At 36.4% G+C, this 72,089-nt stretch overlaps 1 protein-coding gene across 3 annotated transcripts; it reads right to left on the bottom strand.

The window, feature by feature from the left end:
• Nucleotides 1–25,474: 25,474 nt before the first annotated feature.
• On the bottom strand, nt 25,475–48,767 carry DCDC1 (doublecortin domain containing 1). Of its 3 annotated transcripts, XM_062620347.1 has the most exons (4): nt 48,649–48,767; nt 48,244–48,345; nt 26,074–26,232; nt 25,475–25,636 (listed from the first exon to the last, which is right to left on the bottom strand). In XM_062620347.1, exons 2-4 carry the CDS (start codon nt 48,250–48,252, stop codon nt 25,475–25,477), a joined length of 330 nt encoding a protein of 109 aa, XP_062476331.1. In that variant the 5' UTR covers nt 48,253–48,345; nt 48,649–48,767. The 3 variants fall into 3 exon arrangements, 2 of the variants coding, with proteins under 2 accessions (XP_062476331.1, XP_062476332.1); XR_009965174.1 differs by lacking the exons at nt 48,244–48,345; nt 48,649–48,767 and adding an exon at nt 32,327–32,442; XM_062620348.1 differs by lacking the exon at nt 48,649–48,767 and having other exon boundaries at nt 48,244–48,434.
• Between the last annotated feature and the right edge of the window lie 23,322 nt (nt 48,768–72,089).

The raw sequence follows: 72,089 nt of genomic DNA, 5'->3' as shown, positions 1-72,089 counted from the left end.
ATTTTTCTCACTCTGTACATGTAAGTTGCAGGTGATCTGCAGACTGGAAGCCATATTCATGTTAAGTAAATGCCACAAGCTGCACAAGGTATGTGACAAAGCTGCTTTCTAGAAAAGCTATTTCATCCTGTAGCAGTGTGAGAATCCATTCAGTAGCGAATTCTTTATCTTCAGTCTAAGCCTACTTGTGGAAACTTCCCGAAGCTTGGTACTCTAGAGAGCAATAAGTTCCAGTTCTGTAGCATTACAGTGGTCTAGAAGAATTTCTGTCACTTAGTTTTACAAGTGAATTCAGTCATAAATTGAAGTGAAACAACCTTCCCACCAAACTGCAATTGCTCTTAGAATTATACAAATAATTATTTCCCATGATAAATGTACACTCTCAGACATGTCATTAACAAAATGTTTGTAGTTTATTCTTTGTAGAAATAAACTGATTTTCTGATATTCTTCCAGTGTATTTTTTCACATGGAGTAAACAGCCATTAGAACTCAAAAATTTCAGTGATTAAAATGTCATTTTATAGTTAATTTTGACATCAGTGAGAACCACAGGCACAAATCTAAGAACGAATTTGACTGCTCACATAAATAGTAGTTTTTATAGCTGGGGAGTTGCACAGGGATTAAAAAAGAAATCTGATCAATGAGAGCATTAAATTTGCATCCTTACACTGATTTTACACTTACAGTGACAGCATATTTTCATATTTATATATTTGTGAATTTTAAAGGTAAGTAATCATATACACATGTATATTCTTATGCCTTTAAATATATCTGCTGTTATCTGTACATATATATTTCTTAAATATTTCAAATATTAGTACCATGAATAGTAATTTCTTGATAACCACATTTTGGTTTTAGCTAATTTTTCATACTTACTTGGAGTGCTGGATTTTGTTGGCTTAGTTTGTTTGGGTTTTTAAATTATCATTCTCTAGATCTGCCAATGTTCTTAATCCTTTTCCCTTTGTACAGTAAGGCCTCAACAAACCAATAATGTCTGCAGATAAAGAATATCTCTGAAGTAACAAAAATAAGAGTTTTTAAAACACAACTAAAAAAAAGCCAGCAGAAATACCATATTCGATTTCTGAGGCAGATGCATTGGTACCTCCATACTCTCAGCATACTGTAATCTATGTGGACACCCCCTCAATTTTAGTTCATCCATAATACTATTTGGGCCAAATGCTAAGACCATTGCATTGAAGAACTGATTCTTGTGCTGAGATGCTTTTATACTCCTTAAAAATGATAAAAATAAGGAGTATATGCATAAAAAACCTAACTTAGGCACAGATGTTTAAAAAAAACAGTTAAAAGTCTTAATTCAGTAATTCCAGTACAAGAAGAATACATTTTAGACCATTTACTTACAACACAGGAATAATTGTAGTAAATGCAATTTCACTAAAGTAAAAACATGATTGAGATTTCAGTTTCGTCTACCTCGTTTTTCTTGGCATTACTAAGAAGGCTGACAAGCTCTCAGGACCATAAGGGTGCTGTAAACAACATCAGCCTGGTTATTCTTCCATTACATTTTTCACTTTTTTTTAATTGAGGAGAATGTTGCAACAGAGAAATATGAGTCTATTAAAAAGTTAGTCCCCAGCAACTCAAATAATTGGTAGTCTTGCACTGCCTTGAATTGACTAAGGATAGACTTCTACTGCAGCCAGGCTACAAAAATCTTTAACACCAGATTAAATATTAGAAGCCTATACAACTATTTTACCCATCATTTCTTAATAGAGGGGGATTCATATGGAATCACATACCAGTAGAAACAGTAGGAAAAAACGGTTGCATAAAAAGCCCAGCTTCAGGAGCGGAATTGCCTCGTGGTCTGTCACAGGGCTGCATGATGTTAAGGAAACAGGTTCAAACCTGCCAGATCAAAATAAGATCATAATCTCAGTGTATGCAATTCTCTATCTTTTCTTCTCTGCAAGCACTTATAGGACACAGGGTATCCTTTACCAAAGAAGAGAACATGTAATGATAACGCCTTTATGAAATGTTAAATGATTGAATTATTTTTATCCCAGTAGCTTTATGAGAGGAGAAAAAGCAAGAAACCCCACGAAATTATATAACTCCCAGGAATTATTACAATGCTTGTGCATTACTACTAATTCCACCCTATTAGATGATACTATATCTTTTCATAATGAAGATTAAATGCAGCAGAAACTATATAATGGCAGAACTGCTGTAGATCAAATTGAGTCTACCATAAGAAAAATGATCACTGATCCCACGACGTTATGGAATAGTAAACTTAAATTGTGCCGCTTTTCAAGTTCATGTGACTATGATTATTTAATTTTCCTTTGTGCGTGCTCAAGTATAGCTGTTATGTGACTACACATGAGAGAACCTGAAATTAATTTGTCTGTATAAGATCAGTGACTGTACAAATTCTTATGAAAACTAACATGCCATGACAATAGTAATTTTGATAAAATTACAGCAAGAACTGCAATTCTCTGCCATCTGGCTGTCTCATCATAACTACTTTGATGTGGTTTTTATTACTTATTTACTTACTTCAACTACTTTATCAGTTGTTTCAGGGCTTAGAAACGTTAACTGTAGAACAATATTAAAGAAACAGTGTTGCCAAAGCTTCATGTTAATGCCATACAAAAGTTTAAAATAATCTGCAATCATTTTTTAATTAAAGCCCTAAAAATCATAGATCTACTCTATAAAAAGCAGACACATTTTACAATTCAAAATTCTAATATGTATCAATTTCCAGAGTATTCTGATTAGTTTCTTCGAAAGTCTGAATGAACTGTCATTCCCCTTTCATCTTCCTATATAAAACCTTTCAATTATTTTGGAACTGAATTACATATTTACTTAATATACAAACAAAATTAACAGGCTTCCAGAGAAATACATCTAAATAAATTTTTATAAACAAGGAACCCATTAACTTGAGGTCAGGGTATCAGTTCTATGCATTTCTAATTCAATCATATTTATTCTAAGGCAAATCATCTCTTTGATGACTTTTTATGAATAATAACTAGCCACCATAATTTATTTTCTTTATAAGGGATGGAGAATGGTGGAGAGGGTCAAATACAGCCTTTATCTTACCACTGCAAATTTGTTTGCCTGATAAAGGTCTGATCTGAAAACATACAACTTTTGTAATTTTATACTGTAATATTTCATATTCAAATTCTCAAGATGAACCCCAGCATGTCCAAAGCTCACAGAATCATCCCTTTTTTCTAGGAGATACGGATATTTTCCATATCCATTACAGAATTATTAGATCATAGTATGCAATATGGTTAAGAAGATGTGCACACTAAGTATCATCTAGTACATGATAATTTAGCACATACAAATTTTCTAGAAGTGTTAAACTCTGAAGCCTAAGGCTAAAATTCAGAAAATTGCAGAAGGTGAGCACCTAGCTACCAACCGAGCAGCAGTCTTGTTCTGGTTATTTTTTTCTTTTTCATGCACTCTTTAATGCTTTAGTGGTATTTTGATACAACCTGAGAAAACTCAGTTAGGTATAAAGAATAGATCTGGTGAGATAATGAGATTCAGTGCAATTTCTAGTGAAGACTTATATCACAAGACCTGGTAGTATTGACATTCTTGCTAATGCTAACAGTTCACAGAAGGCCTTGAAGGGCGAAATCCTGGTCCCACAAAAGTCAAGGCTAACTAATCCACATCAGTCTTGGTCTGTTTGTGACTTCACCCATGACCCTGTAAAAGCCCAACTGCACTTTGAAGACCAAACCCTCACCTGATAGAAACTGCCAGTTCACTGAATTAGTAGAGTGCAGTGGAACTGTAAGAGTCTAAGTCTGTATCTCTCGGTCAGGGCTAAGACCTGTAACAGTGGAAACTCTACTAATAAAGCTGTATCGGTATTGTGAAGCTGGAACTCTACAAGGCTGTCAACTTCCAAAAGAGGAAAAAAAACCACACACACCCCCCAACAGATAGTGCTGCCATCAGAAACTCCTTGCAGATGGCATAAAATAGCTTAACTGTAATTCACTGGGAGCTAATTTCAGTCATTGCTAATACATGCTGGGTAGAAAATTAGTGTCAAGCAACAAAATGGCATGATTTTTTAAAAGCATTTGGATTCAAGTTTCAAATACTCTCAATTAACCAGTATTGAAGTTTCCAGATTAAAACACCTCCTATAGACCCACACACCACCAGCCATTTTTTTCAGTTTTAAGAAAAAATATACAGGATGTTGAACATTATTGTTCATATTGCAATAATTAATTAAACCTATGGCTATATAATACAGCCATATTTGGCTGGTAATGACTGGACAGATGTAGCATTTTGCTAAATATTTACTTACGTAAGTAATTTTTCTCTGAACACTGGAATGTTTCTGCATGCAAATTTTCATTTTGTTCTGTAATTGATCCCTCTATAGCTTTATTATTACAGACCCACCTGAATAGGCCATGCTACCATAACTATGGAGATGAAACAATTCAGATTTGTTTCCCCATGTCCTTTTATTTATTTTCATAAAAAGCTTTTTTACTTTCTAATCTGAAGACCCAAACATTAAAAGATTATCAAGTGCACCATAAACAAGTGGATTGGACAACCTACTGATCTATTCCTGAGATAAAAATAGCGTAAAAATACTTCCAAAAAGCACCAGACCCACTACTTTGGTAGCAGCAAATATGAAGATTTAAGCAACATTCATGGATGATGTTTTTGTTTTCATCCTTCATAGATTAATATAAAATCCATCAGTAATAGACATGTACTCCTAACATCTAAGATGTTAAAGTACAGTTTGAATCCATACAGAGTTAAGACTGCAAAACTGTGAATTCTACACGTATACTGAAAGTCAAAATCAATTATTTTATTAGAAGGTGAAAAGCTGTTCTCAAGAATAATGGATTTATTTCTTAAAACCCTGTAGGTACCAGTAAGAGTGAAGCAATCAATGGGTTGCATAAAACTGGAGGCAGGTACTTGACATTAAAAAAGCATATGCAATTTTGGTTTTCTGTTACTGTAAAATTAGAGATCTTTCTGATTTGCTTTGCACTTATACATGTTCCAAAGCTTGTGTTTGTATATACCAGACAGAATATATAAGATAGATGTACAGAAAAATACTGAAAATGCAGAGGCCAATGAAAGCTAAAGGCAATAACAACATATGTAAATTTTGAATATAAGAACATTAACATTTATCTTTAACATTTGTCTTTAACACCAGTATTGTTATTCCAAATTAAAAGCATTCTCTACTCCATGGTTTAAGTGAAATCTCTATCAGGCTTTTTATTTTCCTCCAAGCAAACTGTGGAAGGGTAAATACTCATTAGTTAGGAAGCCAAAAGTGTTCTGATTCTAAACACAATAAATTATTTGCAGAGTGAGGTTTTGTTATGAAAATAATAATTACATGGCAAAAACCTCCAAACAATTATGCTGGGACAAAGCTAGGACTTAGGAGATAATGGATAGAGCCAGCAGGGATTAAAATGTGCAGGATTTCCTGGTCATTTACTCACTAGAAGATTTGAAAATCAGTTTATTCATGGGAGAAAAATAACCTCTTGCCATCTTTGTGTCCCTGATCACAAAACACACAGAACTTTACGCTCTCAGTGCAATACTGAAAGGAGATAAATGTGCATTTAATCAGCTTTGCCCCTCATAGCAGGTATCACTTTGGCAATCAGGAGCACACTGTAGATAGCAAAAATAATGGGAAGACAATATTCCAAGTGGAAAAAAAAACCCACACTTTGCAAAATACTCAGAAAGACTGTAACCACAGGTGGCTATTTTTGCTGACCTAAAACAATTCCCTAAAAGGGTGGTTGTGGTGCAGCCAGAACATGAAGGGCATGTTTTCTTTTTAACTCATGCATTCTTCTATAATCCTGGGGTCTGAGTAAAGAGCACCATCCCAAATGCAAAAAATCCTTCAAGATGCAAAGGAAAGCTCACACTGACAATCCACAAAGAGGGTGTGTGAATGACTACCTCTTACTACTGAAATCCCAAAGAACCATTTTTCTTTACACATCTATATCAGGAATTTTATTCACTTCCACTTGAGAGAAACCTGACAAAATGAAGCACCCTTACTGAATAGGCTGGTAATTTTCATAAAAGACATAGTCAAACTGGTAAAGACAAAATCATCTAAATTCTCCAATTTTTACTTCAATCTGAAATAAAATAATATGAAATACAGTCATTGAAGGTTTCTTGTAATAAGAAACGTTTTACAGGTACTAACACCAATAAGTAATGTATACGAAGAAATTTTTTTTCCTGACAATTCTGAACTGCTTGTCTTTCATAGGATTTCTTATGGCTATTTACATTTTCACTCAGTGAAAATCAATTACCTTCCTGCAATAAGCCTCATTTGCTACCTTTGAGTATAATAGAAACACCATTAGGATGATGACATTACCCAAAAGAAGGGCACTACACAGTTGGTAGACATAAATTAAGGACCCTTTCACATATGCATTAGAAATACTGCTGTGACTGAAATATGCATAAAATCTGTATCTATTAGAGCTATTAGTGTGTGCTGGTGATGATTTTGAAGGAGGAGGGAGAGATTGTGATCTACTACTTTGACAAAATTATGTATTTCCTTTTTTTCTCAGTGTGTGCCACTGATGCAATAAGCAGAGGCCCCCAGCTGAGCTGCATTTGGAAATGCCACTGAGCATGGTATACGCGCTTCACTTCCCTTTGCTGAAGCAAGACACTGTCAGGAATAGAGTGCATGTGTGCTGCCAAGCCCGCTCCTCCTTCCTCACCCTGACCTCCACTGCTCTGCGGATGTATGCCTGGGTGAAGGCACCACTCATGTGGAAAACAGCTCCTGCAGATCAATTCATAGGATTTAGGGACATTTAACTTCCATCAAGACCACATCATCGTATTGATATTTGAAGACTAACTTATTACTGAACATTAATGGGACTAACATAAAGGGCTGTGTGCTTGCTTGGAGGGAAGAAACTAATTTAGAGATTCCTCCCTTGAAGCCTGTTAAGCAGAGGAAACTACTTCTTTTTACCTGGGTTCTTACAAGCTTAAGCAAAACAAAATTATAACACAGTATGATGAGTTATTATGTATTAAAAATGTAAAGCGGAGTTCTCTCCTACTTCCATATTCATTTGACATACCAATGAGCCCATTAGGAATAAAGAAAATATTGGGACAGTCTCTCTTAGGAAAAGGATTACTGATTATATTTGTCATGTGTTAACAGAAAAGCTGTAGTTAGCTTTCTTTATGGACATACCAAGAACTGTTTCATTCTAGAAGTACTTAGAGAAAAAGAAAAAAAAGCAGATTTAAGCTTGCTCTTTCAAATCAAAAGTTAGGATACTCTCAGTCCTACAATAGGCATACAGCTGATATTGCTACGAGTAGAGTTAAATCAGTCAAACATTCAACAGAAATATACAAAAACTTGCTTAATTAGCAAAGAGAGAAATATTTAATATGCAGAAGGGTGATCCAAGAATTCTAACATTCCATAATGAAAAGACACATTAGCAATACAACAAAAGCAGTAACCTGGAGCTCCACTAGGTTACGCAGATGAAGGTGCATGGGCAAAGGCAAAAGAAGGACAGAAGAATCAGATCTAGGCACTGTTTCCTGCACTTAGAGAGACTCAAAAACCAGGGAACTTCTACACTGCAGTTCTGTACTCTGACCAATTAGAGATAGTAGTTCCACAGTGAGAGCTAGATACTGAGCAAAGAGGCACCATTAAGCAAAACAAATATGTGCATCCGAAAAGTCTCCCTAAAAATCAAACATTAATGCCATTCAGTTAACCAGATGCATAAAGGTTTTACTGTATTTGCAAAAATTGAAAAATAAAACAATGAGAATCTTGCAAGGTAAACCCAGAAATCAATAGTAGGGCCATTAAGAGTTTTTCAAATGCAAGATTACCCACTCATAGTAAAACCAGGATTTTCTTAGAATCCAACCTATCTGCAAGATTATTTTGATGAGGTCTCCATTAAGTCCTGAATTATCATTGTAACCTAAATATTCAACCACACTGCAACAAAATTAACATGGAGTATTTCCTAGGTAATTTTTATTCTAGCCTATTTCATTTTTCTGTTCTGCACAAAAATAATGTGCCCATACGTTGGCTACACATTTTTTCTAAGTAAGCTTCAAAGTACTAGGGTTTTACTGAGCTCTTGAGGAAAATGCATCAAGGAGCTGATATTTTTCTATATTTTTTTTCCTAGAAAAATAAAGACTACCTACATAAAAGTGACCTTACACTGTGGACATTATATATTTTACATTAAAAATGATGATTGGTAGAGGAATGTTCATATCTCTTCAGGTATTTATGTTGCTACGATGTACAGCAGAAAATATGCAGAATGGATGTGGCTTCAGATTAACCGTTTAGACACTATACATTTCACAAGGATGAAGGTCATAACAGTTGAGCAAACCATTTCCATCAACATTTTAGATAAGAAGATTATATGATACATAGAATGTTCATTTAAAGTAGCTGGACAGAATATGTGCAAGGTATTGTGGCATTCCAGGAAATTGTCTAAATGAAGAAAACACTACAGTGGAAAATAGAGCAGTTCTTTGAATATAAAGCAAGTTAAGAAAAGCATTAGAGTCTTTTTTTGTTTCATTGTCTCAAAATTAAAAAAAAAAGAGAACCACACACAACTGTTTCATTTCAAGTACAAGCCCTGAATCTATTCAAACCCTAACCTCAGGGTTTTTGAATGTATATGTTTTTTTTTTTAGATACAAATCTAATAGTGTTCCTTAAAAAGCACATTTAAGCTAAATGAAAGTCTTCACAGAAATAAATTAAAAAAATTAATAAGAATTTGAAATTACAATAAATTCCACTCTTAATTGCATATTTATGTACCTAGGTACAAATACTACAGAGTACTAAATATATTGGTTTTCTTGCTCAGATTATTACATTGTTCTGATCTGTACTATATGAACATATCTGAAGAGAAACATTTCTTGTTTTCATGTTATGGTGTTCTTTCACCTCTAATTAATAGAATGCTTAATAAAATCTTTGACAGATGTCTTTATTAAATGACTGATGGATCTCAGTTTTGAAGTTACACAGTCTAGCAAGGAATCAAGGGTGGGTTTGGGGTTTTTTGGGGGGTGGGGGAGGAGATTTCTCTCTTTATTGAAAACCAAGACCCTGTGAAATGGAGGAACCCCTCTTTTCCCCTGTTCCTCTTTCATCCCAACCTCCCATACCGCAAAGTGATGGCATTAGAGTGAGGATGAGTAAAAATTCTTTCAGATTATGAAATGAGCATTCTAAGAATACACTTGCTCTATCACAAATATACTACAAAGTCTAAGTACACTTAATTCCAAAATCAAGGAAGAAGGAAGAGAATGCTCCAGGAATTGAATCTTTCCAAAGGATTTGGAAGAAAATGTCTTCTTACATTAACCCTAACTTAAAGCTATATGGAGTGTTTAAGCACTGTGTCGTTAGCTGACTTACTGTTGCTTGATACTGAAAAGGAGACAAAGAGTTAGAATGGAGATTAAAAATGGCCTTCTCCATCTCACTCCACTTCTCAATTTCAGTCAGGAACTATGCCCAGTCCCTTGAATTCGCAAGTATATACACCACAGAACAAATCTAAAGTGCCAGAGCAAGCATCCAGATTTCCAGTAACACTGGGAGGCCCCAAGAACCAAATTCACCAGCTTTACAACTGTTTTGCAGCACCAGGCTAGGCTAGACCAGAAAGAAAAAGATGTCTTGAATTTAATTTTATTAAGATAACAAGCAGTTCTTGCAGGTTCATATGTTGATGTAAAATGCCATGTACAATCTATGAAAAATTATTTTTTTTTTGGAAAATAGAACACAATTAGTAATTTGCCAAGGCTGAGTCTGAATTCCAACCTTCAGCTCCTTTGTTTTATACAACTGATTTTAACCTCATTAATTAAAACAAATCCTTCTCAATCAGTTGAAAGATACCAGTGGTAAGTTTAATCTAGATATTTTGATAACTTAAATACTTCTTCCTTAATACATATCTTAATATTTTTCTGGCATTTTAGATACACTGGAGTGTTTGGATTCCAGGAGATTGCCATGCTAGTCCTGTACATCTGCTACTGCTCATCCGACTGAAGTATTTCCAAAACATTAAACTTTGGAGCAGTCACTCTGAGAGGCTTCAAATAGAAAGGAATACTCACAGCAGTATTTCATACTACCCCTTTCTAGCTTCCATTAGCACACCTCTGCATTTCATAGCCACCACAACTTTAGTTTAACTAGATAGTACAGAGATACCTCCTCTTTCTGCAGTACTTACCAAACTTTATCATCCTTATCAGACCAAATCTTTGTATATGAGGGGGGGGGGGGGGGGGGGGAGGGGGGAAATCAACAAAATAAGAGCAGTGGTTTGGATTTGTTGTTGTTGTTGTTTTGTTGTTTTGTTTTTTATTTTGCTGAGGCTTATTCTTCTGTGGAATTACCTTACTATTGTCTCTACACCTTTTGGAATTATTTAACTCCAGTTGCCTTCAGAAGAAGAAGCTATTACAATAAAACAAGCCTCTATGGAAATCCCACCTGCACAGCAGATCAGTGTCAGGACAGCAGATCATATTTTCAGAATTATTACAAAAGGAGTATTGAACAAAAACGGAAATACGCCTAGGCCACTGCTGAATCTATGAAGAATCAGTATCTTGCAAAAAAACACAAGCAGTTCTGGTTGTTGCCATATGAAAAACAATGTAGAGAAAAATCTGAAAAAAGCATGAGGAGGCACAGCAGTCATGATCAAAGATGTGTAGCAGTTTCCACAGCAAAGAACAGGATAGAATACGATTTGGAAAGAGAAGGCAGAGAGCATGATGGAAATCTAGATGATGAGCATGAAGAAGAGACTAAGGGAAGATTGTCTGACTGTTCAACATGAAAAGCAGGAGGTCACCAGGTGGAGCAAGCCATTACAGGTTGTAGAATAAAGAAAGACACACTTCTTAACAAATGCTTAATGAATCTGCGGAATAGCCTGACATATAATGTTGTATCTACCAAAGGATTATACTTTTGAAACAAAGTCATGGATTAAAACTTTTCTTGGGCTTTTAAAAGTCCATGTTGATAAATCTTGAAATCATTCATTCCAATAATATAAAGCAAATTGAAACATATATGCTCTAAAACATACTACTGTAATATTCATTTTCATTATTTCTACTGTGGATTCATCATGTACACCACACGATTCTTTTTTTTTTTTTTTAATTCTTTTTAATGGACTGGAATAATCATAACTGTCACCATGAATAAACACCACCACCCCCTCAAAAATCCAAATACATTATCTTCATCTGCCTCAAAACATATGTATACACATAGTTAAAGAGATTGTCATGGTATGGTTATCTCACATTCAGGGTACTAATAGGATGATGGTACTTGCTCCTGGGTCAGTGAACAAGCCAAAGCTGCCTAAAGCCAGACTCAAGCTTTAAGAGATGAGAAGATGGTCTCCCCTACCACCACATTTTTCAGAAGAGGAAAACGTACAGAAATAGATTTTTCTGGTTCTACGCTGTTTCATCTTTGCATGCTCTCTGCTTTCTGTTTTAGCATAGCTGTGCTAGTCATACTCTTGCCTTCAGGCCAGAAGGTCAGAAGTTGAAGGACAACATAAAAACTTAGGTTCGAATTCAGCGATGACACGGAGGCACAGTGCTCATAGGGGAAGAGCAACCATACTGTCAAAGGTGTCCTCTTTGGATGAAACACTGAACAGTGGTCCCTACTGGCAAAGTCAAATGAAAAAGGAATAGAAGGTCCACTATGAAAAATTTATTTTAAAAATGACTGACATAGAGTTCAGAAAGAAAGATAAAGTTCTGATAGTTTTGTTCTTTAGCCAATAAAAAATTGTTTTACATCCATCTAGATTTATGGAGGTCTGGCAAAAATATTTACCTTTCATATCTCATTATTCATGTTACAATAATTAGAATATAAAAATCTAACTTATTTTAAATCATGTGGCTTTAATGAAAATCAAGATTCATAACTGAATTAAAAAAACAGCATTTGTTTTTGCTTTCTTGGAGTCAGGTTAAAAGAGACTCTTAGTTGTCACACTTCAGAATTTTTAACTGACTGTCTTCATGCTGGCAGTGGCTTATAAGTGAACAAGCATTTCAGTTTGTAAGAATTATTTTAGAAGTGTGGTGAAAGACATCTAAAAATTAATTAAGTCAGTGAGCATTAAATCAAGAACAAAGCTTATCTGAAACTGGCACTAATTTCAAGTCCACAATATTAAGCTTAAGAAGAATAATGCTGGACGAAATAAAAATACACCAGTAATCCTTTTGCTGGTATATTTTGCAAAAGATATGCAGCAGACAGAATATGGAGCAGCTCGTGACAGTTCAGGGAGAACTTCAATAGTTTGTTGTAGGAGATAAAATGTTAACAAGGAAGAAGTCAGAACAAAATCTGATCAAGAGAAACAGATATATGCCACTTACAAGGGGATAAGTCTTCTCTAATTTGAGTGTATTTTCTTTGCTTACGAAAAATTTCCCCAAAAAAATTCCTCTTTGGATGCTATAATGCCATTTGCAAATTCTCTACTCTCTGACTACAATGAGACATTTCATGGGGTTTTTTGTTTGGGTTTTTTTTTTTCAAGTGGAAAATGTTTCAAAGACATAAATAGAAAGTATATTCTGTGAAATATGCACTTCCCTATACATCCTAGAAAACCTTGGAAGTGAGTAACCAGACTGAAAAATCTGGAATAGAAGAGAAATCACAAATCCTTGGTTGAGTATAAAGATATGACTCTGCAGATGCATATTCCTTTTGTATACACTTGAAAAACCTAGTCCCTATGTTATTGCATCTGAAGTTGCATACAGGGAATTAGCAGCTGAAGGACCAGATCCTGCAGGATTCTGAGCAACACCAGGGAGGTTTTTTGGTTTTGTGTTATTCTCCAGTGATGTCACTTATGGTGACAAACATTCACAGGCACTTTTATATTGGAACACACATCCACACATTCAGAAATGCCAACACATACACACTCATTTTAATTGATAACTTCACATTGGGCTTTTATATTTTTTTATTTCTAAAAATATGTCACTAACTTTCAAATACAATTCCATATTCTAAAAGTCAAAAAAATGTGCATCTAAGCACAGCTGAACCTTTAATACATTTATAAACAGCTGCAATGGTGTTAGTCAACAACAAAAGAAAGAAATATTGAAAGCACTAAAAAAAGTAAGTGAAATATTTTATAGACTGAAAAGAAACTCACAATTTTATTCCATATAGTTCAGGCACATTTCAAGAGTTCTGAAAAACAAAATCTATCTATTCACTTTATGATTTCTCAGTGGTTTTGTGTGGGGAAAAGAAGCCCTAGCTTATGAGTAATACCATGACTCAGTATGTGGTCACCATCCAAGAAGCGCTGTTTGGATTTCTCTATGCACTGTACCAAGAATAGTGATCCCTGACTTCATCCGCCCAACAAAGTTCTACCAGCATAGCCAATCACTCAAAAATGAGAAGAGGCAGAATCTTTTATAAACACAGCAATATTGAAATTAAAACAGAAAATAGACTTTCATTGGTATCACTTTTTACTTCAGGGTGGGAGGGGAATATTAAAAAACACTACTAAGCTGACACAAGTCTTTACTCTGTTGATTCAAATGTGTTTGCACTAGGAATACTGTCTCAGTAGACATAGTAGCATAAAGTAATATTGGTAGAAAACCACAATGTGTTTAGAACAAATATTAGATTTTTTTTTTCTGTTGTCATAAAGATATTTTTAAATCGCATTACTAGAATAATATATTGGTGGTGGTACCAGTATTTGCCAGTGTTTATCATTTACCCTTTGCACTGAATAGAATATAAATATTTAAGACCCTATATTGGCCTTACTGAAAGTTCATTAAAGCTGTTCATAAGTACTGGGGCCACTTCCAAGTACTGAATTTTGGGTCCTATAGTTTCTAAGCACTTCTGGAAATTTAAGCATAAGCTTAATAAGTAAAGCACTTGTGGTCAAGGCTCTTAAATGCCAGAATTGCCTTTCCAGTGGACTTGCAGCAGAAAACAGCTTAAAGAAAAGCCTGTGAGCTGGCTATTCAGAAAAATAAACAGTTACAATATTTCAGAAAAACCTTTTTTTTAGTAAGCATCCTAGCAATGAAATATAAGATTCCTCTATAACTGAGGTGAGTCAAAATAATGCAAGGAACTTAGAAAGATTCATTTCTCATTTAAATAGGTTGGCAAAGTAATGATTGACTTAACTAAGCTTCACCATTGAATTAAGTGGGATAAATTTCTATCAGAAATGTGGAAAAGGTGCAAACCTATGCGGTACAAAGAGAGTAATGGGAGTAAATTGAGCAGACAATATTTTTTGGCTGAATGTCAGAAAAAATATTTGTGAGAATTACTATTATACTGTAGAAAAGACACCCCCAAGAGAAGTGATAGAAGTCTCATTCGTTCAATCCTTTAAAAATGAATTAGCTAATAAATGAGAAGAAAGATACTTTAAGAAAATAAACCTATCCATGGTGAAAGACTTTTAATGTGTATGTCCTATTACATCTTTCTCATCTCTAATTTCTATCATTTTATGCATATGAATGGAAGAGAATAGACCACGCATAGCAAGGAGGGAAATCTCAGTCTGTCATTGGCTTTCCTCCCTGCTAGCCTCCCTGTTTCTTGCCATTCACAGCCATTTCCATTATCTACAGATGGCTACAGGAGCAGGGGGCAATACACAATTACAAATTAATCTCTATTATTGTTGCAAAAGCCTGGAGTTGCACTCCAACAGCATAGAGTTAATTTTCTTGTCTTTGGGAATAGGGAGATTGGTTGTGCATTTGTCAGTTTTATCTTTGTTGGTGGGGGTGTGTATCCTCAGTATAATGAGATAAGTAAAACATTGCTCAGTTTTAATGCCTAAGACTTTTCACTGACATGAGGATTACTGGCATGAAGCTTTCTTACAAAATTCTATTGGCACATGCGATATCACAAATCTACCAAATTCTCTCTATTTCAGTCACTGATATATTTTTAACCTTTCTTAACCTTAAGTTTCAGGATTTTCACCCAAACCAACAAAAAAAACAGAATCCCATCTGTCATCTGTTGCATTTAAAAGCTGATCACTAAAGAAATTCATCCCAGTTCCTCAGATACAACGATTTCACTGTGGCTCCCAAATATACCTACTTTCAGCGAGAAACAAGGATTATGTAACTAGCATTCAACCTAATATCAATTACTTTGTTCTGTAATTTAGGATAAACTGTCACCTTTTACCTTATCTGTTAGTTAAATTCTATTTGAATTATGAAATATGGTTACTTCCAAATATAAACTGAGAAAAAACACAATTCCTTTCCTTTCTTCACTCTTGTGAAAAACTTAGATCTTTAAAAATAACCCCAAACCAGCCAGAGAACACCCCAAACAACCCCCTCAAATCACACAAAAACTGCAAAAGCAACCTCATAACACATCACACAAACAAAAATAAAAATATCTCAAAAACTACTACTTGGAAAAAGAAAATGGAAAAAAAAAAAAAAGCCCCCCAGGAGAGTGTGCACTGCTCTTAAGTTTCTTTAATATTTATTTAGTTATTTTGTATTCTCTATGCCCCATCTTTCTTCATGATTAAATTTCTCCAGTATTTATTGTGCCTTTTTTATATGCTTGGAAAGGTTTTTTTGAAAAGCAGTATTCCTTTAAACACAACTAAATGCAAAACCAGAACTAAATGCAAACTAGAAAGCCAACCGTATCCTGGGCTGCATTAAAAGGAGCGTGACCAGCAGGTCGAAGGATCCTGCCCCTCTACTCTGCTCTTGTGAGACCTCACCTGGAGTATTGTGTGCAGTTCTGGTGTCCTCAACATAAAAAGGACATGGAACTGTTGGAACAAGTCCAGAGGAGGGCCACGAGGATGATCAGGGGACTGGAGCACCTCCCGTATGAAGACAGGCTGAGGAAGTTGGGGCTGTTCAGCCTGGAGAAGAGAAGGCTGTGTGAGACCTCATAGCAGCCTTCCAGTATCTGAAGGGGGCCTATAGGGATGCTGGAGAGGGACTCTTCATTAGGGACTGTAGTGACAGGACAAGGGGTAACGGGTTCAAACTTAAACAGGGGAAGTTTAGGTTGGATATAAGAAGGAAATTCTTTCCTGTTAGGGTGGTGAGGCACTGGAATGGGTTGCCCAGGGAGGTTGTGAATGCTCCATCCCTGGCAGTGTTCAAGGCCAGGTTGAACAAGGCCTTGGGTGATATGGTTTAGTGTGAGGTGTCCCTGCCCACGGCAGGGGGCTTGGAACTAGATGATCTTAAGGTCCTTTCCAACCCTAACGATTCTATGATTCTATGAAATAATATTACTGTTATTGGTTAATGAAGCATCTCAAATCCAAGAAAAAGGTGAGGAAAAAAAAACAGAAACTGTGAATCCTGACTAGCATGGGCTAAGAGGCTGTAACTCACATCAGACAAGACCAGACCGTGGTTAGATTGTTTGTGAGCTTATTTCTACTCCATAATCACCAAAGGAAAAGTAGCACATCCCTTTCAATTCTGACAGATGAGAAACCATTACAACAGTGGCTCAGTTTCTACCTGACACATCTTGGTTGTCTGGAAACCCTTCTTTTCCTTTTTGTCTCCTATGCCAGTATGTTAAGCATTAAAAAAGCAGCAACCTTTGCTAACCATGGTTATGTTGTCAGTGAATCAGTTCCTGCTGTGGTCTTGCTCATTCAAGTTCATTAACTCATTCAGTTTGTTTTTATTATCAGCTGATAATAAGCACTTGATAAATACCTCAACCTAGATGAAGAGATGCATACTTTCAAGCATAATCTACCTATAAAAACTGACTTGTTTTTTGAAGAATTTCTTTGCTGGTGTTAGGCTAATTTGAAAGTGAATGACACTTAACTAGCAATTGTGAGCTCTGTACAGTACTGTGGTGAAAAATATTTTGAAGGTTTAAATAATTGGACTGTTATTTAATCAAGTAATATTTTAATTTATGTAGACTTATACATTTATCCATGGGCAAATTGTAACCTGTAAGAATATAATAAATGCTTATGCAAGACATTTAATTTTGTTAAATATTACAAAGTTTTGAATTATTTCATTCTCCAAGCATTTATATAACCTCAGATTCCACCACCTTCATTATTTTCTTTAAAATACAGGAAAAATGTAAAGCTAGCATTTTATATGAAAACATATGTGTACATACAATGTAGAAATTTGCCCACTGTATCTACAAGCCGATCTTTGTAGATTTTTCTTTGAAAATTTTTATTTTCCTTAAATCCTTCAAAATTAACTGATTAAAGAGGTTGTTATTGCACAGTCTGGGGAATTTAAGAGCAATTTATCACTTTTCAAAAGGTTGATTTTTATAACTGGTGGTTAATTATGAGTTTCGTGTAAAGACAATAATTGCAAGCAACAAAAGTTACGAGCATCCATCTATCCAGAAAACAAAAGTTCCATTTGTTTTCCCTTCAAATTCATTATTTATATAACAACCTATTGCTCATGTTAAGACATCATATTAAAATACATTTTGTTTCCTTAATAGTTTAGTGAGAAAAATAATGCCTTTAACTTAGCAAAGCTGTCTTAAATGCATAGAGATATACATAAACATGGTAGCAGGGCAACGTTTCTGTAAGAATAAGCAGCTTCTGGAATTTGATGGCTATTTCTCTAAAACTCCATGGCTTCAATCAATATTGAAGTTTCTCTATGGCATTAACATGTGCTAAGATAAATAACAGACTTCACTGAATTTGCAAAAGCTCTTAGTAGCACAGCTCATTTACTTCCACCAGAAGTTATGCATAATTTCAGATTCCTTTCACAAATGTTTTTAGAACTGAACAGCTTAATGCAGAGGCGTGGAACTGATTAACTGCTTTGTACAATATAGAGAAATGCCGTAAATCACAAGGGGACTGGCCTGCACATTTACCTAACCACAATAAATAATGTTTTTTTAGTTTAATTGCAAGTGTTGCTGCACTTCGCAGTTTGTGACATATGCTGCCATGGTGAGAATTGGGGGACAACTGGGACAGGGTACAAGGCAAACCCCTTTCACCAGGAGTTACATACTACATAGAGGCATGAGAGAACTGTTAACAGCCAAGATGCATTAAATCAGCAGGTACCAGACAGGGAACTGGAGCATCCTTCCAGAGCACCCTGACTACAGTAGCTGTTGAACAAACCCAGGCAGATCACATCCTCTCAGCACACTTTATGTATAAGAAGAGAGACTGCATATCTTCTCAAATAACATACATTTTTAGAATCATAGAATCATAGAATAGTTAGGGTTGGAAAGGACCTTAAGATCATCAAGTTCCAACCCCCCTGCCACGGACAGGGACACCTCACACTAAACCATCTCACTCAAGGCTTCGTCTAACCTGGCCTTGAACATCGCCAGGGATGGAGCATACACAACTTCCATGGGCAACCTATTCCAGTGCCTCACCACCCTAACAGGAAAGAATTTCCTCCTTATATCCAATCTAAACTTCCCCTGTTTAAGTTTTAACCCGTTACCCCTTGTCCTATCGCTACAGTCCCTAATGAAGAGTCCCTCTCCAGCATCCCTATAGGCCCCCTTCAGATACTGGAAGGGCTGCCTGAATCTCTTCTCTGCCCAACCTGTAGCTGTGCCTGGGATTGCTCCGACCCAGGTGTAAGACCTTGCACATGGCACATGGTTAAACTTCATGAGGTTGGCATCAGCCCACCTCACAAGCATGTCAAGGTCCCTCTGGATGGCATTCCTTCCCTCCAGCGTTATCAACCGAACCACACAGCTTGGTGTCATCGCCAAACTTGCTGAGGGCGCACTCAATCCCACTGTCCATGTCAGCAACAAAGATGTTGAACAAGACAGGTCCCAACACCGATCCCTGAGGGACACCACTCGTTACTGGTCTCCAGCCGGACATTGAGCCATTGACCACAACTCTTTGTGTGCGGCCACCCAGCCAGTTCTTTATCCACTGAGTGGTCCATCCATCAAATTGATGTCTCTCCAATTTAGAGACAAGGATGTCATGTGGGACAGTGTCGAATGCTTTCCACAAGTCCAGGCAGATGACATCAACAGCTCTACCCCTGTTCATCACTTCCGTAGCCCCATCGTAGAAGACCACCAAATTGGTCAGGCAGGATTTCCCCTTAGCGAAGCCATGCTGCTGTCACCAAGCACCTTGTTGATTTTCATGTGCCTTAGCATGCCTTCCAGGAGAATCTGCTCCAAGATTTTGCCAGGCACAGAGGTGAGACTGACTGGTCTGTAATTCCCTGGGTCATCCATTTTCCCCTTCTTGAAAATGGGGGTTATATTTCCCTTTTTCCATTCGTTGGGAACTTCACCTGACTGCCATGATTTTTCAAATATGATGGACAGTGGCTTAGCAACTTCATTCGCCAGCTCCTTCAGGACCCATGGAGGGATTTCATCAGTGCCAAGGACTTGTGTATGTTCAGGTTTTTTATTTTTTTATTTTTTTTTTCTACAGCCTCAGGAAAGTAGGTTCTCACTGTGATTAGAACAGCAGCAGTGGCATTCAGAAAGTGTTGAGTTTGGGTGGTTTGTGGTTTTTGGTTGGTTTTTTTTTGTTTTTTTTTTTTTTCTGTGTTTTTTTGGGGGTGGGTATTTGTGATGTTTGTTTTGATTTGGGGTTTGGTTGGTTGGTTGGTTTTGGGGGAGCTGTTTCGGGGTTTTTGTTTGTTTTTTGTTTTTTTATTTCATATTACACATGTAGCATGGATTAAGAAGTCAACTACAACACTTCTCTAAACTACATACCACACAGTAGAGAATTATGCTATATTTGCACATGTCCTGTTCTCCACAACATACCTTTGCACGACTTTTAAGTCAGGACAGAGGACTGCAGTAGTGATATAGCAAAAATGGAGTGATGGGACCCATTTTTGTGTATATCTAATGGTTCCATCACCACACAATTAGGAGCCATGTACAGTTTCAACTTGGAATGTGAAACAGCTGAAGAGAATGAGCAAAAATGCATATATGTAAGAAGACAAATTTAAGGTCATCAAAGCCTACAGGAGGAAAACAATTAGCACCAAAACAATTTCAGCTTCAGCATGCTGCACTTTCAGTCTTGTGAGTGGAGCCTTTAATATTCAATTCCTGCAAACCAATTTGTAATAACCTACTCCAAGTATATTATAACATGAAAGCAACAAGGTATATCAACCATGTAAAATTTTTACACTTTGTTAAAATAGATAGCTCTGCACTCCCTAAGTTATTGTGTTAGTCATTTTGCAAAGGTCATGAACTCAGGTTTTCCTTAACAATCATCTTTCACAAATCAGCTAAGAACTCTATTTGAGAGCAGGCATGCCTCTATTTACCATTCTCCTAGCTGAAAATTAATAGTGTGAGCTAAGGTATCCAAGGTTTAGCATTCCTGTACCAGAAAAGACATGCATACTTCAATCAGTCTGGAAAAGCAAGCAATTGCTTATGATAGTACTAAGTAAGTGGGGCTGGGGGGGACGGGACGGACTGGGTGGTGTATTGGGGGAGTTGGTTTGTTTGTTTTGTAATATATCATAAAAACCATGAAAAGTTGCCAAGTTTCATCGTACACTGGATTAAAGTGTTATTACCAGTAGACTCAATTCACTTCAAATAGCTAAGTATGACAAGATAAAAGGAATGAAGAGTACCAATGGACATTGAACACTGCTGCAAGTTATGTAGATAAGAAAGAATGATTACAGCCATGTTTACAACAGATCTTACATGAATATAGAGAATATTTTCATTTACAGTATCCAGAAGTTCTAACTCAATTTAATATCTTGCTTTAAGTGGTATAAATGCCAAGTAAATCATTAAAAGAAATGTCAGCTCTATCAGTGGCAGCTGCTCTTACTACTAAAAAAGGAGGGGAAGTGTAAGAGCAGGGCAGCCAGCAAACCCCACAGCGGTCTGCAAAGTCACTAGTGGGAAAACAACAAAGGCCTTTCCATGCAACTAACACAGATGTGCCCATAGCCAAACTGTCAGAAACAGTTAAGATGACAGCTACTCACAGTTCATTATTTCCTTCTCACAGGTCACTGGGTGACAAGCTGGGTCAGCATGCTTTGTCGGCTGCCACAGTCTTCCCCACACCCCTTCGTCCCCCCAGTTCATACTCCATTTAAATAAAGGTAAGCTGCTCAAACTGGTGTACTAATATAAACAAATATCTTCAAATGCTTTCTGAAAATGGGAAGGAAACATTTATTATATTTTTATTTCATTTTCCATAGCTACAGAACATTTCTTCTCTGTGATGAGTAGAGAGCTGGATTTGTATCTGTAGTAGATACAGCTATGAGAATAATTTTGTCAAAATGTGATGAAAGCAGTTAATGAAAGCTAATTTGTCACTAATTCAAAGGTTTAACCTTTAAAACACTCACATGGCAGATATATCATGGAAAATCATTGCAACTTAGGGAGAAGAGGTTTTTCTTGTAGAGGAGTTTTCACAATAGAAATTTGAGGGGGTATTTAAAATTAATACAGATTTTCATATGCAGAAAATACAGTCTAACACACTTTTCCAGTGGAATATGTATAAATAGATTTTTAAAATAATCCAGTAGTGAATTATTTTTTTTAATACATTCTCATCTGTCTACATGGAATCAACAATTTACAATACAGATTATGAGTTTTACCTGTGTTTTGCCCACCTGAATTTAAAATGAATGAACAGTGTATAAAACAACAAGGTCAAGCATTTGCTTAGTTGTTACAATTGTATGAATTCATAGCTGTGTCACTGATGGAAATGGGAGAAAATTTCCTTCTCCTTAGGCATATTCCTTAGTTATTTTTCCTGCACTAGTAGGTCTAATAAAAAAAAAAAAAACCAAACACGTAATAACTGAATTTGTCTGAGTGATTCAGAAAAATTAAAATCAACCTAACTGTCCCAGATGTGCCTTAGTATTAAATACAAGTTCATAAGCATTCTGACTCAGATCCAAGAATGTTTGTACCTAGTATGTACCTAATTTGGAGCATAATTAAATGCATATCTGGATTAGAGACAAAGTAGTCAGAAACTTCTGAAATTAATCTTACTTATGGAAGCAAAGTGATCCAATAAAGCCTGAAACCCAAACTTCATTTAAAACAGAAGATCAATTTTCTAAATGCAGCTAGTGACTTCTAAAGGGACAATTCACAAAGTGAAAGTACTTCTAGGACAGTACAAGTCTGTCACAGCTGATGATACAAGAGCACTCTCTTACTTTCCTAATTGGGCCCAACACATAAGATCACAAGAATGAGAGAAGTTATTTAAAATGCTGTCAGAAGTTAGAGGGACTACATTTCCATAAGGTACCACCCAAACATTACTATATCTTGACCCAGGCACAGATAATGCTTTTTAATTTCTTTCTACAAGTTTCCACTCAAAAAAAAAAAACCAACTCTGAATCAAAGGAGGCAATGGATTTGCTGTTTCTCATACATGAACAGTGAGTGAGGATGACAATAAGGATGGGAAGAATATAGGTGGCCATTAATTACCTAGGTATGTCATGAGTTCTCATGTACTGAGGGATCTGTATAAATTATAGTCAATACTGGTCACTTCTCTATTCATCCATATCCTAAAAGCCAAATCATCTCAGCAACTTCAACATTCCATGTCTAACAACTAGCTGATTATTTGACTTTGGTCTGTTTGGGGCAATACCAGTAATTTAGAAAGCATTTTTACCTCAACAATATTTGTTGGCATGGATAAGTTTTCTGTCTTTCACACAGAAAATCAGGGATTCAATCATGTAAATCAGAGATGATGTTCAAGTTTTCATATCTTACAGGCATCATGTAAATTTCTAAAAGTATGAGATGCACTAAAAAAACCAGCATTGGCAACAACACTGAATAAGATGTACTCAAAGATACTAAGGATGTACCAAGACCGCTATGATAGGACACACACACACAAACATCAAGTTCATTTCCTTATCGGCTTTACTATCTCATATCACAGGATAATGTGCCCCTGGCTAAACAATGTACAGGTAAGAAAGGGGCTGACTGCAGCCTTCAACCAGCAAAAATGCATAAGAAAGACTAACTGTATGAAAATTGTCAGAGACAACCTTGCAATCTAATTAACCACATTATTTCATTATTTGAAACTAAGCCCTTTTCCCAAGGGTTTTCCCACAACATCCTACAGAATAAGGTTTTCTTTCAACGTGGGGCTGACTGCGGACTGCAGTGGAACGTCACTCCTCCACTTTATTGATCCACAAAACTGGATCAACCTCTGAAACAGAAGTCTAGGACGCCGAGATATAGCTTCCTTTGAACAGACAATTTACACCTCATCTGCTCTTATGACAGTTTTTCATGTTGGTTTTGTTGGCTTTTTTTTTTTTTTAAAGGCAAGAAAATTTTATTTATTGCTACATAGAAATTGAACAGCTTTTCAAATCACACAGAATAAGTAAAACCCTTTCTCCTATTTCATACATTGCCTTTCAGGCACTGAAAGCATTCTACAGAGTGGAAGGTGGCAGCTATTTACCAGAAAACATCAGTATTTATCACAGTCTAGTGAAAAATTGCAGCAAAAGAGAGTTTAAACTACTTAATACCTTCCATAACAGAGGTAACTGCAGAAGTTTTGAATTAGTTACCATAGCTATTTAATGCCAAATATTTCTGACAGTAAAATAATGTCATTGTTTGTATTAAAATGTATTTTTTCTATATTTAGTTCTAGTTCAGGAAAATGATTCCCACTTTTAATGGGAAGAGATACATAAAGACATAGAAAGTCACGCATTCAGTGCTTAAAGGCTATATTGACTGCAGATTGCTTTCTAAATCAAAAGTCTTCTCTGCAAGAAGAGATTTTTTTTTTTTAAGCTTAATATTTATAAACTGCTATCTGAGGCTAAAAGCGTGGAAGTCTATTTGAAGAAATTTCACTTATCCCATTCTACTTAAATGAAGTGAAAAACTTTGTAGTGACCCTGACATCACATTACACCTTTAGAGCATAACAATTCATAGCCAAAGCACTGTGTAAAAAATGATCTTGTGTATAAACCTTCACCTTACATTGCAGAAGACATTTTTTGAAAGAGCTGATACAATCAACCTTAACTTTGGTACTTTAGTGTATGCTGTAATACAACGTAAACAAAATACACATAAACTAAATACATTATTTTCTAGTAGTTAAACCATTTTAAAAAAGCTTTGAAGTTATATGATTTATCAAAAATCAAAGTAACCCAAAATACAGGTAGCCTATGCCTACCTATGCAGTTCCCCAAAAACTACTGATGGTCATTACCTCGGTCATGTCATAGTCTTCAAGCACATTTAGGAAATATTTTGGATACTCAAAACCTAAATATCTGTAAGATAATATAATAAATGAAACATCAAAAATTCTAGTCCTTGAAGAAGGACCAGAAGAGCAAAATTATGAGTTCTCTAAGGGTAATACTTCCAAGGGAAGATTTGTGATAACCTAGATTAACTGAATCTGTTTGTGATTTGCAGTCACCTGTAAATTACTGTCACTGACTTACTGCCAGTAGTAACAGCAACTTCATCAAGTTCAATTTTCATTCAAAGTGATGTCTTGTAATCTTTCATCTGAATGGGAGGTCCATTTTTAAAAACTTCTGCTCTAAGAATACCCAAAAGCTCAAAAATAACTAGCCAAATGCCATTTGTAAAAGACAGTTTAAGTATCTAAAGGCAAAGTCTTTTGCCTGCTGTAAGTAGAAGCAACTAAGAACACTACTATTTATCTTTTACTGAAATTAAAATAGTCCCATATTGAAAGTGACTGCGTCACTTGGTATTTTGGCTCAGCATGAGTTTCAGGTTTTTAACAAAACCTTCATCATTTAAGCTTAAGTCTCAGCATAAAATGTGCTACAATGTTGATATAAGTCCTGTTTATTTATGTAATTTGCATGATGCAAGGTTTGTAGATAAAAATTAAGAAGTAAATTTGCATTTACTACCAAACATCATCCACATCAATCTTCAAAATAATAAAGAAAGGGCACATAAATGTCACCCTTTTTCATTAATTTTAGTCAAAATCCCTGTTTGCTTATCAGCCAGAGGGTTTCTGAGATATTTCAATAATATCCAGGAAATCAATCTTACATGAAACTGAAGGAAAACATCTAATGTCATTGAACAATAAATATCAGTTCTGTCAGTGGCTTACCTTTGAGCTGAGGCCTTAGGATGTTTCTCTTCTAGTTTCCTCGCCAGCGCCACTGTCAGCTGTGTAGTCTCCCCTAGGGGATCTGCAGGCATTAAATGGGCGTCCAAAGGTCCTGAAAGTTGTTTCTGATTGGGGTTGCTGACATTTTTTTGCAGAACCTAAGAGTTGGAAGTACAACCATGTAATTCATATATTACTAATTAAAATAATGTGCGTCTACTTTTTCAAGTGAGGCTGTTGATTAGCAGGAAACGTCAGAAATACAAATAGCTATGTCAAGATGCATCAAGAAGCACAGATCTAGAGATCTCATGGTTTCTGTTTATTTCCCTTCCTTCCTTGATATTTTTTTTTCCTCACATGGAAATAAGTTATTTCAAAAATTTGTCCTACATGTCCTGTAAGCATAAAGTGTTCTGAGACACAAATATATGACATTTTTTTTATTTGTTAAAATCCTGTATATAGCTTATTTGTCTAACATAAAAATATCGTATTAAAAAATCAAATTAGGTTATTTATTTAAGGAAGTAAGTTGACTTCTACACTGATATTTCTCTCTTCAAAATGTGTTTTTGAAAGGACTGTCTCTGACCTGCCTCTGGCTTAATACTGTGACCTCTTCCACTGAGCTGCTGTCTATCTCCTGATGAGCTGCAGACCAGGCCCCATGGTGAATGCAGTTTTCTGTCTGGGTCACCTCCTCTCTTTCATTTAGTTCCTCTAGGTAGGTCAGGACAAACTCAGGGTAAGCCTGTAGGAAAGGACAAAGGCAGAGGAATAATGAAGAAAAACATTGGCTACATCAGCAGAATCACAACAGTCTAAACACAGAACAATGGGAAAAGTGGTTGGTGTATGTGCGCAATGTCACCAAAGTTGTTGCATGTAAATAACTTGCTATTCACAAAGTTTTCAAAGTCAGTATTAGACAGTGACCTTCTTGTATGTACTAAAGTGAAAAACATTATATTTGAAAATTATATATCAGTTTAGGAATAAAGACCAACACCTCTCAAAATGAAAGTTCTTATAAATAGGAAGAAACAAAATTTTGTATCCCTATTTTTAGGCAATGTTTAATTAAGTATAGGTGACTTTTAGGTAGGCATTTTCATGTAACATATTAAGAGAATTTAAAATAGCATATTCTGAAACCAAGACACATAATGTACATACATAGTCTTCCTGATAGTTTTGAAACCAAATAAAATGTTACTGCTTTAATTCATCAATGAAATAAAATTTCTTTTTCTTCTTAATACCCTTGATCCTTGCTTATAGAGCAAAATGCCCCCAATAAATGACAAACAAACCACTCACAACTTAATGATTACATTCTGTTGGATTTGAGACACTAACATCTCAGCTACTTAACCTTATAATAACCAGATCTTGTACCACAGTCACATGATCCATTTTATTTCTTTGGCTCAGCCTGTGAAATGACAATATGGCAGCTTCTCAGATGCTATTTCAATTCAAGCAGTAGTCAGTCCACTGTCCTCATGATGAAATGGGCAGAGCCCTCCTTTATATGATTTATTTTTTATTTATAATGAAAAATTTACTGTAAAGTTTAGGACCACTTAGATTTTACTTTAAAATAAATCCCTTCAACAGCAAGAGTACAACAAACAGTGGGGTGGTTTTATTTCTTAATGAAAAGAATTCTTCACCAATCAGTAATACTAACTCGCCTGCCATTTATCATCTTTTATAGACAGTATGTTACGAAAATTTTCTCTCCTGCTTTATAATTCCTTCCACATTTTAATTTTGATGTAATACACTAACTTAGATTTCTGGTATATTTTTTAATATTTGACTGCACAAATAATAAGCTGAGATTCCATTTCTTTAAATAAATTCTTCCTCTACAAGCACTTCATATTCACATTACTTAGTGGTGCTAAGAAAAGCGGTTCTGGTTTTTCTCACACTTTTCACTGTTTTTGCCTGACCCCATGCCACCTGTGCTTCTGTGCCAGAAGAAAGCATTTGGCAGCCATGTAACGAATACAAGCAGAGAACTGTCCCAAGTTAAAATTAACACAGTAAAATTACAGTCATTACTGGTATTTGTACTCTAAATCTAGTTCACTGTGTGGCACACTTGTGTCAGAACACCAGGCAGCACAGAAGCTGGTGTGGGAGTCGCTGTCTCTGCTTGATTCAGCTCAAGGCTATAGCTCTGCATTTCCTTTATGCTGGACAACTTCCGTAGGTATTCTAGGGAACCTTTCTTCTTCAGGGAAATGAGGAAACAGAACAAACTCCCAGTGCAGAATGCAACAAAAGGCTCAGACTTTCCCAAGAAAGGTAATTTCCCAGCTAGGTCAAACCTCAAGCAAATACAATACTTTGGAAAGCTTTGCTTCTAGTCTGAAATGTGTTCCACTGTGTCTAGTACACATTCTGCTTTCAGTGCATACTACTTATACTGAAATCTACTGTGAATTACTTGTTCAAAACTCAGAGCACGTTAAATAGCATTATTAAATTTTCTTGCTTACTTTCTAGAATTGATAATTGACTTACAGGGGGGTTAAAATATAATTTTAATAAATTTACACTTTTAAGCTAGCTATAAGGTTACATGAGTATGAGTACATAACTTGACCTATCACAAATATAAATATTGTTAAATTGTAGTCTATCAACTAGAAAAGGGACAAATATCAGGATTTATTTGTTCTTTCTGCATCAGAATAGTTTAGGAATCAGGAAAGCAATATCAGGACTTAATTGCGCATCTACATCTTAGAAAACACTTGATTTCACTGTCTTTTCAGAACGAGCTAGTATTCTCCAACATAAGTAAGCCGTATGTCGATTGCATAGGGGAGATTGTATGCATAGAGAAGAGTATGTTAATGGCAAACACAGTAAAGTAGTAGGTATTAATTCCGAGGAAGTGAGTTTCCTTCTCAGTCTGAATGTGTCATGTATCATTACACTGTATTATGCTGCTTTCCTTTATGTCAGCTTTTGTGGGCCTACATATGCTGCACCTTAAACTAACATGACACTACAGATAAAGTGAATGTGATGGAAAATAGAAATATGTCATTTTCTAGACATGTTCTTCTATCTACCAGTATTTTTCCCTGATAAAGCAATAGTCTAGAACCAGTGTTATAAACTCCCCTAAACTTTAGAAATCTCTCTCCTCATAATATACAAAGTGCAGTATTTTTATATAAATAATAATCAGTGCAAAATAAAATTTAGTACAGCTGACAATTGTATTTTTAAGTACTGACGATCTGAATTGTTCTAGCATAATTCCAGATAACAGACAAAACAAAGGGAACACTGTTTCCATTTCATCAGACTGTTGGAGTTCTGTGAGTAATAAGATCTAATGTCCAGATGACAGGATGAAAAAGCAGGGCTGGTGCTAGAGAAGAGCATCTGGTATTGACTTCCTACGAGAAGGAAAATTTTATATTCCTGTAAAAAAAACTGCAATCTCTCTGTCAATCTGGCAAGGTCTACAAGATTAGATAAACTTTAAATTATCTTCCCTACATTAACTGAACAATCAGACAGTCACAAAACTTAAATCTGTTTTCCCAGAACTGTTAAAGTGGTATCATACAAAGATGATCCTTACCCAAGTTGGAGAATGTTTTTTGAAATTGAAAACCAGCTTCAAAAAGAAAAGGCGCTGCACACATATGGGGGGGGAGGGGAAGGAGTGGTGAAAATAAATATATGTGTACATGTATGTGTGTGTATTTATGTATATATGATCCTGCTGCTTAAAATACAGTTCACATTCCTACTTTCTCTGAGATTTAATTAGCCTATATAACAGCTTACTTGAGCCTTAGTAAAAAAAATTCATGTAAAGATCTTGAGATTTACTGAAATCATAATATTCCTGGGTAATTCAAAAGTCCAAATTCAAGTAAGCCTTAGCTCATGTTGGCTTGTTTTTCTTAATTTCAGTTTTCCAAATTTCTTAATTCTTCATTAATTTTGACATTGTATGGTGATCTAAATAGTTTCTTTCTAATGTGGCAGTTGAACGGTTGTTGCTTCAATAAATGTAATTTTAACAAGTCTTGAAATAGAAACTGTTCCTGCTCTGTAGTTTCAGGATATTTACAAAAAACACATTTCTGAAGTAGCATCCTACGTCAGTCAAGAAAGAATTCTTCACATGCCAATATACAGACAGTTGCTTAAGGATGTATCAGCCAGCCAGGATCATGCTTTTCTGACTTGCATAACACTTGCTTTAAAATGTAAATAAATCAAAACTAGGTTCAGTACACAATCTAATTCATCTGGGACATGTCTTGGGAATGTCTCACAGAGGTAGAGGTTATTTTTCTCCTATGTCAGCAAGTGACAGATGTCAATGACACCCCATGCTATTTTTCTACAGAGAGTACCAAGAAGTAGAAATATACAGACACTACAAATCTTGACATCTCTAACAGTCCTAGGGTATCACATCAGCCCCTTTAGGTTATTTCAATTTGATCTACATATCCATGAAAATAAAAATCAATGTGCCCAATGGTCTAGTAAAACATTCATCCTATCCTATGCAGTCATTTCTTTTCTGTAAGGTCCAGGCATAAAAGGCACAGTGACCCTCAGAGCTACGCCAGTGGGAACAAACCCATTTTAGCAAATGATCTCTCATGCTGAACAAGGTAGTAGGTATAAGCTATTAAGAAAACTTTCTTCTTGATGCTTCTGCAGTGGCTTAAACCTGGTTATAGCAAACCTTAAATTTTTGCAGGTGCTTTTACAGAAGGCACATAGAAAGCATGTGGATTCTTTTAAGACTTTTGAAGGATACAGAAGATTATCATCAATATCTAAACCTAAGATATCGTTGTTTTTTTTTTAACAGTATAATCTCATCACATCAAGACTTCAGGTTACCAACAGAGAATTTACAAACAACTCGATGACTGAGGCAAAAATATGGCTTGATACTAGGGGGAAAGGCTTTGATATTGAATTTTAGATTCACCGTGTTATTCACTATACAGGGCCTGGGTTTCAAAGTCCTCTGAAATTAGCAAGTGTTTCTTCTAAGGGCCAGCAAATTAGGCAAGATTCGCAGATATTAGGAGGGAAACAGTCATATAAAACATAGTATAAAAGAGAGAGTAGTGTTGAAGATAGGCAAAATATTTATGCACCTGACATATTCCAGGCTGGAGGCACCTAAAACAGCCCTACCAAAATGCAGCTTACTGGCTGTAGGGTCAGAGTAAACTTTGAGCCATGCAGAATATGTTATGCAAATGAAAACAGATTAAACACTACTCTTTTGGTAAGGAACAAACAAGAAATATAGGCATGGGTCCTAATCCAAGATAAAATGGTACCCTTCCATTAACTCCAGATTCTTACAAGATCAGATTAAGCATTCAGGTCTGGAAACTAAGTGCTGTATGTCACGTGTAACCCATTTATCTTTCCATATTTTGAATTGGCCAAGTTCTTAAAAAATATAAAGCACTTAAAGTATTTAATATGTGTTATGATTCACCTTTAGTTTTGCAACTAGTTATAAAATTAGAATTTAATTCCAAGCAGAATTTAAATATCAAGTGTCAGCTATCAAATAATATGTATTATTATAGTACAGATTGCTTACTATATGAGAAATAAAACTACCAAAACTGCAAATATTCCAAGATTATCCAAGATACATGCATTATTTCATACACAGAACAGCTTGTGCAGATGTTGAAGTATACAGGAAGTATACTCTACTTTTATTCATCTACAGATGTGCTGCTGCCACCACCAATTTCAAGCATAATTGGCTGACCAACAGTGAGGCAGCTCTGTACAGCAGCTTAATTCAGCATCCTTCCAGCCTTCAATGGGGGGGGGGTTGAATAAGTTAAAAGAGCCAGAAAATTCAACAATGTGTCACAAATAGAGAGGTCATTATGCCTGGATAACCCAGGATATTAACAGTTGCAGAAAGTGAAACACTATCCACAACTTGGCAGTCAATGAGCCCTGCTCAGAACCAGTGATCTTCTGTACAACAAGGGTGGCATTTTACAGTTCAGTGCAAAATGGAACAGACCCTTGATATCTTCATTTGTCCTTTTTCTGTGCATATTTCACAGCACAACGATTTAGGGTCCATAACGTGTCACTTGTTATAACTACAGAGTTTACTTGAAATATGTATGCACAGAAAAAAAAAGTTCAGTGAACTGCAAAGATTGCAACAAATCCACAGTCTTTGAGCTAGTACAAAGTTTTGCTCCAAGTCTGAAACAATGCTGGTTAAACACAGCAAAAGCCCAGTCTGAACTGCTTCTGTTTCCAGTGTGTACAATTACTACAGAAGTGCATCACTTAAAGCTTTGCTAGAAATCAATGGCTAAAAAATGTTTTTCATTAAAATACATTTTATAATAGCAGCAGCTGTATTAAGAATATGATTAAAGTTGTGGGTTTTTTTCAGTATCTTACTACACCGCCTACAGAGTAAAAAAATGTTAGGAATAGAGAAGATTGTTCTGTAACAATGGTCAGTTACAATGACTGTCATCACTGCAAATCTCAGTCTTTAAAATGTTACAGTAGAAAATGCCACTAACAGCTATTCTAGACTGGGAATAGTGTATTTCTATGAACACTTTCTGCTTGTACATCTTTCTGCAAACCCACAAATAATCATCCTGAACCACTGATTAAGAGGGAACATTACAAAAATACCAGTTTGCAAAGATGGGTTATCCTTGCTAAGAAAACCCTGCTGTATGAACATAGCTTAATACCTGGAAATGTTTCAGACAATATTATGTTACAGAAGAGCAGAAGATAAATAAATGCTAATTGGAGTTTACCTGTGTACTGTAAAATATCAGCAAAACTTTATTTTGTTCAATTAAGCACGAAATGCTCCAGCAGCATCCAAAACCTGGACCGAATGTTTTGTAAGTTCTGATAAAGTCTTATATCTGAACTTTCACAGGTGCTGCATCTCCTTCTGCTACCTAAGGCCAGAAATGAACACACTGTGAGAAGTTTTTTCTGAACTGGTGGCTTGACTGCAACAGAAAACTTTGGAAAACATAAAAATGTTCGTTTCAGGCATTTTTTGTCTTGTGTTTACTTCACCTAAGTCCCAGAGGTCCTGTGTTCAACCTTGGCTTCCAGTTATATGCTTCCTACATAGATTGCTTTCCACAACTCAAAAAGGCTATTAAATCACAATTAGTATTTCCATTACACAGAGACCATTGGACCTTACTCAAATATGATAAGGGCAACAAAAGTTGGAAAATCAATTGAGGTATTATGCTATTTATCACATATCCTGGAACCATAACAAGACCTGTGTTGCAAGGCAAACTCTTACTCAGACAAATTTATATGACAAGACAAGCAATCTATTAAAATGTGTTCAATTCATTTTGCCCCACAGCAGAATTAGATACTTCAACATGCCTATTTCTTTGGAGGAGATTGGATTAGGTCACTTTAGAAGTCTATCAACATCAACTTGATAGGATTATTAAAAACTAAACAAATTTGCTTTTACATGTCAAATGTACTGTGAATCTCTCCCATAAGCCATATGAAAAATATAACTAAACCCTGTAGACTTCAAAAAGCCATACACCGAGATTTCAGAAATGGACACTATGTGGGTTGAACAAGAAGGTAGCTCCCATTTAGGATTTCCTCAATAAAATAGATCTATGAATAGCAGGAATAACTAAGTCAGAGTTTAACTAAACTCTGTAAATCACTTGGACACAAAACTTAAAGTGTTCTATTCCCTGGAATGAGGTATTTGTATCATTTTTCCTGTAATTCTTGACAGAAATCAAACCTCCAAATAATAGTGTAACACTATCCCAGGCGAAACCAGCTAATTGATTAAATACTCCTTCTGCTGACTGAATGATGTGCTACTTACAGTATCACCATCTCCTTTCAGATACACCCATGCAGTACAAGTAGTTTATATTTAACAATAAAGTTGGCAATATGTTAATGTACTCGAGTGTGGAAAGGCTCTGTTGTTGCCAGACCTTTGACTTGAACTGGATAGGGTTGATTTGGCATTCAGTGACTGGTTACATTCATCAAGAGGTGAAGCTTCACAACAAAGATAATGTGGTGGAAGCAATTAGTATTCAGAACATCCATAATAGGCCTTTAGCATGTGACTGTGGGCTAAGCAAGGCTTTAATGATATCTTTAATAATATCTGGTATGTACACTTGAGAAAAAAACAAACAAACAAACAAAACAACAAAAACCAAACCATATCACAAGCCCATTTTAATTTTATACTGACATATCATCTGGTTTTTGTGTAGAAATATTTTTAAATATACTTTTATTTAATCCAAACTACTGATCTTCAGAAAATACAAATTCCAAGACTTTCCCAAGCTTCCTAAAAGGTTAAATATATTTGCTTTCAAATGTGCACAATAGAGTGACAAAGGACAGTTTTCTCATTTTCTTCAGGAATTAATTTAGGATTCTTAGCATTTGCAATTTATGGCATCATAAATTCAATCATATGCAGTGAGGGTGAGTCAAGAATAGGGTGGCAGCAGTAGTAGTCAGTCACTCCCCTCCCCCACCCCAGTTTCCATAGTCTCCAACATGATCCCTGCCAAGGAATAATCAGTAACTTGGTATCAGAGACCCCGTCTTGACCCTTCTCTCCAGAATTTGAACTCTCATTTGACTATGCTCCCTCTGCTGTCAGTGAGGAGAACAGAAAACCGGGGTAATTGCTGGCCATGAAGGCCAACTGAAGGTACACTGCAAGGAGCTGGTTTACCCCATATGCATTGCTGCTGAGCAGGAAGACCAGTGAAAGGCAGGATGAGGTTCAACGGTTCTAGAAAAATAAATTAAAAAAAAAAAAAAAAAGTCAGAGAATCAGGTTGCAATGGACCTTAGGAGTTCTTCTACTCCAAAATCCTGTTCGGAGCTGGGTCAACACTGAACACAAACCTCAGTGCTTTGTCCTTTCAGCTCTTGAAAACCTCCATGGATGGAGATTCCATAACCTTTTTGGCATCTTGATCCAGTGCTTAATCATCCTTAAAGGCAATATTTCCCATCTTATATCATGAAACCTCCCCTTTCAATTTATGACTGGTGTCTTTCCTTTTCCCACCATAGACCTATGAAGAGTCTGGATTTATCTTACTAGTAACCTCCTTGATAGGTATGAGAAGGTTGGCATTAGGTGTCTCCAAATCTCCCTTACTTCAGAGGCTGACCAAGTTCACTTTCTGCAGCCTCTTTGCACTCTCTCTAGCCTCTTGTCCATTTTGGTGGCCTTCCACTGGACTCAAGTTCTCCCTTATATCATTCTTTCTTGTCAATCTAAGTGTATATATTGCAGTAGCTACAAACAGTAAATATCCAACACACCCTGCAGTGAAAAGGTAGAGTAAAATATTAAGACAAATATAATTAAGCAAACACCAGGTATTAACTACATAGCCTCTACTGCATTTTTCTAAAACTTTTATGAACCTCATAGCAATAAATACTATGAACTTCTAACTAGCTGATACTTGCACTATAAAAATGAATTATTAAAACTATACAGAGAATAATTTGTTCTCAGAAGGAAACAAGTTACTGGAGTTTCAAAATACCTCTTTGGTAGTTAGGAAATGAGAGAAAGTGCTACTAAATAAAGTGAAAATGTTAAAAAAAAAAATCTAAGCTATATTTTGTTTTCCAATTAAATGAGAGAAACATAGAGCTGAATCAGAGGGAAAAACTAGAAATCTAATAATCAAATCCTGATTTCAAAGAAGAGATAGGTTGAATTGAAAGCCTAGAATCCAGTGAACTTCACACTGATTTACACATTTCTCTAGGCAAACTGACTGACCTATGGAATTTGCCAGCACATCTGAATAGCTGGAAAGATATATTTTAAGTGAACAAAGTTTAAAAGCAGATCAGAGTGGTAACAATATCAAACAGATTGTTGTTCAGGAATTATCTGATATTCAGTTATTTTTCTACTCCTTATGGTATTCACAGGGTATTCTTAAAGGCAATTAGTCTCATTAAATTCTGGTATTATTTTCAAACATGCCTTTTTCAAGCCATGATTAAAGTTTTCAGTTGTGTCTTTACTCTTCTTATGACTACTTTGTCATCAGATTATTCTTCCATGACCACAAGGCTTAGACAACATAATTCCTTCCAAGCGCAGTAAAGCTTTCCTCTGCCACTTGAGCAGAGTCTAGGGGAAAAAAAAACAAAACCAAACACAAAAGCCCCTCCCCTAGGAAAGCTGGCTCAAATTTCCTTGCAATATTATCATTATATACAATATATATTATATATTGTATATAATAATATATTATAATATATAATAATATATATAATATTTCCTTGCAAAAATAAAAATGGGAGGTTTACACTAGAAGCATTCTAAGAAAACTTTTGTCCTCATGGTGACTTGTAGTATCATTACACTGGCAAAATTAAATAAACTACCTTATGCTATACTCTTTCTATGATCCAATTTATTTTCATGAGATTTGAATGACTTCAAATACCTTAACTGTTCTGTGAAGCATAGTTAGCTAATTAATTTTAGGTTAAAGGCTTTAACCTTTCAATATTTCATTTAGTGGTTGATCATGAGACAATTCCAAGGAATACAAAGAGGCATCATGATTGTGACAGTACATAAAGTTAACATTATGCTCCTCTTGTCCCACTTGCAATGTTTAAAAATGCAGAACCAGAAGAAATCGCATCTGTAGAAATGACTCTAAACTTTCTTTTGAAGGACTTAAAGTTTTCAATTTCTTTTGCATTTTTTCAAGACTACCAGCCCATAAGAGTCAGTCACATGGGAATTAACTGAGCTAGGCAAAGTTGCAAACAAAGCTGAAAGAGCTTGTGAAGTTTGCAAACAGCAAGAAAAGTTTTATTGTGCCACACAAAACTATTACATCACACATTATAGACAGGGTGCTCTTATTGCATTTAGAACTTTCTTTAAGCATAAGAAACCCAACAAATTTTCCTTTAATAAAATTATAAAACTTTGAAATGCAGGTAAGAGTACAGTGCATCTAATAAAAGCATACAGAACAAAAATAATAAAAATTTTAAATAAATAAGGATTTGTTCACTCATTTAACCCAAGTGAAACTTTGTAATGTTAAAAAGATATTGGTGGGGGAGGGGGTGGAAATGTCAATAAAGAATGCCACTGCAGTCAAAACAATACTATAGGTGAAATACAAGGCTTTTTCCTTTTATTTCTAAATTAATCCTAATAATTATAGTTTGAAAAAGTATTCATAACAAAGGGCTAAATCTTTATGGTGATTAATCCATAAATAGGTCTCTTTTCATCTATTACGCTTTCTTCTTTTTAAAATACCTTGGCCAAACGGTTAGACATAACATGCAACAGTGTAATAGAAAGTTAGTCTTTAATTATCCACAAACCACTGAAAATTGCTCACTATGAATGAAATTAGTAACCTTTACAGAGAAATTTTAATTGCTCTGTATTCTGCAAAAGACCAAGAACACAGACGGGTACATAGTAACCCTTCTAAAACTCTTAGCAGAAATAAGACTGCTGAACTCTACAAGGGCAATACTTACTCATTCAAAAACCCAACAACAGTCTCTCCCAGCCCCCTACAGAAAAACCAAAACGTATGATAAAATGCTGAGAGATTACATCAGCTGATGGTTGTCTATCCCAACTTGCTGGTTTATAGATGTTCTCAGTGATAAAAGAACAACAGGCTGTAATTGTCAAGGTTAGCTACAATCCCAGGCTTATGCACAAGGATTATACATCTTGAATTCTCCTCTGCTGGAAAGGTTTTACTTGGGAATAAAAGACTGAAAGTAACCGCCAGGGGCCCAGCTCTAATACCTAAACCTGAAGACATTTTTAAAGTATATATATTCAGAACATGCGTCTGAGCCTTTTCCCTCCGAGTTTAATCCTCTTAGTGCTTTCTTTACCTTACTGAACTTTAAGATTCTGAAAATAAAAATACTGAATCTGGCACCTTTACCCTGAATTTTGCTTTAAAGTGTCTCTCTTGAAGATACCACATCACAATTTATAACATAGTTGTTCATTTCAGGTACCTAATTATTGGACTATTTTATCCTGTTTTCTAATATCAAAGCCACGAGATGCAAGCAAAATTTCTGGCTTCAAGTTTTTATTAGTTATTCCTTTTAGCTTCATAAATACATTTACACTAGGAATATTCAAATGCTCCTGATCATAAAATGGTTTTGAGAGATATGAGATCACTGCGAGCTGTGATAAAATATAAAGCTACTGCGTAATGAGTAAACAGTTGTTGATTATTTTAAAAAAAAATAAAAAAAAAAAAGAGAAATTACTATTTTTTTTCTAAAACAAAGCTGGGTAAAATTCAAGTCTTCAGGTCAGAAAAGTACTAATCCCTCCTAGCTTCTTCTGCATACACCCTTCTTGCATCCCACCAAGAAAGAGAACTAACAGTTCCAGTGTTGTCTACTGAGGTGTGTGCAATAACAGAAGCAGATCAGGAATTCATTACACAGCGATTTTGTTGCATTGATCAGCATGGCAAATTGCTGTGTAAAGACCCTGTAACCAAAATTATTTAAATTCCTCTAAGACAAATGAACTGGCTTGTCCATTCTTGAGTCAGGAACAGGCATAAAAGTGGAGTTCATCACAGCTCATTTCAGACATCTATATCTGAACCAAGCCAGCTCTACAGCCAATTATGAGAAATAAGCACCAATAGAATTCAAGAGCAATGCAAGACTTGAAAAGGATATTTTTAGGCTGTTATTGCTGTAGATAACTGACTTTCTCGGCTACTACTTTTAAAAAAAATGAATTAATATGTATATATAATAATGGAAATATAGATACCAGTTCTGCAAAACACATATATTTATGTCTGCCTGTTCTAACCATATAAACACCCTTCTGAAATTGAATGAAGCTACTTGTGTGCTTAAATGTTGACTACTTAGAATGTGGATGTGCAAGCACTTACAGCGTCAAGATCAGGCGAGGTTCAAAAGTGCACATAAGGTGTTAAGAAACCTAAGCAGCTTCTGAGTTAGCATACTGGCATTTTTTTACCTAAGATACATTTTGGTAAATGTCAAAACAAGTGCCTTTTTCCAATTCCAGTGGGCAACTGAATTGAAATAGCCTATTGAACTTTTGCAGACAGGAACAGAGATGGTTTTCTATTTACTGTAGGACACATCCTGTTAGATAAGAGGATGCAGTAAATCAGCTAAATTTTGTACCTATTGAAACCATGAAAAAAAAGTCATAAGGTAATACTGTACTACATTGCTATCAATCAGCACATTCCTAGGGAAATCCACAAGGCCAGTTTTTCCAATTGTTTAAGATTTTTTTTGTTTGTTTAATTTCTTTAAGTCTCTTTCCCCCACTCTTCCTCTAAGCCCAATTATTTTATTATATCAGAGAACTTTGACAAAGCAGGAATTAATGCGCTTGTCACATCCAATCTACAGATAAGCATTAGGATTCAGAGAAGTTTTATAAATAAACTGCCCCACTGTTTTCAGCTGCAGTCACTCTGTCAAAGGTCAACCTCAGAACATGATTTAAGGGAGACCTGGAAATAGAAATAACATCAAAGCTGACCTTTGAGTAAAATCAAACAGCCAGTAATGAGATTATATGTACAGAGCCAGTAAACATAGCAATGAATGTGCAGCAGGTGAGTTAAGACAGAAATACTAACACCTATATTGCATTTTTATATGTTGGACAGAAAACTAACCACCTAACAGCCACTTAATGGCATTAGTTCAGGTACTTCCAACTCAGATACCAGCTCTCTCAACAGCCAGCTTTTGAGATTTTTTTTTAACCTAGGGAGTAATTCAGTGTGACTAGTAGCTTAGTACTAGATACATATTGGCACAAATAGCCGTTTGGAAAACAAGATACTTGGACAGTGATAAAGGTGATGGTTGGCTACTATTCATAAGCATCCTAAACATATTCAGATAAAATACTGGGAAATTATGCATGTTTTACTATTACTTACCTCAACTACAATGATAAAAATCTCCATGAAAGGCTATCACTGTTAGATGACCTATTATATGATTACATATCTGAAAGCATACAGCCATTAGAAAAATAGAAGTACAAAGAAAGTATCTTCTTTTTTTTAAAGGATATTTGCTTTCAAAATCCATTGATTATTTTGAGATACAAGTCACAGCCAGGATAAATATCAAATTCAGATTATTTATGATATCTGGATAAAAATAAATTGTCTTTTCCTTCAATATTTTCTGCTGTGTACATTTATGGTATTTTGTGCCTAAATGGTTTCCATTACAGGGGCATTTATTTTCCTGTTGTCAATTTTGGTATTTCAGGCAGATAATCAGAAATCAAAGTTAACTGTTTGGGGGCTTCTTGGTTTTTTTGGGGAGGAGGCTTTTTGTTTGTAAGTCTTCTTTTCCCCCTGGGTTTATTTGGTATGTTTGGGTTTTACTGCAGAGGTATTGAGAAGGCAGCTCAATTTACGAGCCAAACAAAAATACTTTTTATTAACTCTGGTGAAATTAGCCAGTATAGTTGTCAGTTTGACTTGACAGTAAGAATTATTTAATGGGCTGAAATGTAACAATGTAAAAAAAAAAAAAGGGGGGGGGGGAGGGGCAAAATAAAATTTTATAAGGCGTATAAAATAAAACATATCTTATTTGCACAATAACTGCCCTTCTAAGGAAATCCATCCTAGTGGGGAGAAGAGTAAAACTGCTTTGGTAATCAGACTACCATAACTATTCATTATTAATAACCATTTATTAGTCCACTTTCTATTTTCCATTAAATTATGAACAAGTATATTTCCTTGGTTTCAAGTTGTCATTGGAGTATTGATGTAAGCATAACAAAAGCAGTCCTTTCTGTTGTATGAAACACATATAGGCTTATTTAAGGCAAAAAAAGTAAAGTAAAAGGAATAACACATTTCTGTTAGAATCTTTTCTGAAGAGTGACAGGAAGGTTTGCTACTGAGAATTTTTTAGCTTACTTCCCAGTCTGAATTGATGCAGAATTTACCCAGAGCATTACTGAACATAGATTTAGCACCGCATTTTAAAAAAAACCATCAATTAGCTCTATCACTGGTGCAGGCAAACAGCCCGATCACAGCCAGACTTTTAAAGGTGACTCGTTGCCTAAGGATTTAGACAGGTGCCTAGCAGCTTTTTCAAAGGTGCATAGTCACTTAATACATTTCATTTGTAAGTAAACATCAGCATTTCAAGGATGATTCTGAAAACTAAAGAAAACAGCAAGCCAGCGAGTTTCTCACCTTGAAGCACCTAAAACCCTTTAGTTCTCATAGTGTGCCACGTAAATGGAACACTCTACAAAATTACTTGCTTCACTATTTCTTCCTCATCCTGAACTTGGTTTCATCCAAAATTTTAATATATTAACTTAGCTTTGATGCTATATTTCATTTTTACTTAGCTTCCAAGTAATAGTGGGGATAATGAGTATATGAAGCTATTTTACCTTAAGAATGAGTTTTATACATTCCAGCCAGAATGCAGTGAAATAGCTTTGAGGCTAACAAAACACAGTGAAGAAAACAGAATTATGACGTTTATTTGGGCTAATAGTTTAAACATACTCTAACATTAAGAATCAAAAAAAAGCATGTTATTTCTCTATGGTAGAAAGGACATTCAAATCCATGTAAAAGCTTTCCTGATACTTTGGAACTCAACTGTAAAAACACCACAGTCTTAACTTTCTGTAGTTATGATCCAGTACTACCCATAGCTTTTGTTTTTTCTTTAGGGATATGAAGGATGTTTTAGTTATTATTTCATATTAAACAGAAGATATTGATATTAAAGAAAAGCCTGTATATAACTAAAATTCTTTCACTCATCCATTAACATATCACTGTCAAAAGTTGTAATGATGTTAAGGACTTTTCAATAAAAATTACAAAACCTAAATTCTGATTGTAATTTAACACAATCTTTGTAAATTAGAGACTAATAAATCTAATAAAACTTAATTAAAAAAACTAAAATGTTAATGCAAACAACAGTAAACTCATGAGTTTTCACAACTAGTTTAAGACACGAATCTAGAAGTTTCCTGTCAATATGCATAACTATGATACTTCAGCATGATTAAAACACACAGCACAGCAATGATAGCTCACATATATGTTTCCTTAGGAAATCAATTATTCTATGCAAAGAAGGATGTATCCAAGGTATTAAACACCCACTAACCATGATGAGGGTGTAACACAGCTTGGAACTATCCTGTGGAGGGAAAAGAAAAAGTTTTTCTGGCCAATCTTTAAAAAGCTTTACCAATTTAGCCTGCTTTCTGCTTTTATTGGTGCTTAAGAGGTTAAGACTTTATTTGTGAAAACAGAGCCAGAGAGTTGGGAATCACGTTGTTTGCAGCTCCCTAAGTCTTGCTTAAGATCCTTTTCAATTACCATCCATTTCTCCTTTAAAAAGGGACAAAAAAAATAGAGGAGTGGAAACAGGTCAGGGCAGTCTGTGACAATGACAGTGTGATGGGCTTGGACCCCCTGTGGTGTTTCCATCTGCTATCATTAAGGTGACTATTCAGACATGAAAAAATCCCTCTTGCTGTGCTGACAGGCAGGCATCAAGAACGATGACAAGGCATTAAGACAGAAAGTAGAGACACAGGGATGTCATATCCCACAAACAATCCTGTCTCAATCGAGACTTCTAAAATTTTATCGGAATTTAAAATAAAAATGGGAGGGCTTTTACCTGGAGCTTATCAAACTTCCCCTTGTGTTAGATTGACAGCAAAGGTGCTGCTGATGGCCACACTTGCTCCTACCTGTCGTCTCTACTGTAACAAACACAATTTTAAAAAATATTTGGGGATTTTAGATTATTTTTTTCCCCCCTCATGCTTCCATAAAAGCGATTTTTTCTCATTCTTTCTCATCGAAGAGCCGGGCAGGAAGACTGAGGTGTGAAGCACGGTAAGCCCAGAACGAAGCCTTTGCCAAATCGCGCCAACAGCAATGAAAACAGCACTAAACACACCAACCTAGGCGAACACCTGCGGCCAGGGCAGCCACAGCTAATGGGAATTGAACGGCAACGGAACTCTCCAAAGGGCGCGACAGCTTCTCGCGGTGCAAAGAGGCGGCGGCGGCGGCAGCAGCGGCGCAGTGCGGGTGTTAGACGGCAGGGGGCGCCGCAGGACCGCCGCCGAGGCCAGGCGCTCGGAGCACGCGCCACGTGCGCATTCGGCTCGTGCCCGCGCTATACTGTCACCGGTTTGATGACGTCACCGCGAACGTCATTTAAACTGTTTCCACCCTGGGCGCGCTGTGTTGGAGCGCCGGGGGACTTCGGCGTGGCGGGGTTTCCAGGAGGTGACTCCGTGGCATGACGTGCCCGTGTCCGGTTTGTAGACGTCGCCCTTCCAGTAGCGGCACCTCCCACTAACACACGACTCGCCATTCCACTACCCGGAAAGATGATTCTGAATCCGAGGTCATCTCCCTTTGGCCGCTTTTTCCTGGCTAATAACCGGTTTCTCTGCAAACACTAGTCACTCCTGATGCATGGCAAGCTGTCATTTCCCCTTCTGCTCTACATTTTCATTTTTTCTCCAAAGCCTTCACCTCTCCACCTTTATAACTTCTTTCTTTAGCCATTGGATAAATCAGGCTGGAAAACTGATCCTTTGGTTGGTTTTGTTTTCTTAAAATGTAAGAGAGAACCAGGCAGTAATACACGGACAAAGTGCTGATGACAGGGACTACTTAAACAGATTTGTCATCGGAAGACACATATATAACCATACCCAACTTTCCTACTCACACTCCATTTTCCCACTTCATTAAATTGCCCCCTAATCACAGCTAGCTGAGGCACATTAGGAACAAATGCTAAGGAAGGAGAAGGATGATTAGGTAGAACAATAGGTTAAAATCAATATATTACTTACATTAGATCTCATTGGAGCTCAAGAATTGAGAAGTATATATAGACACACATATATAGGCTTCCATGTTTTTAAATAATCCAGGTACATGTTGATGGAAAACTGAACACTGGAAATGAAGAGTAGACACCAGACAACGTTTCTCAGACTGTTACACCAATTGCCTTACTATTCTGATACCTATGACTTAATGAATATTAATCAGTTCAAATCAATCTTTGAAATACCTATTACTCATGGGAAGGTAAAGATAATATAAATAGCTGAAGCTAACATTTATTGTTCACTTCATCTTGCATGCTTGTTCAAAAGTCTGTACCAATAGGAAAAGATGCATTTTATTATCTGAAATATAGGTTTTTCTATGAATATGTTTTTAATTTACATATCATATATATAGAAGTAAAACACTATAGATAGTGCATTTTCCTCCATCCAGTTACAGAATGGAGGCATGGCAATTTAAGTTACCGCTACAGCTGTTTCAGCCACATGTTTAAGAGGAGCTTTTGCTTCATTTAGAAGAAATGAGATTTGTAAAGTTATTTAGTCCAAACTGACTACTTAGGATTTTTCTATATTCCTTAGGATGAGATAAGCACCTACCTGAAGCAAGTCACACTGCTTTTAGGATAAACAAGACATTTTTGTGTCACTCTCTCTCCCCACATCGAGAACATAAAGAACTTAGACAACTAGCTTATTTTATGGATTATTGCTACTAGCAGAGACTAAAACCCAACCATCCATCACAGTCTCTTAAATAAGGAGAATTGTAGCATGAATTTAAATGCAAAAATATTAATTATATTTTGATTATAACGAAAACTTCAGAATTATGAGATATATATGACAAACATTAAATACAGATGCCACAATCATGGTTGCCAATACATCTCATTATTGAATAATGAGGAATTTTTGTCTTTGAAGTACTCATACAAGGCACATTTGTGCCGCATCTTTCCACCAGCTGAGCTTACCTGATACCATTTAAGTCCTCCCTCAGGAAACTCACAACAGGTTCTAATGCATCCTGTAGCACATTTTGATATGTATTTTGCATTATGCCCTTGCCTACAGTTGTCTTAGCAACAAACTATTGAAGAGACAATGAGAAAGGCCCCCTTCTCATGTCAAAATTTTGCCACATTAATTCTTAAAGATGAAAGGCTTATTGAAAAACAAATAGTTTTATATGTGTTAAAATGAAGCCCAGAAGAAAGCAGGAGAGAAATCTAAATGGTATCTATAAGACTACCCTGTGCTAAACACAAAAACAACCCACTTGTAAGATCCAGCATAAGAGTTACACTGCTTCCATCATTTTAATCAACAGGATTTCAATTAAAAAATCATTTCGCTAGTATCTAAAATGGCAAACATCTCCAGCAGTGGCCACAGACATCATGTTTAAGCAGTAACAGAGACAGAGGTCTTAACAAAACTCTCCAGAATTTTGGCACAATCAAGTATGAAGACACAAGCCTTATCAGCCAGCATTTATGGGCAGAGATCTGCAACCCTTACATACCTTGACTGAGCTGGGAAAGAAACCATGTTCCCTTAACCCCACCAGATAGCTCACCAAGACTGGCACTGAGACCTAAGCTGAGGAGGCCTGGAATACCAAGCAGGTTGCTTAAACCTCCACAGGCATATCCAACTCAGTATTATATTCCTGAACAAAGTGACTGAAAAGAGCTGAAGAGGAGGGAGAAAGAAAAGATTTCCCAATACAACATATGGGAGGAGAAGTAACTCCCCAACAGGAGGAGGTATGGGATTGCTGAGTGCCCCCTTGTCTCCCTATTAGACAAAGCTTACTTTTTCCACCGTGAACGCAGGACTGAAGATGCTAAATGTTAAAATGTTAAAAAAAGGAGATGAATTTGCAGAGTGAGTGGAAACCAAAGGTATGTCAATAAAAGCAAATACACTGGCAAGAAAATTTACAGGGAAAGACAGAGCATGCTACATGCGGAATAGTAAAAAGCTGACATGAACTTCAAGAAACCATCAAGAAAAGATCAAAGTGTAAATAAGATCATAGGGGTCCTTTTTTATTTTTGCAACTTGTTTTATGTGCCTTTTATGTGTGGAGGAAATAAATAAAGAATCTTTCGTTTGAACTTTAATCAACTCTTAGATTCCAAGAACAAAAGGGCTTATAGGTAGCAATCCCTGTTGCTTCAACAAGAGATACAAGGGGTTCCATCTGTAGAGACCCCTGCAGTAAAATGTGGGATCATTAATCTACAATAACATGGGTTTCATTTACATTGAGCGGTGCATTGACTCCCTATATAAAGAAATGTTTTATCTAGCAGACAAAAGTTGAACGAATCAGGCATAATTTTTTTTCTTTAAAAAACAGCATGCATTTGTGGGGGCTTTTTTTTTTTCTAAGTACATAGTGATGTAATGGATTCTTTAATACACAAAAAGCTGCAAAGTGACTGGTACCTTTCCAAGGGAAGGATTGTACATCAAGTGGACTTTGAGACTTAACATAGGAATCATTGGGGAAAACTCTAAGCACAGCCACCTTTCTTGGTTTTTGGTCTCTGAACTGAGTATCTGAGAATGATGAACAGTATCTTAAAGCATCTAAATATGTTCATATGAAAGGTATCTTTAGTTGTAAACACACCTTAAGAATTTCCCCATTAGAGGCAGACTACATAGAGTATGTGATAACCTCTACCTCAAAAGATTTAGTAGTCTCTAAGCTATTTGTCACTGCCCTTCAGCTGCGATATAAGTATTTGAGAGCTCTTGGTGGGTTTCTCTTCAGTGTGGAACCGGTTTGTCTAAGCACACATTATTGTCCCCAACCCCAGCCAACCCAGATACTGTTGGCAATCAATAGCAGTAGCTATCTAGCATGTAATGTTATGCATCATGCAACATGACTTTGAACAGATCTACTTAAAACCAGCCTGACACTAATGGGTTCCAAGAACAGACTTTCACTATTTCCAGTAGTGATAGGGCAGAATTATAGTAACAGTGGCAAAGTTTAAGCATTTCTGTAGTGAAAGTCTTAGTAAAACAGCATAGGAGAAGCTGTGCTGAAAACTAAAGAACAGTGACCAAAACTGAACAGTGGCCGATAGAAAAGAAATAACTTTGAATTAGGCAAATTTGAATTTGACAGATATGCATTTTCACAGAATAATCCCTTGAAGCAGTTCTTGGATTAGCCTACTCACAAATAAAAAGGCGTCGTTTGTGAATGGAATTATTTCACCTCAGAAAGGTTCTTGTATCAACTTTGGACATAAAATGTAGTATTTGTGGTGAAGCCCTTGAGCATTAACTTGAAGAAATAAAATTAAACTACAGAAGTCAGTAATGTAATAGAAGAACCTTTGTTTACCAAAACAATTATGGAAATACTAAACAACTATTCCACAAAAGCACTGTATCAATCTGTCCCTGGATGTCTGAATAAGTAGAAGTGTTCTGCCATAAACAAAGGGACAAGCAGAATGAAATAAGTAAGCCCCATTGAGGAATGAAAGGGAGCACAAAACATCAAATCAGAGTATTTTAAGAGTAACAGCTACATGTTCTTTCCGATGTTACTGTATATTTGTTGAATTCAGCAAGAAGCTGTTTTTCCCCTCCCATCAGATTCCATTCAGTGTAGTTTGTTCATGATAACTGATGTAGGAAGTCTCAAATGTCAGTTTTCAGTTTATCTGGGCTTTTTGTCAGCTGGAGTAACAACTTAGTGTTTTGACCTGATAAAAATTACATTCAAAACTAGTTTATGCAGGAAGTTGCACATAACCCCAAATGCAATTTAAAAATAAACCTTGCACGAAACCTTACGGTTTGCCAGAAGCTATCACCATTGAAAAAAGTCTCTCAGAGAAAAGATAGATTTGTTGCTAGCTTAAAGATACTTTCAATCAAGAGCTCCAGGAATAGAGCCAGCTTCCCCCAGCTGCTTTCAAAGCGGATGAATTTTCAACATATAATAGGAATGCTCCCTAGCTTTTATGGGTGATGGTGTCCCAGTGATGCCAGAGCAATTTGATTCAAATTTTAATTCTGTAATGGATCCATAAAATCTATTTTTTTCAGCAGTCATACTTGAGCATACATCAGATTGATAGTAGGTTCTACCAGGCTTCCCTGGAGCCAGACTATTTTACTGATCTGACAATGAACTCCAGATTACAAAGAGAAACCTTCTTACAGAAAATACTAGATTTACACAGAAACTGCAGCCTGACCAGCTTTGTGACTATCTTGACAAGGACTCTGTAGATTAAAGACGTCTCTGCATGACAGCTGGGCTACAGAATAGGACGTACTATCGGAACTACCCTGTAAGCTCATGTTCCCATCAAACTGGAAGAAAGTATTCTAGTTTTATGAAAGTGCAAATTATTATGTCACTTTTTTACAAGCAGTTTCCAGAAGGGACACATTTTAAAAACTGAAAATGTTCATCTGGATACAAAATTCAAATTAACTAACAGTGATATTAGATAACCACCTGGTTAGACAAAATTTAGACAATAAAGAGATTTCGTGCATGTAAGCTTCACAAAAAAAAATGTCGGCTATGTAAGGAATGAGCTAAAATAATATGGCAGGAGATAATCAGCTGCTTTCTCACTCTCACAAAAAAGACCAATTTTTCTGAGTGAAAACCTAAACTCATTTAATTCTGAACAATCTAATGCTTGAATTCAAAAGTGGTAATTTACTTACTCTTTTCATAATAAGACTCTGGGCTGTTTCTCAGAGTAATTTCACAGTTATTTTTCATTAATAAAGAAGTTCTTCCTGTGTGCCTTTGTCATCTTCATATACCTGAAAACCAAATACATGCAAGTTAAAGATGGAAAATAAACAAACCAAATCAACTCTAATAATTTGGATGCATCTACATTAGCATTTTGATTCAGATCTTGAGAGGCACCTTGGAGGTAGGTTTCTCAGCCATACCCACTTTCAAGACTCCATTTCACCCCACAACCTTGGAACATGAAACTGGATTCCTTTTGCATCAAGCTAAGCAGAATGTCGCATTGCAGCAAAACATTCGATATTCTCCAACCAAAACTAAAGCATTCTGTGTCCAGACCGCATACGAGTCAGTCAAGTAAAACCTACCATTTAGAATGGCTGCAGGACCATCAGCATTCACTCCTCTGCTGACTATAGAGCCTGCGTCACAGTATTTTCTAGACAGACATTGTCTGCAAAACTCCTGGCATTTCTTTGACACTTTCTGCCTTAGAAGAAAGTAAGGAAGGATTTTAAAATTCCATAGCTATTTCTATTCAAGGCAAAAGGTGACATTAAAAACTTCCTTAATATTTAGTTCTCTTACCAAGTTCTGTACTGCTGTATGAAAATATACCAAATAAAGAGGCTTCTTATTTATAAGGTAGCTATAACCTTGAACAAAACTTCCTGAAGTACCTCAGTTACATAAAGCCCAGTATTCCTTAAATCCATCAGATATTTTGCAAATTTTAACTCACGTACATCATATTATAGACTCAGAGCAACTATTTCTTTTATATGAAAGAACTTCAGAATAGTGTTTTCAGTAAAACAATGAAAGCAATGCAAGGCCAACACAAGATTCAGAGCTTTATAGAAGCACTGAGCTTCAACTATCCGTATATGAATGCTGACAACTTTTTACATGTTCTATAGGTAAGGATTACCACTATGAACAGACCTGTCATGACTGCAATGCTCACTCACCTTATGCCCCTTTATTTTAAAAAAGCCTACCAAAATGGGAAATAGGACATTTCAGTTGTCTGCACCCTGTTAGGCCTGCAAGAGTGATTTTATTTTACATCACTGTACCAAAGATAGTCAAAACTACACCTCAGTGTAGCACATCTCTTACAGCTTGAAAGTGGTCTGGCTGAAAAGCAGCAATTGTGCTCAGCCTTAAGACTACCCTTATCCAGGATCTTCTGCAGCCGAGACCTAATAACCCAAAGGAACATTACCAGAGGGAAGATTCTGGCCAAACTACCTGACCCTGACACCTTCCAAGGAGAAAATATGAAGGACAGGATTCTTTCCTGAGACTGGGAACGTATTTTCCTCACAACAGATTTAGTTTCAATAAAAAGGATCTTTCATCCTCGCTTTTGCGACCTGTGGATGGTAGAAAGTGTCAGGTGGCCAGTACCACAACATGCCTAGTAAGAACACAGTCCAAAAGGAAGGAAGAAAGACTGTCAAAACACCTAAGCAATGAGGACAGAAGTTCTTAATGTCTGGCACAGCCAAAAGAACTTCCGCTTCATCCTGTCCTTTTACTCTTAGAGGAGTAAAGGACAATGAAAATAGAAATCACAAACACCAGCAAACAGGTCTAAACAGAGAAAGTAACAATATTTTGTACTTTATGCTTCTATAAAGAGAATGTTAATAGAGACTTCTTTTTCGTTCTTACTCGAAGCAATGAAGATAATGCATGGCTACAGTCTCCTAGCTGCCAAGCCTGAAGTCCATGGGTGATGTGACGTGGCTCACAGTAGTTCCTTCCAGCACCACTAAACCAACAGTTAAAAGTTCTGTCAAGTCTCACAGTAGGTGTTGTACCAAGACGCATGGAGCGGTACCCATTTCCTGTATTACAGCTGAAACAATTCTTCACCAAGGTGAAGAGAAGCAGATATACAACAGCTCAAAGGATGGAGGGAATAAAATATGAACCTATGTTTTACTGCCCTTTGCATAAGAAATACAAAGATAAGCTCTTAAAAAAATAGATGCAGAGGACTTTTGGAGAGCTTGAAGCAAATCACTTGAGTCAAATTTGACTATGTCATTGCTACAAGAATTCACAGAGAACTCTCCAATCTTCATTATTTCACTTAGTAAGATGATTCTTTTATGACAGAGGAAACAAATATTTGCCCTTTCTCACCAATTTCTCTTTTATTTCTTCATCTCTATTTTAATTTCATTTTGCAACATCCAGGCAAAAAAAAATTATCTAAACACGAATCCATCACTGCTAGACAGATCTTAAATCTATTCAGGAAAGATTTAGCCTTTTTTTTTTTTTCAATGACCACATGGTACAAGGACAACAAAAGTTCAGGGTTTTTTTCATAATCCTTTTGATTCAGAAGTAAACTTAAATACTTCATGTAGTGTTTAAAACATCCCTAATCCAGAGCACAACTATGTGTTTTAATCCCATTCTTACAGAACAAACTTGTTTGAATTGAAAACTTGTTTAAGGGAAGATTGGGATAGCTTGCTGATAGTTTGCACATTTTAGGTAATTTTTTTCCCTCAAGACATATAAACTTAAATTAGCTCAAGTAAACCAGTTCATCTCATTGTTCTGAACCCATATGGAAGGTGCCACCTATGGATTGCAGTTCTTATGGATCTTTATTCAGTTCTCAGTGCTGCAGCAGAAAGTCTCTATACTTGATGCAATATAACAAAACAGATACGCACACCACCCGTTAATTAGAGATGAATATCTCTAAAGTGAAAATTAAAGCCTGAAGGGCAGTTTACAAACTTCCAACATATTTAAGAACTGGAAAGCACAAAAATGGGGTGCAGAGAATTTTTGTTTGTTGCTTTAAATGAGAACCTACCACACAAACATATACACACTTTGTGTGTGCGTACCTGTCTTATCTATGTAATAAAAAAAAAAAATCAAATAGAGAAACTGAACTTTGTTGTTAACTGAAAGTGTAGATTCATTCAGCTGTAAGCTCCAAGTTGAACTTTTCACCTGTAATCTATGAGGAGGATCAGGCCATTGGTGAGAAACACTAATCAAAATGTATAGTCAATGCATAATTTCATCAATGAAATAATGCCACCTCTTGATGAAATATGGCAGATAACCAGCATCAAGCTTGCTACACAAGCAGCTAAGTTTTGGTACTATCCTATCAGGTGATACCTGGGTGTTTGGAATTCACCTAAACCAGCAGAATACACTGACATGCATCATTTTTAGTATGTAAGCAGCCATAACTATCCTTTAATATCATACAAAGGAAAATACTTTGTACACACATTAAAGCTAAACCATGGTCTGCAAACCATGACCTATATTCCCTGTAGACATACAACATCATGTCTTGGTATTCCTCAGAAATAAACAGTGGCACTTAAGAATAATCTAACCTGTGAGTGCAAGCACAAAAGGATTAAGGCAGATTGTGCTGCACAGCACGTATGACAAGAATGCATTGTGTTGTACTCATTTACCTCAATCATTTCCAAACAAAACAAAAAAAAAACAACAAACACCCCCCCCCCAAAAAAAAAACAACAAAACCAAACCCCAAACCAACACAGAATATGCTGCTTTATTTACAGTATGGTTTAGTCATATGTGATTTAATTGTCAGTCTGCACATATACAATGTGCATGTGTATATCAAGATTCAATGATAGATAGATAGCCAGATGGGTATTGTGGAGGTGGTTAGACTGGTATTTACTGAGTTCTGCAGGAGTGGGTGGGGGAATGCACAATCAAGCAAACTTTTAACCTTTTATCTATTTTGCAATGTAATAAGAAATAACCATGAACTAGAGAACAATGAAATAAAAAGCAACCATAAATCAGAGGTCAAAATTGAATCAGAACCAATAAATAAGCATCTCACTTAGCAACTCAGCTCTATGTGCAGCCACATTTCTTCCCCCAACCCCTCTTTTTTTAATTAAACAGTTGACCCTGTGAGTTGTTAACTACTTGAACAATCCTTACATGGGACCTGTAAGGAAGTGCTCTTAATTTCTATGGAAAAAGTGAAAAAAATCTCATCAGAAAACAAGTGTTGAAAGAAATTCATGGTGAGACTGTTACAATATAAAAGTCTGTTGGAAGACATTTTTTATAGCATACATATTTGAGGTATAGTTTTGATTGAACATGAGCATATACACAGTTGTTTCAAACAAAAGCTATTCGAGCCCCATTCCTGCTTATAATAAAGTCACTTACAGAGCACTATTGTCATCTATGAATAATTTAGTGCTGATGTTTGTGTGGAATGTATTTATTTAAATCTGGGTTTAGGCATAACATGAAAATGTATTTCAGCATGTTACCATGTATCCATCAACAGTACCTTGGAGTGCAATCCTAAAATAAAAATCAGAAACATTGCTTGAAATGACCAATAAGGAAAACATCAAGTCTTCTGAGGACTAAAATAGTTCATGGAAACAAAGCAGGGAAGAAAAGGGCTTCTGCCTGCTGATAGTTAATCTCATTTTGCAGTTTTGCGATTAAAACTACAACAAATAGTCCTCTTGGAAAAAGCAAGAAAAAAAAATGTTCAGCCCACACTTAGCCCTGGCAGAACTCAAATACACTGAAGACAGCAGTCGCTCCAAAATTCAAAATGCGCTGAAGGAGGAAGTCCCTTTTTTCTTTTAAAGGGACTTATACAAGCTGGCAGTTATCTTTGCAATAGATACCTAAGATTCCAATACATGGTAGCATTGCTTTTAATATAATAAAAAGTAAAATTATCACTGAATTATTGATGTACTTCAAGTTAGTAAAAACCATTTCTGTAACTCTCAAAATCATATCAGTTATTAGGCAAAAAAAAAAATATTCAGGAAGTGCTTAAAAAGTATTTTTTTTCAAATATTTAGAAACAGTATCAAAGTTTGAGAAAGCCAGAGAACTCAAATGACTGACAATTATGGAAACATACACTTGCAGTGTATGATTATATGCTTACCTACAAGTCATGTGGAATACAGTTCCACCACACAGGAAAGTGGAATACGCTTACTTTCACTAGCTACACTATGACTCACCTAAGAAAATATACTACCTTAAGCAAATGGAGTACCCAAAATATCCAAACCTGCCTCAAAAGTTCCAGAATTTCCTGTATGGTATAAAACCCCCAGCAATACACAAACTCAAACTTCTCACCACCCACCACCACCACCTAGACCCCCACCTATAATAAGCGTTCACAAGTGCTGGAATTCCTGAGGCCACAGATGCCCTGATTCTTGCCTGGTTAGATCACATGACATTGGGAACAGCTGTGGAAATCAAGCATTTGCATAGCATAAACCTAGCAATACAAGGTCAGAACTTATTTTCTTACTTTTAATTCAGAAAAACTTAAAAGTTAACAACATACATGTATGTTGATAGGCAAATATTTTACTATCAGCCAGGTGCTGTGTCCAATCACTTCACAAGCACATGAAGAACTAAAGCAAACTAAATAACAAGATATTTAACTTGCAACAACTGCAAGCTCTAGTCCTCAAAGCTAAGGACAGGCTAAGATGAAAAAAAGAAGTTAACAACAGCAAGGTCCAAAAGTGCAGCTAAGCTGTTCGTAAAGTTGACCCAAACCCAGCAAAGTGCTCATGTTCTCTTCATCTGACCCTGTTAGACTCCGTAACAGGAATCTAACACTATTTTAGATGATGTAAATCAAACCTCACTGTGTAAAAGCCATGCCAAACTATTTTAGTTCTCACATGGCTACCTACCCACTAGTCACAGTGGATGTACATATCCACATCTAAAGTGGATAAGCTACTGATCAAAGATCAGAATTTTTTAGAATATTCATCTGTTAAAGTGTCCTGGGTTCAGCAGTAGCAGTCATTTTTCCCCTTCTTGGTAGCTGGTGCAGTGCAATGTTTTGACTTTCAGCTCGGGAACAGAGCTGATAACAAGCGATGTTTTGGTTTGGCCAAGGACTTTGTGAGCCTCATGCTCTGCCAGGGAGGAAGGGGAGCCAGGAGGAAGCAGAGACAGGACAGCTGACCCAAACTGACCAAAGAGGTATTCCATACCACAGCACGTCATGCCCAGGATGTAACGGGGAGTTAGCCGGAAGGGCTGGGGGACGGCAGGGTTGGAGGAGGTATCGGTCGGAGCTTGGTCGGGCTTGGGGGGCTAGTTATCGGTCGGCTGGTGGTGAGATGATGTATTCTCTTCCCTTGTTATTTCCTTTATCATTATTATCATTGGTGGTAGCAGTAGTGATTTGTGTTATACCTTAGTTACTAAACTGTTCTTATCTCAACCCGTGGGAGTTGCATTCTTTTTGATTCTCCTCTCCGTCCCTCCGAGAGCAGGGGGAGGGCAAGAAAGGGGGGGAAGTGAGGGAACGAGTTACCTGACTGGGTTTAAACCACGACAGTTCTTTTTGGCGCCCAACGTGGGGCACGAAGGGTTGAGATAACGACAGATCTGACCGGATTAATAGTCACTCGTCACAATGCTGATTTATTGGCTCTCAGAGTTGTTCCTCTTGATCTCACAGCTTCAGACCGTTGTAACTTACGTAGAGCCGGTATTTGCTGTGATAGTGTTTATCAAGTGTGGGGCCTGGGCTAAGGTTCTTGTCTCACTGTGCTTTATGGCAATGGCTTGTAATACGGGCGGGCTCCAGCAGCAGGGCGGGACGGACGTGGCCGTGGACTTGTACCTGGCCGTCCGGCTGCTCTTCACCAGCCTGGCCCTCGCCCTACTCTCCATCTTCGTGAGGCTGCGGTGAGCTGAGGGGGAGCGGCCCCGGGAGTCGGCGGCAGCCGAAGCGGCCCGGGAGAGCGGCCCCGGGTACCAAGCGGCGGCGGGAGCGGGGCCGGAGGCCGCGAGGGGACGGCTGCGGGTGGAGGAGGTCGGGGCGGTCGAGGAGCGGAAGGAAGGGGCTGCCGGGCAGCGGGAGAAGGCGGCGGAGGAGCCGAGCCCCGCGGAGGAGCCGAGCCCCGCGGAGGAGCCGAGCCCCGCGAAGGAGCCGAGCCCCGCGGCCGAGCCCAGCCCCGCGACGGCCGAGAGCATCCCCCGGAAGCCGCCCGCCGAGCCCCAGGAGGATGCAGGAGACCACGCAGCATTTCCCAGCAAGGCAGAGGAGGAAGAGCTGGACTCAGGAAAAGAGAAGCTGGCGGTGGGAGAGCCGGCAAGCACAGCAGCTGCACCAGCCCCAGTGGCAAGTACAGAAGCATCAACTGAGAGTTATGAAGGTTTTGAATGGCCTTTGGGTATCCTTGGGACCTGCCTGCTGATTGTGGTGGGGATCAGCATGTTGGCACACATACAGGCTGTGTTCTACCCACAACCATTTTGTCTGATCTCAAAAGTTAAGCAGAGTCAGGTTTGGGTCTTGTCTGGGGTTAGACGACGATATGGGGGGACCAAGAGATTTTCCCCAAGGCTGGAGAGTCATGAGTGGCAGGGTGTGTGGGACAGTATGGGCAACTATGTAGTCCACTGGGCCCCTCCAGTGCTTTGGAAGCGTCGGAGATGGAAGGCAGCTGTATGGAGTCCCCAGCAACAAGCTGCAGAAACTGCTTAAGGGGACAGTGAATTATTTTGAGCCTGGTGGGCCCATGGCACTTCAGGCCATCAGAGCACAGATGCAACATAGAGATGGACTCATGATCGAGGGGTGGACTTAGCAATGGACACTATTGCCCAGGTTATTCACGAGTGTGAACACTGCACACAGTCTCTCCTGCTCTGGAAGACTGTTACAAGAGATGGAGCCTGACATGGACCAGATGGACTCAGCAGCTTTATAGGGACTGGTCCATGCACTAAGATAAGAGTGATGGTATATTGAAAATGTGGGATCTGAGCATGACGTGAATGGTATGGAATAAGGGGTGGATAATGTCCTGGGTTCAGCAGTAGCAGTCATTTTTCCCCTTCTTGGTAGCTGGTGCAGTGCAATGTTTTGACTTTCAGCTCGGGAACAGAGCTGATAACAAGCGATGTTTTGGTTTGGCCAAGGACTTTGTGAGCCTCATGCTCTGCCAGGGAGGAAGGGGAGCCAGGAGGAAGCAGAGACAGGACAGCTGACCCAAACTGACCAAAGAGGTATTCCATACCACAGCACGTCATGCCCAGGATGTAACGGGGAGTTAGCCGGAAGGGCTGGGGGACGGCAGGGTTGGAGGAGGTATCGGTCGGAGCTTGGTCGGGCTTGGGGGGCTAGTTATCGGTCGGCTGGTGGTGAGATGATGTATTCTCTTCCCTTGTTATTTCCTTTATCATTATTATCATTGGTGGTAGCAGTAGTGATTTGTGTTATACCTTAGTTACTAAACTATTCTTATCTCAACCCGTGGGAGTTGCATTCTTTTTGATTCTCCTCTCCGTCCCTCCGAGAGCAGGGGGAGGGCAAGAAAGGGGGGGAAGTGAGGGAACGAGTTACCTGACTGGGTTTAAACCACGACATAAAGTAAGCTCAAGAATAGCTTAGAACAGGTTTATAGCTTGAAGTGTATTTTGCCAGATGAATTAGTATCCTTTCTCATGAACGCTATAAATCTTCAAGCAGCTCTCTTAAAGTTTTTAACGTTCCAGTAAAATCTGTTGGGAATTGCTGTTTCAATATATTTGAGACAATGCTTCCAGCTGTCTCCATTTGTTTTCCCAACTTCATTTTTCATATCTAATTGTGCATCTAACTTAAAGAAAATGAGATTACATATACCATTAGTTTTAATGGCTTAGAAGAAATAACCAGAACAGATTGTACACGGCAATTAAAGATTTATATCTTTGTATTGAATTTCTTATTCTGTTTTACTGTAGGGTTTGTATGTACATACAGGAAACCATATTTCCACTATCAAGGCAGCCATGAAGTCCTGAAATCTGTGAGCCTTATATTTGTTGAATCTCATCTGATATATCTCTTTTATGCAAGTTATAACTTACTAGGGTTTTTATTGTGTTCACTTTTATTTTCATCCTAGTTGAGTCATAGTCTTTTTTTTTTTTTTTTTACTTTAAATATAGTATCTGTACTCTTTTTGAAGACAAGGCTTTAAGCCATTTGTGTTTCTACTACAGCGTTCTTTCCCATCCCTGTGGAAAAAAAAATTAAAAAAAAAAAAAAGAAAAGATTTCAAATTGTGGCATTTATATAACAGCATTACAATATGTTGCTATCATTTTCTTTCCTAATTTTATACAGTGTCAAAGCTGATTTCCTTTCACTACTCTCATTTAATCCAGCCTATAGGGATTCCTAGATTATTTTACTAAGCAGTAACAGTCAATTTTTGCATCAGTGATTTTTAAATTGTATAAATAATGCCATGATTCTTTCCAGTGTGTATCACATTTGCTATTAATGCACTTAATTTGTTATATTTCCCATTTCCTTAGATTTCTTAGGTTCCTCTGAACTTCTATGACTAATATCCAGCCTTAACCGCACTTAAAAATTCTATGTCACTTGTGCATTTTTCTACTTCAAGATACTTTATATCAAGTTTTGCTAGTATAAATGAAGCATAAAGACAAGAACACATTTTTAGCATTACAAAAAGTGAGCAATGATGTCCTTTAGAGACTCGTACTTCAAGTATTTGTTCTTCTCAGGCACACAGGCAAACATACGTAGGTAAAAAGATGCCAAATGTAATGCAGAGCTTTAGGGTATAATGTCAACCTTTTGCCATCATAAAAGTACCTATTATTATTTCTGTACCAGTTCTCTGTTTTCCAACCATGTTTTCTGTAAGGAGAAAATATTTTTAGGAGCCTTGGGTGGCATGGATTAGTGTGAAGTGTCCCTGCCCATGTCAGGGGAGTTGGAACTTGATGATCTTAAGGTCCTTTCCAACCCTAACTATGCTATGATTCTATTAGAGTGATTTTGTGACTCTGAATTGCTGGATATAGAACATGAAAATACAGTAGTAGAAACTCTTCAATAATAGTAATTGATTTTCCTCTTGTAAAAATATAAATATTACTTATGGTGTGATCTAACAGAGCACTTTGTAGCATCCAGTCTTATGTTCAAATTGAACATAACTTTTCAAATGAATATTCTAAAGGTTCTGAAGGATTACTTCAACTTCAGTGTATTTTCCTCAGAAAATATTTTAGAGTCTAAACCTCTGTTATTATAAAAAAAACAAAACTAACACAAACCCCTAGAGTTTTTTCTTGTAACATTTTTACCATTTTTCTTCAGTTAAACACATCCACTGTAGTAACAGGAAAATTTTGCTGGAGTTCCTTTTTAGTGTTTCTGTTTCTTAAGTAGCAGGTCATTCCATAAGGTAACCCTACAAGTGACCCAAGTGAGATATATTAAGATCTAGTCATACAATACCCCTGGACTATTTTACATAATAAGATTTTTTTTTTTTCCAACTCCCAGATGTTGCTAAAGGACAGAAAAAAAAAGACCTGTAAAATTCTTCATCATGAACCTTTTTTTCTGCAAATTCCTTTTTTCCCCCTTTCAAAAGCAATTCTGAATAGAGGTAAAAGAAGACAAAACTTGACCTTTTGTGATCCCAGCATTAATAGGTCTGTTCATAATTCAATCTCTGTGTGTGTAGAAGCATCCATGTGGAAACATGCAGGCCTGAGAGACATAAAGCCTTTCCCTTTAAACATTATCTGACCCTATGAGTCTTATTCACAAAAGAAGGCTTACGTACGCATAAGTTGAAAAAAATGCATGCTTTCATTGTGCTACAGAGAGCCTACACATTTTACTCCTCCTTCTCCAGGAAAACCCATCATGGAAGTGACACTTGTACAGGAGTTGGATGAGGGAATGGTAAATGAACACAACGTAGCAAAAAAAGCACATGCCAAGAATAAACTACTTTGCTCATTAAAAATATAGGAGAGTCATGTCCTTGGCTGGCATATAACAGGGAAATGGAATTGATGTGGGAGAAGTTGGGGTCTCCTATATACTGCAGCTTTGCAAAATTCTACCTGAGAGAAGCATGTTTTTCTTGCTATACTAAACCTATTTTTACTTCCATAATCTCTATGCACCAAGGTGAGGGATGACTGTCATTTGTACCTGGTAAATTGGTATGTAAGTATTATTTATAATATAGTGTTTACAATATCTCAGATTCTAATGAACTGCTTATGATTATATGGTATGTAGGTTTCAAGACAACTCTGTAAGGTATAATGTAAGTTAAAGCCTATCGGTGCTACTGCAAATCCACAGCAAACAAGAGTATCAGTTATTTTTATTATGTCTATACATAAAGTCCATCTTTATGTTACCAGGATCTCTTCATGCCTCTCCCGTGTAGTTTGGCACCGTAAACTCATCTGTCAGTTTAAATGCTATGTTACTCAGAGTCCACTCATGTTATCAGAGTGCTCTAAGCCACTTTGCAATGAACCTGTCAATTGAAATCTGAACAAGGGGCAGGAGATATACAGTTGTAAGAACAGCAATAACAGTTCCCATTTAGTGAAACAAATCCTTAACTGGTATAGATCAGCCAAGCTTCAACAACTTCAGTATTGATTTATACTAGGATCTGAACTCAGCATCTGTAATTATTTTCTAAACCAGGCAAAACAAATGGCATCAGGGATCACAAGGAAGTCTTTTCTTAATAAGCAATGAGTGAAGCAATTCTGCAATACGATGACTTCCCTGTCAAAATTTCCAGCATTTTCCCTCCCATTAGAGAGGAAATACTGCCCAGATTTTGAAAATCATATTCTGTACCTATCTGCATCTTCATATGCCCAAATGCTTTCCAAATGCAGCTTTGATAGCACTCACCTTCTAGAATCTCAGAGGAGGAATGTTAAGGAAGGAATGGAATGGAAATTTCACAGATCTCTATTGCTTTAACTGTGAAATAGAAACAAGATTATTCAATAGGTAATCAGAAAATGGAAAAAAACAACCTTCAAAAGTAATTCTGTGATGGTGCTATGATTAGTGATTTACTATGGGTGCAAATGTTCGTATTCAGCACCTTTTACATCATAGAGAAGGTACCAAGTACCCCAGTGATCTCAGTCATGTTAAACAATTTGTCATTGTTTGCTGGCTTGAACATCTGATTAAGTGGTTAGTGAATAAAAGTCTAATGTTGGATTGACTAACTATATCTACATTTCATTATTTTTCATAATACATTTGATAATTAATATTCCCACTAATGATGTCTTTTTATTTGAACTACACATCTAGGAAATTGTTTGGTTAGATGAACTACAAAAATAAGGAATATTTAAAGATAAAGCTGGATCATTAATGTGGAAGTATTATGGAATTGATATTCAGGCTAATGTCAAGTGATGTTAAAATTAATACTCATATTGAAGGGCATATGAAATATTGACAACCAACTGAGTTCTTCAGAAGCAGAATAAATGGGCTTATATTCTCTGAGCAATGGATATTGCAGTTCTATCAGAGAAAATCAGAGAGCTGTGACTACTGTCCACCCAGCCACCCCTTTGCAGGCTGTGCCACTCACAGTAGTTTCTCACTTCCTCCTAATTGTTTCATGTTTTTTCATAGGTTAAAGCTGCTCACAAGCATAATTGTGAGTTCTGAGCTAGATTCAGACTCATTCACGCCTACAGTAGGTACTTTGGGACTGGGTGGTGCAGTACCTGGCAACACATCCATGCTTTTCAGTGTACCACGAGTCTTTAGGAGGATAGCTAAAACATCCTGCTGAAGATTAGTGAAACACCTGAATGGTATTGCATGGGATTCACAAATATCAATATAAATAAAGTGGATTTGTATATGCCAGGTATTAATTCGCAAGCTCTAAATAGAAAATTTAGTGCCTGTAAATTAACTGCATAACATGTACCAGAAGATCTTGAGCATCCAGAACCAAAAAGACATTTAATATTTTGCCCACTTAATACATATTTCTCTCTCATTCTCCACATAAATTTTGTTGTTCCTCCTTATCTTCATGGCCTTCTAAACATCTCAAGGATGGTTCTAGGCAGCATTTTTGTTATGGTAATAATAAATAGTGTTTGGTTTCTATCTGCATGTTTCTGGTAATAAGTCATGAGTCATTAAAAGCTTTTTATTTTGCTACTTGCCTTTTACCAAGCACTTGGACCTGGAAAAGCTATTCATCCCAACCTCAGGAGGATAGTTTAGGAATTCTGCTAAACTAAGGCACTCAAGATTGAGATCTATATGCATAAGTTGTTTAGTGAATCTTTTTTATTTAAGAAAAATATGAGTTGTTAGAGGTTGGTAAACAACAAGGAAAAGTAATGTTACTGCAAACAAAAAAAATGTCAAATAGAAGTTATTGGTAGAAAAAATAAATATCATTGATACAACTCTGAAAATAGTTTTAATTATTCTGAGGAATTAAATGTTATTAAATCTTTACTGAGAGCATTCAAATAAGAGGCATGTCTTAATACTATACCTGAAGGAATAAATTATTTTTGCTGTCCAGAAACCTGCACAGAAAGCATTCTTCACTTTTATCTTCCATCATTTTTGTATTAATATTAATTTGTAGAATATGCTGTCAACTTCACAGCATGAGCTATTGTAAAAAAATGCTTGATTTAATAGCTTTTCATTATAATATTTCTTGCATAATCTTATGATTAGCTTACTAAATCTTGACATTGTAAACTACACTTTTTCCCTAAAAGAATAGAACAGAGTTATTTTTTTGTTAGAGCAGAATAACAGTTCTAAAAAAAAAGCAAAGGAGTTACTTAGACTCTTTAAGGAATATTAAATACTGTGCTAGGGTGAAAAATCTCTTTTAAAATTTAACTAGCAAAAGGAATTGCGCGTGAAAAAATGCAGGAAACAAAATTTGAAGAAAACGTCCCTAGTTTCTTTAGAAAGTTGCAGAATAAATATAAAGTGTGACATATACCAAATGAGATCAATTTTTCATACCCATTGCAGTCAGGAAGGTTTTCTGTAGAGGAAGGATTAATCCATTTTCTACATGGAGTCAAATACAGTGCTGGAGTCAGACATGAGATTAAACATATTTACCTATTATGTAGAATGTATTAAAAATATATTGAATTTCTATCTTATTTTAAGCTTCTCACCCATCCTTCAAGTGGGAACAAGGTTCAATGAACTTTATATCCATTTTGGCACAATGAGGGAACAGGAATGAAATTGCATTTGCCAAAATTCTGTTTGGTGGCAGAACAGATAGTTGTGAACTGCCGCTTGGACAAAATTATGAACTAGCTACTTCTACTTCTTTTTGATCAATGTTAGGTGTCAGCAAAAAAGAATACGTGATTGTAACCACGTATCCTAATGGCTTTACTAATTTTTCATTGGCTTGAGTTAATTGGAGCTAGAACTTAATCTTCAATGGATTTTTGCAAACAAAGGTCTATAAGAGATAAGAAAGTCAGGCCCACTCAATATGGAATTAGGATGGCAAAAAGAAAAAGAAAAAAACTGGAAGTAAAATGCAATAGTTGCCTTACAGAGAAAAGAGAAAATCAGTCACCAGCCTTGCTAACCTAAAGAATTTAGAAATACTTTTCACAGCCACAGTGTTATCAAAGTGACCAATGTCTTCTATCTGGAGACATTTCAGAGGATGAATAATTCAAGAAAAAATTATTCATGAAGCCATCATTCATTGTAAAGTTCATTTCCTTTAATAAGAACTGAGGGGTTTTTTTCTGCCAGTCAGTATTGATACTGATTTCCAAGGTATTTAGTTGTTTCTGATAAGCACAGTTTAATTTATTATAAGAACTGAATCATAAGCCAGTGAGAGGCTAAATTTATAATAGGATCACATATATATAGGTGCCCTGGAGACTTTTTTGTGTGCTCCTAAAGCCAGTGCACAGAAGAATATCAAGTTGTTAGCTCTTGCCTAGTAGAGCTCTTGCTCTATCTGTTAGGAAATTACCCTTTGCATCTGGGGATCACAATACTTCACAGTAAAAAAAGATATAAATCTAAATATTCAGAAATCTGTATCCTGAAATTATTCCTGGCAATTGCTTTACTAGGTCATTAAGAAGCATAGTGGTAGAAAATTATCCCGTTTTTACATGGAGATCAATATCAGCTTTAAAGTCAGTTACAAAAATAACATTTCTAGCTTTCAAATATAGTGTTTATGGTCTTTTTTTTCTCTTATTTGTCAACAAATTTACTTTATATAATTCACTTCATCTTTTTTTAATATAATTCCTCTCTTACCAGTGATTTCTAATGATTTTTCCCTTCTGAATATTAACAGCAAACTCCAACTGAAGAATTAAAAATAACATACTACATACTTTTGGCTTAAAGACCCATAAGCAGCATTCTCATATAGACATATATGTTATCTTCTTATATTTTTTCACATGGGCATTTTTATGTACAGTTGTTTTTTATCTTGCATCTATCTGAAAAGGAATATATTTTAGACATTATTGGGGTTTGCTTGGCTTGCAATATAATTATCAAAAAACACCTTTCAGAATGAATAGCCAAAATCTTCATACATCCCAAATATATTTTTCTGTGATCAGTATTTTAAAGTTGGGAAAACAGTGTCTAATTTAGATGCAGTAGGGATGAGGTTAAAAAAAAATTAAGACCATGCTACTTTTGACAGTATTCAATTGCTTTTGTATGGATTGTTTAAAAATCTCAGTCTCCAACTCATTGAGGGGGTCCTATTTAGATGATACTTTTACTTTGCCTTTGGTAGGGTTTGGCCTCACATTTGCCTTTTTCTCTTCTGAACAGTAGGCATTCTACCATGTTCTTGCCTTCCCCTAGATACCTGTCAAAAGGTATCAGTATGAGAGGATCAGTTATTAACTTCAATGAAATCAGGATTTCATCTACTGTCCCAAAGTCTGAAACAATCCAAACTATTCATCTAAGTGTGGTAAATGAAATCTCTAGAAAGGAGACAGAGGTCTGTAGATGCTTGCTGTCACAAGGCGATTTGATTGACACTAGTACACCCACTGGTCTTCAGCAATCACAGCTGAAAACAAAACCAGAACTGGGAGCAGATGGGTAAATAAAAAAGTTAAGATGATTATTGTTAGCCTTATCACAGAAATATTTTCTTCCTGGCACAAGCTAACAGAGTTAGCTGTATATGACAGGTCTTTCATTTGACAAAAAAGTCATGTTAAAATTCTGATTATAAACATGAGAAAATGCCTGTACACTTGCAAAGAATTCACAAACCTTATTTTGGCAAATTCTTGTGGCACTACTGTTATGAGAACACATAAGGACATAAGTAAAATAAAGTAAAAACATAAATAAAGTAAAAAAAAAAATAAAGTAAACAAAACTTTAAGCCAAAAGAGTTGTTTTAATGAACAATTCTTTGTAAATTTGCATACTGCATTTCTACTTTTGTTTAATGGAAATAAAAGATACAGATAGGATGTCCTGTTTTTCTCAGCATACATTTAATTTTATTCGTGTATCATGCTTGTCAATGTCAAATGGGACTGTACTGACTGAAAAAATATTTCAACTGTTTGTTACATTTCAGACAGAAAAAAATGTGTTTCTCCAGTCAAATGAGTGCAACTTGTCCAATAAAATAAATATACTTAACAAACTACAATATATTTCTTTAAAAGACCAGACCTATTCCTGGTCATCCTTATTTGAGTCCTTGCCTAACACCTCAAGGAGTTGAAAAGACAAAAGCTAAAAAGCTCTACAGAGCTGCTGTTCAGAGATTTTTCTGAAAGGTTTTGGTGGAGAAGGCGTAAGTCCAGGTTTGCATGTCACTCAATTAAATGGGTAAAAAGCCACCAACTTCAACTGACATCACTTCACTGCAGCTGAGGGTCTGTCCCAGGACATTCAGATACACAGGGGGAGGGACAAGTCAATTGTAAGTATGGATACGTTGAGATCACAGGAAAACCCTATGGATCTCTGGGTCTTCACAAAAGGCTACAGAAGCTACACAGAAGAATAGCTCTTCCTTTTCCTCCCCTGACCCTCCACAAGCAGTTAAGAATGATGCTGCTATGAGCTCCTGATCTACATCCACAAGGCACAGAGAAAGATACACAGAATTTAAAGATAACAAGACAGGCCTTCATTACTGCAGCAAATTTCTGCTCCATACATGGATTCATGGAGAAAATATAGCTCTTTCGAAGTCCTCTTTGCCCAGCTTATACATGCATTTTAAAAAGTATGCTAATCACTGGTGTTCATATGAAAATGGGTAAGAGCAAAGACATTTAGCTATTTTTTTCCCCTCACAACTTAACCACTAGGAGTTTTTTTTATTTTTAATGAAGTCTTTGGTAATTCTAACTAGGTTCTAGGCAAGGCTTAGTGCGCATCAGAATATCATTCCTGATATCATAAATTACATTAATATTATATATTTTATTAATCAGAACTACTTGGACAGGATTAATAATAGGTAGAAACTGGTGGCCTGTCTGTACTTACATTACGAGAGAGTTATCTTAGGAAAACTACATTAAAGAAGGAAAAAGAAAGTATGATAAGTAAAACTATTTTTGTCTGGAAAACAAAGATTAAGAATGGAGAGGATAAAAGACATACATACACAAAAGATGAAAAGAATGCAAATCTATACAAACAAGGTATGACATGATTAACTCACAGAATTAGAATAACAAAATCAGCAAGTTTCAAGGCTGATACTCCAGAACAGAAATCCACAATTTACACTTGCCCAGTTTTCTTTTTATAGCCACAGAAAGGTATGCAAGTAAAAAAGTCCACACTTCCTTACATCTTGTAAGAAACAAAAGGAATATTCATATGGATACAAGGAACATGATACCTTATTTCCTTCTAACTTGAGTAGCTTTCCACAAAATTTAAGTCATGTTGCAGTAAAATGCTAGCATTTTGCATTTGATCTGTTAGTATTTTACATTCTGTGTGCCATAGCTAACACAACTTCAGAGGTGCGAGATCTGGAGAATTAGGAGTAATGCGTCATTAATTCAATTAACTCTCTGTTACATTTCTATATGTCTTAGTAAAGTGCATTGGAAGCATACCTTCACTAACATTCAAATGAGTACCTAACCTCCTATGGTGTTTTCTGACTAATAAATTGCAGGGATCAGTAGAGCTCTGCATCCTTTTTTTGTTGTATAAAAATTATTCCTGCAATGCAGCAGTTTGACAAATGCAGCATCTTTTTAAGTAATATGCCCCAGGATTTAAATTTACAAAAAAAGAAAGCATATATTTGCTTATTTATTGAAGAAACCACATAGCAATAAGAGGACATAAGAAGGCTCACTTTCTTTAAAATAAAATGTGCATATATGTATATGAAGAATTAACATAAATAGTGTATCAAAAATAGAACATAACAGAGGGTACAGAACCATAGAATCATAGGATGGTTTGGGGTGGTTGCTCAACATGCAAAACTTACAAGATGAATTAATAGTTATTCAAATACTTTTTCAATTGGTCATATACTAAAAAAGTCTCAAAATAACATGTATGGCATATTGTTTTAACAACGTGTTGAAAGTAAATAGGAATTTTTCAATAAAAAACTATCCTCTCTATTAACTTTTAAAAGTTAGTATTTGTAACCAAATGGCAGACATCTACTGTAAATACTTCTAAAATTATGCTTTATATGCATATTGGTATAAATAATATTGTTTAACCAAAATCTTATGACACTCAACCTTCATATATATGTTGACAAGATTCTCCAATGGTTTGTTACCATACAAAAGAGTGGGACAAATTACTTATTTATATATACAAAACATGCTTATAAAGGCCAGCTGCAGGTATTTTTTGGAAAGTGCATTTTAATAAGGTCCTATTCAGTGGGGGAACAAATGGGGAAAAAGTAGTTTGCACTACAGAGTTTAGTGCAAGAGCTTTCTCTTTTTCCAACAACGAAATCAATCATTTGTCCAGACTGTGGGGAGTCAGAGTTAGTAACTGAAAAGAGCTCCATATATAAACAAGTCAATAACTCATTGTGTGTTATTGTTGGACTGAAGAAGTCTGCTTTCAAAAAGCTGCCCCTGCTTCTCTGAGAATGAATGTCACTGTATTCAGAGAGTGAGAGGGGTCTTTTGTTTCTAGCTATTGCTAACTGCCATTTATGTATGGGAAAAGAGATGTGGCTGCTAGTTGTCTCAGGAAAACCACACCATCACCACCACACAGTTCTACATTATAGTTGCCCTGGACCTTCCTTTTGTAAATGAGCTTCTATAAGAGAACTCACACATTTCATCAAGTTTCTAACTTAATATTTGTAAATATTGTTTTCATTTTATAAAGATAAAATGACTGAAAATTAGAGGAAATAAATATATTCAAGTACTTTATTTATGACAGTGTAAGGAATAACACTCTAAACATATTAGCCTTAAAGTTTTCTGAATAAACATCAATATGTTTAGTAACTCAACAGCACAAAAGTGAACTTTAACATGTCTTTGTACTGCTTCATGTTTCTTCTCTCAAAGAAAAGAAAATCCACAGCTGCTGAATCATCTCAGTTCAGACTTAAGGGGAGGGGAAAAGGAAATTAAAATGTCATTTTTGTTCACCTAACTGAGATCGCTCCTTTAGCCTCCAGCCCAACTAATTGATGTTCCCACCTTTGAAATTTAATAATAAAAATTGGAGGTTCTGCAAACAACATTGTTATACCACACAGGAACTCAGAGGACTTCTGTTCATATCTGTTCAGCTATCCACGTGTAGAAGTGTGTTCAAGAGCATGCATAGCTGTAGTCTAGATTTGACTATTGTTAAAAACTTCACTAATTGTAAAATAATCATTTTCATTTTAAAAATGACTTGAAATATTCTTTATATTGACATTGAAACTGAAATTCCTTTTTTGTTGCACCTAATACAGCTGGAGGGGAAAAGTCATGATCATTGTACTACCCCATAGAATTAGCACAGGTTCACTCAGGAAATAAGCTTTAGCCATGTTTCAAAACATATACAACACTTCCAAAGACTACAGAACATTTCTGAAGAAACATAGAAAAAATGGCATCCTTTTCCCACCAAAAAAACTGTAATGAACATTCGGTATTTTTCAGGAGGCAGATCAATAGGGAAAGCCCAACAGGAAAAACACATCAATATAGTTTTAAAAAGTCATGACTGCACTGTAAAATCCCGCCTATTGCATAGATGTGCAGCTTGCAGCTTGATCTAGTCTGTTCAAACAAGCATGGCTTTGGTGAGCACCATAGCACTAATTCTAGATTTTCAGAATTCACTGATCTCCCGTAATGCCTCTCATGCCTTTGAGCCTCTGTGTGGCAGGAGGACAGATTCAGGTGTATACTGTAAGCTTTGAAACTTGAAATCTTGAGAGGTTTTTTTACTATCAGATGCAGCTACATTTACAGTAGTTTCTTCTGTCTGTTAAAGAGAAATGAGATTCTGCATACTGGGAAAAGCAGGTGACCTCCTGGGTGAAAATAATCATTGGAAAAAATGAAGAGTCAGGAAATGAATCTGATAAAAGTAGTAGTTACTCAAGATTAGGATGCATTTAAAAGCTTTGTTAAAACCCTGATCTGTACACAGGTTTTTTTGAGTTAAAACACTGGCTAGACTTACAACATAGTAGTGTTCTAAGAAAAATCTGTCTGCAAAGGAAGGCAATGTCGTGGTTTAAACCCAGTCAGCCACACAGTTTCTATTTCCCCTCCCCTCTTTCTTCCCTTCCCCCCCCCCCCCCCCCCCAACCCCGTCCCCGCTCCCAGAGAATTGAAAGAATGCAACTCCCACGGGCTGAGATAAGAACAGTTTAGTAACTAAGGCATAACAGAAATCACTGCTGCTACCACCAATAATAACAATGATAAAGGAAATAACAAGGGAAGAGAATACAACACCTCACCACCAGCCAACCGATAACTCACCCCCCCAGCCCGACCGAGCACCGCCTGATACCTAGTCCAACCCTGCACTCCCAGCTCTTCCGGGTAACTCTCCATTACACCCTGGGCATGACGTGCTGTGGTATGGAATACCTCTTTGGTCAGTTTGGCTCAGGTGTTCTGTCTCTGCTTCCTCCCAGCTTCCCCTCCTCCCTGGCAGAGCATGAGGCTCACAAAGTCCTTGGTCAGACCAAACATTTGAGCAGTAACTAAAAACATTGGTGTTATCAGCTCTGTTCCCAGGCCGAAAGTCAAAAACACAGCACTGCACCAGCTACTAAGAAGGAGAAAAAATGACTGCTACTGCTGAACCCAGGACACCCTGTGACAGTTCAGCAAAAAAATATATTGTAAACTGGAGGGAAAAGGTAGAAGTTGTTTGAAATAAAAAAGAATTTTTAAGGGGATTCTGGTGGGTGAAACATAATCAACCTAATATTCCTGTAATCATGCAAAGTCTTTCTGAGTTGATAACTTTGTCAAAGATCAATTCATGAATAACAACTTACAAGATATTTCAGAATGAAATTTCTTGTACAATTGTGAAATAAGTTTATTTAAGGTGGCCAAGCAATACTAGAAAAATGTATATGAACTTTGTAATAGCAGTAGGCATAGAACTTTAGGAAAAAACCTTAGGCCTGAACTTTTAAAAATGCATTTACTTTGCATTTGCTTTGCATTTTTACTTTGAATAGGAAAGATAGTAATAATCATTAAAGAGACTTCAGGTAAAAAACCTGCCTGATGCAAATATTGTCCTTTATCAAAATGAAAGAAAAATAATAAAACACTTCAGTTATACAAATATTCTAAGTGCTACTTAATACTATCAATTCTCACTGTAGTGAAAAATTCAGATTAAAATTCCCCTGTGATAGACAATCTGAGGCTTTTTATTTAGATGTGACAAAAAAGGCAAAAAGGATAAAGAAAAACGTAAACCCAGGATATTAGGCAGAAAGAATCTGATTATTCAAGGAAATATCAATTAGTAATTGGTATCCCTTCTTTCCCTTGTTTCACAATGAAGAGGGATACTAATAAACATTATTCATCATGGCTGTTTTGCTTGCTTTATTAAAATGAACTGACTGCTTAGGACAAGATCCCTCTGTAACACATTGGTAATGCAGAGCATTATATATAAAGACGGAAAACAGTCAGGTAGTGAAATAATAACCAAACGGTGGGGCTAAACATGAACTAGGTTCTTGAACTCACTACCTGGCCCTCTTTATCTTGAATGAGTAGAAAATCAATGTACTTGAGTTTTGCCTTCCCTACTTCTCTGTTTCCAGGATTTCAGTGATCTAATAACAGAAAACTAAACTTTAGATCTCAGTACGTAGCATCCTCACCTGCAGACAGGAAGACATTCTCCCTCCAATACACAGAACTGCACAGCTGCCTACGTACTCCATAGGGAGTGTCCCTTGATGTGTAATTACCTATTACAATAGGGTCTGATCCAGAGCTTATTGTAGTCATTCTACCCAAATGGGCTTTGGGGCATGCCCATAGTCCAGGTGCCTAAATAAATGCTGAAACTGCCTAATTTGCTATGTTCCCCATCACATCAGTATAGTCACACAATTCGTTAAGCACAGGATAAGCACAGATAATATCTCTGCACTATTTCAGCTGACAATCACAATTAAGAGTAATTTTAGAACTCCTATTCCTGGTCCCTTTAATGTAGTAACATCTTAATAATTAACTTGTCATTTTAATATGCATTAAATCTGCTTTGTTTTTTCCCCTGTAACCTCTCTCAGTATTCACAAATAAAAACATCAAAGCAACCTAGGTTTCTATTATTCTTAGCCTTTTACTAGTATATTTGCTTAAAACAAAACCCCCAGAAAGGGGCAATTTCTTTTATTCTCCTATAATTATTCATGTTGGGGAACATTCTTTTTTGCATTTGATATGATTTACACTTCATACCTTATGTGATAAAATAAGTAATAAATACATTTCATTTTTCAATTTCTTGGCATTACAGCCAGATACATTTCAAGTAATGTTTTAAAGCATGTAACATTAAAACATCATGCAAATAACTAATTTCACAATTTTATCCCAGATTTTGTTATGGATGTTATTCTGCCACAAGCCTTGAAACTATAATTGCATTACCTTAAATGTTAGATTTCAACATACTAAAACAAAGCAGCCATTTGCATTATTTTGATTTGACAGTTTTAATTAGGACAATCCATTGCTGTCATGAGTGTCTTCGTGAGTTTCTGCTACAAATGTACCTGGGATGGCTATTAATGCCTGGCATTACCAGGAAGTATTACTAAAAAATCAAGGCATAACCTTAGGTAAATATGGGAAAAGCTGATTGCATGGAGGAAAACTGACTGTGAAGTTAAATAGTTGTTTTTTTTTTTTAAGGAAAACTGTTTAATTTGACTCCTGTCAATAGCACAGGAATTCCCTTTTGTTTACAAAATTATATGAATTTGATCTAAAAATGCCTTCCAATTTTTATCATGTTTTGCCCATAAAATGCTAAAAGCCATCTCATAGATGCAACTGTTACTATGGAAAGCTACAGACTGATTTTATTTTAAGTCTGAACGTGAACAAGAAGACAATAATCATTAAACATTTAATGTTTCTATGAAACCATGAATGTTTGTACACAGTTTTGAGATGACAGATTCTATTAAAATTCATCATGCCATTGCTGGAATTACAAAAAAAAAAAACCACCACAACAAAACCAACAACAGCAAAAAAAAACCTTTTTCTTAGCTATTAGATCTTTTTATTTTGCCAGTACTCAGCCTGACCCAGTCTGTGAAGCTGCAAGTTGGCAGCTGTGATTGCAGTACAGATTTCACACAGTGTAATTACTGCAGTGACACTAGGACTG

Source organism: Pezoporus occidentalis, unplaced genomic scaffold (genome assembly GCF_034315485.1).
Source record: "Pezoporus occidentalis ecotype Australia unplaced genomic scaffold, CSIRO_AGI_Poc_V1 ctg22, whole genome shotgun sequence".
Taxonomy (NCBI): domain Eukaryota; kingdom Metazoa; phylum Chordata; class Aves; order Psittaciformes; family Psittacidae; genus Pezoporus; species Pezoporus occidentalis.
The sequence above is the reverse complement of the archived record's forward strand: the minus strand, read 5'-3'. Positions and strand labels throughout refer to the sequence as shown.

What these genes read in the sequence shown, in the direction of transcription:
- DCDC1 (XM_062620347.1), bottom strand. An exon ending in CAGTATTAAGCCAGAGGCAG is followed by an intron (nt 25,637 to 26,073) that starts GTCAGAGACAGT and finishes TCCAACTCTTAG; the next exon opens with GTTCTGCAAAAAAATGTCAG.